The 72089-nt window shown below is 40.5% G+C and overlaps 1 protein-coding gene across 10 annotated transcripts; it reads left to right on the top strand.

Moving 5' to 3' along the window:
• The first annotated feature begins 16195 nt into the window (after nucleotides 1-16195).
• On the top strand, nucleotides 16196-58291 carry LOC123818544 (membrane cofactor protein-like). 10 transcript variants are annotated; one of them, XR_006785645.1, is made up of 15 exons: nucleotides 16196-16410; nucleotides 26551-26739; nucleotides 27060-27153; nucleotides 35118-35203; nucleotides 35798-35980; nucleotides 37586-37768; nucleotides 38115-38159; nucleotides 40239-40280; nucleotides 41367-41408; nucleotides 44193-44255; nucleotides 45694-45729; nucleotides 46216-46273; nucleotides 52673-52706; nucleotides 53709-53797; nucleotides 55558-55637. XR_006785645.1 is itself a non-coding variant. In XM_045838789.1 (14 exons), the coding sequence occupies exons 1-13, from the start codon at nucleotides 16299-16301 to the stop codon at nucleotides 53758-53760; spliced, it is 1185 nt and encodes a 394-aa protein (XP_045694745.1). In that variant the 5' UTR covers nucleotides 16196-16298; the 3' UTR covers nucleotides 53761-53797; nucleotides 55558-58291. The 10 variants fall into 10 exon arrangements, 9 of the variants coding, with proteins under 9 accessions (XP_045694745.1, XP_045694748.1, XP_045694747.1 ...); XM_045838789.1 differs by lacking the exon at nucleotides 52673-52706 and having other exon boundaries at nucleotides 55558-58291; XM_045838792.1 differs by lacking the exon at nucleotides 53709-53797 and having other exon boundaries at nucleotides 55558-58291.
• Nucleotides 58292-72089: the final 13798 nt, after the last annotated feature.

Raw genomic sequence — 72089 nt, 5'->3', positions numbered from 1 at the left:
TTCACATCATCCTGGCTCCATGAATGAAGGTCACCATATCTTGCAGAGCTGGGATGCCTGAAAGTTGGAGTCTATATCTTTTGAAGATAGTTATTAGGATCCTTATACAAATGTGCTGTTTACAGCTACATATTAGTCAGAATCAGCACGTACAGAAACAATGTCAACAGAATTGTGGAGTGGGTTAGAATTCCCCACTGTTTAGCACACTCATTTCATGTAGTAAATATTTATTGAGCGCCTCTTGGGGCAGAAAAGTTCTAAGACTTGTTATGTATCTATAAGTGAAGATAGGCTAAAACCTAAAACCCTGCCTTTTATGGACTTTGCACCCTAGTGGAGGAAAAGAGACTATAAACAAGACACTCAATTATTTATATTAAAAGGGATAAAAGTGGTGAATGAATAGAGCAGAGTTAGAAAGATCAAGAATGTGGGTGTAACTTCTAGCCAAGATGGTGGCATAGGTAAACATGGCTTCCCTCCTCACACAACCATATCAGAATTACAACTAGCATACAGAACAACCATCATACAGAACCATCAGACATCAAACTGAATGGACATCCTACCACTACAGAATTAAAGAAGAAACCAACTATGTAATTAGAAAAGAAACCATATTAAGACTGGTAGAAGCAGGTGGAGACTTGGAATGGGCTGGTCCCACACCCATGTGTGGTAGATAAAAATTGGGATGGATATCTCAGGAGTGAGGAGGGGTCCCAGCCTCACACTAGGCTCCCCAGTCCATGGTTCCAGTGCCAAGAAGAGAAGTTTCCATAACTTCTGGTGATAAAGCCCAACAGGGATTGAGCCTGTGGACCACAGAAAATGCTGAACTCCCTGGCAGTCTCTCTTAAAGGGCCTGTATTCAGACTTACTTAGACTCACTCCCTCTGAACCCCTGCACAGGAGCAGCAGATTGAAAGGCATCAGAGATGTCTGGGAAGGAAATGAATGATCCAGCATCAGGGCAAGAGCTGGGGGCAGCATTCTCCCAGACACAAGTGCTGGCAGGAGCCATTTTCCTTTTCTGAGTCCTCCCCTGACAAAGCCACAGAGCTGGCAGGTGGGTATCATCTCTAGGACTCCATCGAACTGGATCAAACTCTTTGCTGTATCCTAGTGATTTCCCTGATGCTCCTCACCACCCAACTTTTGGGCCCACCCAAGTTTTTTCCAGTGGCTTTTCCATACAAATGGCTTGTCTTGGCCCATGCTTCATATTTTCCTAAATTCTCTCAAACAAGCAGCATCTGGCTTCAGCAAACTCTGTACCACTTGCTAAGTTGTCCCAGGCTAGTCATTAGTAGCTGCCAGCCTCACTTCACAGCTTGACCTCACCTGGGCACCTCCAAGCCCAGCACAAGCAGCAGCAATCCACAGATCAAACTTATGCTGTGTAACCTCAGACAGAACAGTCAGTTCTTGGATGTGCCAACAGCAATCAAGTCTCAACTACAACAGGAGAGTGCACACAGCACATACAGTGGGCACACCTTGAGTACCCAGCTTGGGTAATAGGGGAGGCTATGCTACTGCACTCTACAAGACACCTACTACATTAGGACACCCTATGAAGCCTTAGAGACATAGCAACTCTACCTAACACATAGAAACAAAACACAGGAAGTCTGACAAAGTGAGGAGACAAAGAAACATGGCCCAAATGAAAGAATAAAACAAAACTCCATAAAAGGAACTAAAAAAAAAATGAAGACAAGCAAGCTACTAGATGTAGACTTCAAAACACTAGTTATAAGTATGCTCAAGAAACTTAGTGAGGACCTCAACAGTATTAAAAAAAAATCCAGTCAGGAATGAAGGATACACTGACTGAAATAAAGAGCAATTTACAGGAAATCAACAGTATAGTAGATGAAGCTGACAATCAAATCAGCGATTTGGAATATAAGGAAGCAGAAAAACAACCAATCAGAGCAGCAAAAAGAAAAAAGAATCCCAAACAATGAGGGTAGTGTAAGGAGCCTCTGGGACAACTTCAAGTATACTAACATTTACATAATGGGGATACCAGAAAGAGAAGAGAGAGAAAGCAAGAAATTGGAAACCTATTTGAAAAAATAATGACAGAAAACTTCCCTAACTTGGGGAGGTTCAGGAAGTGCAGAGTCCCAAACAAGATGAAGCCACGGAGGCCCACACCAAGACACATCACAAAGAAAATGCCAAACGTTAAAGACAAAAAGAGAATCTTGAAAGCAGCAAGAGAAAAGCAGTTAGGTACCTAAAAGGGAGCTCCCAGAAGACTGTCAGCTGCTTTTTCAAAAGAAACTTTGTAGGCTAGAATGCATTGGCAAGAAATATTCAAAGTGATGAAAAGCAAGGACCTACAACCAACATTATTCTACCCAGCAAAGCTATCATTTAAAACTGAAGGATGAAAAAAGACTTTCCCAGATGAGAAAAAAACTAAAGGAGTTCATCCCCACCAAACCAGGATTATATAAAATATTAAAGGGTCTTCTTTAGGAATAAGATAAAAAGTATAAATAATAAAATGGCAATAAATATATATCTATTAACAATTAATTCTGAAAAACAAAATGAGCAAACAAGCAGAACAGAAACAGGATCATAGATACAGAGAGCATTTTGATAGTTGCCAGATGGAAAGGGTGTTGGGTGGACAGGCAAAAAAAAGTGAAGGGATTAAGAACAGAAGCATAAAATGGGTTAAAAATAGCCTTTTCAACAAATGATGTGGAAGATCTGGACAGCTACATGCAAAAAAAAAGAAACTCAACTACTAACTTATACCATATACAAAAATAAACTCAAGATGGATAAAAGACTTCAATGTAAGTCGTGACACCATCAAAATCCTAGAGGAGAGAAGATAGGTAGGGAAATCTAAGGCATTCTATTCAGCAATATTTTCACCTATATGTCCCCTAGAGCAAGGGACATAAAGGAAAGAATAAACAAATGGCTTCATCAAAATAAAACGTTCTGCACGGCTAAAGAAAACATCAGCAGAATGAAAAGGGAATCAACCATATGGGAAAATATATTTGTAAATGATACCTTGGACAAGGGTTTGATTTCAAAAATATATAAAGAACTCATGTGACTCCACTCCAGGAAGGCAAACAACCCAGTTAAAAAATGGGCAAAGGATCTGAACAGACACTTCTCCAAGGAGGACATACAGAGAGCCCAGAGACACATGAAAGGATGCTCAGCATCACTAGCCATCAGAGAGATAGTAACTAGAGGGAGGTGGGAGGGGATAATGGGGGGAAAAGAGGGAAGGGTTGTCAAGGAACATGTATAAAGGACACATGGACAAAGTCAAAGGGAGTTAGGATCGAGGGTGGGAGGTGGGGATGGCTGGGGTTGGGCAGAATGGAGGGGGAGTAAATGGAGACAACTATACTTGAACAACAATAAAAAGTACAAATTGGTAGTCACAGAATAGCCATGAGGATGTAAAGTATAGCACAGGTAATAGAGTAGCCAAAGAACTTATATGCATAACCCATGGACATGGACAATGATGCAGGGATTTCCTGAGTAAGTGGAGGGTTCTGGGTGGAGGGGACAAAGGGGGAAAACCTGAGACAACTGTAATAGCATAAACAATAAAATATAATTTTTTAAAAAATGTGGGTGTAGGGGAGATGGCATGTTAATATAATGGTTAGAGTCAGCATCACTGAGGAGTGTTTTAAAGTGAAATCATAACTGTGTGTTCTTTTTGCTTTTGTCTCATTTAATTTCTTAGTAAATCTTCATTCTGCTTATGCTTTTAGAAAAAAGAGAGAGTGAGAGATTAGTTTTGTGTGCTTCATTTAGAGAAAGGAATAAGAATGAAGTGGCTGGAAAGTGATGTTAGCAGAATAAATATCTGCAGCAAATACTAGGAAATGGGCTGTGTTAGCGCGCGCACACACACACACACACACACACGTAAAATTTCCCACCAAAAAGCAGTGTTGTGACAATTAGTGGTATCTTCTCAGGGTTGTGTTGTGATCAATACAATTGCCACTCTTCTGCATCAGGGAATTCTGCCACAAGTCTCTACCAAGTGAAACAGAACATCTTTAACTTGTCCTAAACTCAGTTCAGAGTTCCAGAATGTTCATTGTTTTAATATGTTAACACTGAAATAAGCCAGGTGGTGAAAGACAAATACCATATGACCTCACCTTTAAGTAGAACCTAATCAGCAAAACAAACAAACAAGCAAAATACAACCAAAGACATTGAAATTGGTAACAAGCTGACAGTAACTAGAAGGGAGAGGGGACAAGATAACGGGGAAAAGGGTAAAGGGTTTACAGGAACAACTATAAAGGACACATGGACAATAACAAGGAGGGCTGGAAACAGGGGAGGTGGGGAAGGCTGGAGTGGTAGGGAGGTGTGGGGGGGAGGCAGAAAACTGTACTTGAACAACAATAAAAATCAAAAGTATCAAAAAAAAGAACAGGTATAAATGACCCATGGACATGGACAACAGGGTGGGGACTGACTATGGCGGGGGTGGTGGGAGGGGCAAGTGAAAGCAATGAGGGAAAATTGGGACAACAATAAAAAAAAACCTAAGTGATAAAAACTGCGAACAAAAAAGATCCACACTTTAACAATTCTGTCTGAATCTGTGTTGACAAGACATTGTATCTCCAAAATAAGTAACTAAAGAAATGGCAAGAATAATGTCTATCTCAAAGACAGAATGTAAGGACGAGAGGAGACAGAGTACATAGCATTGCTTGGCACATTAACATGCATGCAAAATAAGTGGTCAGTTTGAAACCTAAAATAACAATAATAAAAAATGATAATAATATGCTAACACTGAAATTGAGGAGCAAGTGTGTTTAGACCCATACCACATTGTTGACTTTAAATGTTTCCTCAATCCTCAGCTTTCCCAGATTCACAACATCTAATTATTGTGCATTTTCTCCCTTGCTCCAGCATTGGGCTTTTCCACATTCTATTAACTTATCTCCTGTCTTCCTGATCTCCACTGCATTTCTCACCATCCCTCTCCCCTGACAGGGAGCTCCTTGTAAGCAGGGACCACCTATAGGCACTCAAAATAATTTTTATTTAATGATTTTGACCTCCAATTGCACAGTAGTCAAGATAAATAATAAGAACAGCAACAGCTAATATATTTGTTTATAAAATACTTTACCATTTATTGTCTTCCTTGGCCTCAAATCAACTCTGAGAGGTAGGTGGGCCCCAAAATGTTGTTGCCCCACAGCACAGAAGACTCTGAAGTTCAAAGAAATTCAGCAACTGGCTTAATTCCTGTGGAAGTTGTTAAGAGTTAAGATTTCAGTCTCAATAATCTGACTCAAAATCTTGAATCTATTCAGCTATTCCCTTGATAATTTTAGTTGCGCATTTTTGTATCTGATTCTGTGTCAGTGAAATTCAGTATCAAGGACTGGTGTGGTACAAAACTAAAGTGTTTCCTTTTTTATTTCTGTATGGGGCTCTATCCATATTAAGGTTTAATGAAATGTTTCCTGTTCATTCACACAGATTTGCAAGTTCTTTCTGTGATTTAACCTCACTGACTTGACATTTCAATAGTGAAAAAAATGCTGTTGTTATCTGCACATTTGATATTTCACTATGTATTTACTATGTCAGTAATTTGTGACAATGTTAAACAAGGTAAGTCATACACTAATATTTGAGGAATAATAATGTTAGACTGTTTCATTTGACCTTATTATCCTTGCCTCTTGTGTCAGTCTCTAATGCACTATCACTTCCACATAACCAGATAAAGCTTTATAGTCCTCTTTGGTATGATGCTTGGAGTGACAAATCTATTAAGGCCACTCTGTAAAAACTCCCTGTGTTACTCTATATTCATATTAACCACCATTAACAGACTGGATAGCCATTCATTCAACATATTGTCACTAAGGTTGTATTCTCTCACACCCCATCATTCAAACTGACTTTCAGGCCACTGACCCCTTAGTCACTGCTCCTTGGAAGCCCATCCCACTGAACTGGACAACTCTCAGCTCCTTCATATGTGGATATCAAGTTTGCCCTTCCTCATCCTTTGCAAACTTTGGCTCCTGATTCACAGTCTCCTCTGTCTCAAGTGTGTCCTCATCTATTCTCCATGAGAGGGTAGACTGGGTAACGAGGAAGTAGTGGAAAGTGGTAGAGTGAATTTACTCTGTGCTTCCAGTTTCAAATCCCTCATGTCAACACGTACTTGAAACCTAAAGGTACTGATATTGTTTATCATTTCATTATTGTAAAGTGAAGTGCTCATTAAATAACCCTCAAAGAGGTAGCGTAGCATATCACATAAGACCAAGGGCTTTGCAATCAGTAAGACCTGTGTTCACACTCACTTACTAGCTTTGAAAACCTGGGAAAGATGCCTGATCTCTCTGATGTTCATTTTCCTTGCCTGAAAAATAGGGAAAATAATAGCTTCTACCTTACTTAACAGAGTGCCTCACTTATGATGAAAGCAGAAAATGTTAGCTATTGTTATTCATACATGATGTTAAATTTTTGACATTTGAAAGTGGTTAAATACTACTTTTAACTGTCAGCTTCATGAAAACACTGATGCTCTCTTAACTGTAACTATTAACTGTACAGAAAACAGAACTTATATCTTCATTATAGTGGAAAAGGGAAGCCTTGTGTAAGATTGCAGTGCCAAGTTATTTGCATTGTGAAGCTTAAATATCACAATCTTGTTGAACAGTGTTTACTAATCAAGATTAGTTTGAAAAAAGGGAAATGTATTTTTTTAAGGCATACACCCTTGTCTATAAGCAGTTCAGAGTTCTGACACAACATATAAGATGGTTTTAGCATTATTTCCTAATCCAAGCTTTTACTTAATTTTGAAAAGTGGAATTGATTCTTTTTATTTTGAGATATCTTACAAGTATTTCCCGGTTCGCAGCCCGCACTCAATCCATTGAGCTATGCCAGCCAGGGCTTCTTACAAGTATTTCAAAAACATGAAGTAAATTGTGCCCTAAATTTCAAAATAAAAACTACTGGCTAATTTTTTCAAAACTAAAATGTACATAATTATTTTTTCTCCTGCCAATTAGCAGTGATAGACATAAAAAACCCAAAGAAGTGAATAGCCATTTACATCCCCAAGAAGGCAGCTGTGACCATGCACAAAGTCTGCAAACAAATCAGGAACATAGCAGGTACCTAATATTCAAATTAACTCAAAATGTTTTCAACAACTCAAATATGAAAAATGGAAGCAGGATTTAAATATAATGTTGCACCACTGATACCAAAGACGTTTAGAAGTATTCGGGAGCTGGAAATGCCACTGTTTTTGTTGCTTTTCTTGGGTAACTGTTGTCTCTGATCTGCGGTGAGGACTCTGTCAGTGCTGTGCATGGGCACTGGTTTTCAAAGCATTCCTGTAGTTTTGCTCATTTATGCCACAAACCTTTGAGAAGTAGAAAGCTTTACTTTTCCTTGTGGAACCCAAGCATTTGCCACTTGGGTGTGCCTCCAACTCCCTGAGCTTCCCTTAAATGTGAAGGATCTCTTGAGGATCCCATGGAGACTTTCTCTTCACTTCTTCCTTTGCTTTCCCAGTTTCACTGACCTCTGTCCCTCACCTGATCTCCTAGGAAGGCTCCCTCCTTTCTGTCCTCCTCCTCTTGAGCTTGTTACCATGTCTTATCCCTTCATTCCACCCACTCAAGTAGCCCTACACCAAGCTGTTGTGTAGTAAATGCCCAGCTTCTTGATAAAGGTGTGATGGGAAACGACACTACAACCCAAAGTGGAGCACAACATGCAAGTGAATATTAGAAATTACTGAACGAAAAAGTAACTGTTTTTGTAAATAAAGTTTTACTGGAACAGAGCCACACCCTTTCATTTACCTGTTGTCTATGGCTGCTTTCACACTACAACAGGAGAGATGAATAGAAGCCAGAGATCCGGAGACTGCAAAGCACACACAACCAAAATATTTCCATTTTTCTTAATTATATAGAGCAATTCATTTGGCCCTTCCATACTCTGGCTTTGCTGTGGAGTCCTACCATTTTCTATCCATGAGATCCCCAGGGCATTTTCAGAAACAATAGCACCAAAAGCCCTAGATTAGGCAACTCCTGTAGAAAGCAGAATAATAAAAAAAAAAAAAACCCACACATTTTCTTTTAGTGTATTTCCTTTCTTTCTGTCCTACCTCTTTTCATGTCAATATGCACTAATCTAAACCTGGCATGTAAACAAACCTGGCATATTTATCCACACATCAGAAATCCTTAACTGAACAGAAGACAGTGGAAGTGTCCACAGGAAAAGGTAAGGGGATGGGAGGGGCATTTATAGTTAACTAAGGTACAGGTCATTCACATTGTTCTAAACAAACCAACCAAAAAATTAAAATGATTTGGTTTATATTCACTTTGCTTTTGTCCATGAGCTTGTTTTTCATGACTCTTTATGGAAGAAAACAAATTGACTTTTTAAAAATTCGGAATTGGTAATTAACTTTTTGAGGATTTAATGATCATCTATTGGGATCCTTCTCAAATGGGCATTTACATATGCCTGGGGAATATGTGGCCAGTATAGCAAGGGGATAAAGATGTCATGAGTGAAAATGGCATGGTCGCCTAGGAAAATTTTTTTTAATGTTTTCCAATAGTTGGAAGGAAAATAGCATTATTTCTATATTAACACAAATGCATTATAAGGGATCAGAAGGCAAATAATGCAGGAGATTTTAAGATAAAGTAAGTCACAGAATGTTTTGTTTTTTGGGATGCTTAAGGTTAGCCTCCAAGGCTTGCTTCTGAGGCTCTTGGAGTGATGTATTTGTTTTTCTCTATTATTAGAGTACTTTGATAGAAAAGTTGTACAAAAATTATTTATAGCAGCCAGGCTGCCACCAAACATAAACAGACTAAATAATCAGACTGTGAAGGCAATGTTTGTCTTTATAAAATTTTATTTAAAAATATTCCAGAAGACTGCTTAAAATATAATTTTGTTTCATCTTATTCCCACGAGGTTACCTGCCTAAAGCATGTTTCCACCTTTTTTACAATCTCAGTTACATTAACCCAGCTCAGGATTCACTCACCCAAGAAGCTCTCCTAAGTAACTCCAGTCCACTGTCTCTCTTTGGAACTCACAGCACTTCCTGTGTATTTCAATTTTAAATAAGCTATTTTCTTTTAAAGTAATTTGTGCTTATTATTGAAAAATGAAAAATAAAAAACATAAAAATTACCTGCAATAGCCTCCTCCCCAGTGGTTAGTATTCCTTAAGCTTCATTGTATATTATTTTCCATTTACAGGGTTAAACCTTAAGGTTATGTTGACTGTATAATATTGAATCTTGTTTCTCTTTCACCAAATGAAAACCATTTTCCTCATCATTAAAACTGTATATGAACATATACCGTTGCCATCTAAGTAAAAAAATTCCTGTTATTTCAGTGTCCTTCCTTGACAAAGCACTTAAAGCTAGAGAACTCCTCAAATTAAAATGATTGTTGGAAAGCAGCCAATTCACTTCAGAACAGAAAAAGATCCAAGACTCATAAACCTGTTGAAGTGACTTCACAGAGATGCAGATATGTGCACTTGAAGATGCTGAAGCTCTCCTGATAGCTCAGGAAGCTCCATCCTCTTAGTTTAGACACTATCACTCCATCTTCCTTCTTTGTGCTGAAAGCACACACTGTCTGGTTGGAGGAAAGACTGTACTTAGGATAAATAAATGGTCTCAATTACTCAACAGGAAAAGGTGTTGCCTAGGATTTCTGTTTACAAGTTTGCCATTTTTCTTTTCTTCAAATGTTTATAATATGGAACAAGTTCATTAAGACTTTGGAAAATACAGGAGGAATATGTAAAAAACAAGTAAGTGGCATTTAAATATACTACCCAGTACTATACTACTTCTAACATTTTAACTCACCCTTTGCTAATCTTTTTATATGTTTGTGGTCTTTTTTTAATTTTTCAATTATAATTTCCATTCAATATTATTCTGTATTTACTTCAGATATACAGCATAGTGGTTAGACAATCACGTACTTTATAGAGTGGTCCCCCCCGATATTTCAAGTACCCACCTGACCACATACATAGTTACTATGATACCATGGACTATACTCCTCATGCTGTAATGTAAGTCTCTGTGACTGTTCAATAATGACCAATCTGTACTTCTCAATCCTTCCACCTTTTTTCACCTAGACTCCCAGTCCCCTTCCCTCTGCCAATTCTCAATCTGTTCCCTTTATAACTCTGTTTCTATTTTGTTTGTTTATTTTTTATATACATGTGTCTTTCCTAAATGTCTTCTTTTTCTTTTATAGTGCAAAAACCACTCCTTTTAGACAGATTGGAGTAAAATGGATGCCATATTTGTTTTCACTTTCTCAAAAAAAAATAATTTCTGTTTATTAAGAGGGCATTAAAAGAGGGAGAAATGGGTCAAGATTATTTAAAAGAAATATCTGGAAAAATTAAGCTTTGGATATATCCTAAGCTGTATTTCAAAAACAACTTGTACTTTGTAATTTATACAAATCATACTAAATTTTAAAGAAAAGGATAATTTTATTATAAAATAACTAGCTTACTTTTAAATGAATTCAGAATTGCTAAATTAACTAAGAAAGCATGTATTTTAGGAACTTATCAAGTTAATACACATGTATTGACACATTCTCAATAAGTAGCCCTAGAGTCTCTAAAAAATCCACATCCTTATAGATCAGAAATTCATTTGGTGTGATATTATGGGCCACGCTGATTAACCCTAGAAAATATCAGAATCTCTCTGAATACTTAAAAATAGATTTCCATGTAACTACTGCTAACTTCTGTGCAATTCTGGTTTAAATAGTTGCTTACAACCCCGGCTGGCATAGCTCAGTGGATTGAGCGCGGGCTGCGAACCAAAGTGTCACAGGTTCGATTCCCAGTCAGGGTACATGCCTGGGTCGCAGGCCATGACCCCCAGCAACCACACATTGATGTTTCTCTCTCTCTCTTTATCTTTAAAAATAAATAAATAAAATCTTAAAAAAAAATTCTAAAACAAAATAGTTGCTTACAAGTATGTTCTGCCACACTTGCCTTGAAAAAAATAGTGAGCTGGATGCCAACTTAAATTTCAATTTAAAATCATGCAAGATAGAAAAAAAGGAGCATAAGTCAAGTCAATTGACAAACTGGGAGGGAAAAATATGCAACTTCTATCACAGACAAAGGTTTCAAAAATTAAAGGACCAATTCTCCCTCACTTCCCTCAAAAAAGACAAAGGACATACAACCAAATCACTAAAAAAAGAAATATGAGTAGCCCACAAATACATGAAAACATGCTCAATGGTTTTGCTTAGTTGGAACTTTAGGAAATCTCTATTTTTTCTTGGGTTACTGAAGAACAAACTTTTTAAAAACTAGAAATTAATTGTTTAGTAACTGGCCTTTTTTTGGAATTGAAATTCTCCATATTGAAAAAAAAAATTCATGTTTTTCCCCTGGAATTAAGTCAGTGAGCAATGTGATTAACAAGTATCCGATGTCTATGACTTTTTAATTGCAAGATATCAATGAGATTTCATTCCAATTATATCAGTTATCAATGGGAAATACTGCATATACCAACTATGCATAAAATACCATACTGCCTAACTTAGCTTATGTTATTGAGCAATTCTGTTAACCTCTGGCCTTACATTTTTTTATCTGAACAGCAGAGGCTGGACAAATTGCTGTCTGAAGCTATTTCTAGAGCTAGTTTTCTGTTTTGTTCACCTTTTTGTACATTTGTGATATGTAAGTTAGTTTCATTTAAGCTTCACATTCTATGAAGCTTAAATGAAATATTGTATGTGTACCATTATAATGAGAAGGAATAAAAGGTTTTGTCTTTGCAAATCTACTTATGGAATATGCTTTGTAATATATATACTTTTTAAAGCCATCGAAAGCCAACAGGAAACTAAAAGAAAATACATTCCTTCTGAGAAATCCTCTCCTTCCTGTATTTGATTGGTTTCAGAATACCTGCTTTGGTGTGGCATGCCATAGTAACACTCTTGTTGGTAACAGCTATTGGCTGGCAGGTGCTTACCAGGTGCAAATAGAGGAGGCATGGCTTCCAGGGCCAACATCAAAAAGGACAGTGTATCTTCTGTCTAGCCATCCTCTTTCAGGTTTTCACAAACACTGAAGTTGTAATTCACCAGGGCAGTGGAAGGCCTTCTCTGAGGTCTCTCGGGTCCATTCATGCTGCTACCCTCACCTCTGAAAAGCGTAATGTAAATATACCAATTTAGGAGGCAAAGAATCATCTAACATTGTTTTATTTTAAAGCAGTTGCTTCTGTTTAATGGCATCCACACACACTTACCTGAGTTCATAAAGCCTTAAAGAAGATCTACCAGACAGCTCAAAACCTGGTCTTCAAACATGCATATTTTCCATTCTCTCCTCATTTTCTTTTGGCAGTTTGACAACATCTTTAGGAAAAATTGGAGGAACCACTAGTGTTTACTCCCTTACTTCACTCAGAGTCTTGACTCTGTTGAGTTCTATTCCTGTTAAACTTGAGGAAGTTCCCTGTTAATATCCTTCTGTGAACTCAGTAACTAAGGTGATCTCAAAAATAAAGGATAGACATTAGCTGCCTCTCAAGGGCTGGCTTACTTGCCTGATTTATGAGGGTTTTCTGTGCAGTTAGTTGTAGTTCATCCCATTTAGAGACAAATCCAGCTTTGTTCTTAGTGTCTAATTATTATTGCAATTAAAATTTCTCAGACCTTTCCCAGCATTTGGTAAATCCATGCACATGAAGTATAGGTAGAAACATGTTAAATCACTTGACAACAACACCTATTTATTTAATTTATTAATTTATACACATTTACTATACATCTATTATAGGCCTAGAAGTGTCTGAGCAGTGGAGAAAAAGCATGAAAACCATCCCTCCCTCATGAAGCTTGTCCAGCAAAATAGGGAACAAGGTTCAAAACATATCATATGGAGCCTCAGTTGAGTCAACTCAAAATAAGTTAAAGAAATCAACAAGAACACCATCAATTATATTAAGAATGGTTTGATGATTCCCAGGGATAGAAATTTCACTGATTGGAAGGAAGTTTGCATAAAACCCCAATCACTGAATCTAATCTAATACCTGTAACTAGAAAACCAAACACTAGCCATATTTTTTCCCTGTTAGATTTTCTCATGGAAAAAAAAAGAAGACACTTACTTCCAAGCCTACAAATAGATGAGAAAATTTTTTTCCTGCTTTACTGAGCTACAATTAACATATAACACCATGTACAGATGGTTGTATAGAATAGATTCTCTGTTTTCACAAATAAGTGCCAACATTGAGCCACGGAATGTTGGGAACCGTCCTGCCTGATTTCAGAAGCTGTAACCCCACCGACAGGGGAAAAGGCCCCATGGCTAGGGGACCTTGGGACCATAAGCGACTAGGAGACAAAACTTATCCTCCCAGCAGGGGCACAGCCTCTGCCCCCTTTACTTCACCCTGCTTAGCCCCTGGAGGATGGCTGGATAGTCAGTGACAGTAAGATTCCTCAAGAAAGGAACAACCTAAGACAAGCATGGTCATGAAGGGACCATCAGGAAAGGGCTTAAAAGATTATGGGGAAGAGACAAAAGACCCTCATTCCTCAGCTTTATCATAGCCTGAGTCCTCACTCTATCTGTAAAGTCTCCTAATCTCTTGGCTGCCTTGCTTCCCCAACCTGATTCCGGCCCGGAACAATGATGAAGGAGTATGCAGCCCTGTGCCCGAACTGGCAGTTCCCAGCAGGGGCGATCAGGCCTAAGAAAGAATGCATGAAGTCCCATGAAACCTGCTGTGCTAAGAATGTCCTCAATTTAAATGTTAAGGGTCCAAGCACAAAATAAGTTTGTTTCCCAAGGTTTTACAGCCAATTGGCATCACCCTATCTGCCAGACCCTGACTCAAAAGGGCCCCCATGATCCCAGAAATGTTATCTGTAAACCATACCTCCTTTCTTTGATATGCATCCCTATGCAAGAGAAACTTAATAAAAGCCCACTGAGAGAGGGGCTTGATGCCTTTCTCCTCTGAGAACCTGGTCAGCCTTTCCTCCCCAAGCAGATCATGTCTTGGCAGACTCATTCTCATCCACGGCAGCAGAGGGGGCTCTGCAGGTGGAGCACACCCTCCCCCCGCCACAACAGAACATTTCTGTTACATCACACTTTTACACCTGTGATAATTAAGAAAAATGATAATTCCACTTTATTGAGTTCCCTATTCATTACCTTAATTATACTTCCTCCAAGTGAGTGTCATCATGGAGTGTCTGGATTTAATAATCCAAGATTCTAAGGTCTTTATTTTATACAATCCCACTTACTGTGATTTTGCTCAGGTGAAAATCCAAACATTGTATTGGTCTGGGAGGAAGGGGAAATTCCATGATTTGTTGAACTCTGAAAGTCTTCAGTACATTTCAGATGCAGAATTGTTTAAATATATATAAAGTTCTGTAATCCCAAAAGACACATTTGAGATTTGTACTGAGACCTTCCATTTCCTCACCATCCTTTCATTCCTTATCCTTTGTGATAGTTTCTATCACCATTCTATGAATAAAGTAGACATTGACATAAAAGTTGGGTTATTAAAATGTTTTCTTTACCTGATTTCACATGTAACGTGGTCAATATAGAAAAGTGAAAAGCACAAAAAAATGAAACATGCATAATCCTATGAACTATTAGTTATTTTGGTATATTTCCAACTAATCTCCCCTTATGTGTATCAATAAACTACTTGTTTTATAAAAGAAATGTCAAAAGTACTGATTTGGAATCTGCTCTTTTCACTTAAGAATGGAGCATAGTTTCTCATATCAATATTTTTTTACATTGCTTACTGCATAGAATTCTATCCCATTAGTCACCTAGCAAAAATTTCTTATACTTTTGCTAGACACTTAAGACCTTATATTTTTTTCCAGAATTACACATCTTTGTTCACAGGTCTGATGATCTCTGTGGGATGAATTCTAAGTGGAACCCTTGCTTTAAAAGTCATGTGCATTTAAAAACATCAAAAACACTTGACAAAGTTATGTTAAAAACTAAACTTGTGGCTGCTGGTCCTCCCAATATTTACTCACGTTGTTTGACATGTTTCTTCTTTGCAACTAGTAGGAAGAAAATGTTAACTCTTTTTGTTTGTTCTTTTAATACTGGTCAAGTTACCTTTTTCTTTTATTAGTCATACAGGTTTACTCACAATTCTACAAATAAATCTTAATCATTCTTATATTTTTAGCATTGAGAGGCAGTTTCATCAGAAAAATTCTCCCTATTATTAATCCCTACCTATTCCAATAACAATGGCATTCAATGCTTCCAAGAATTTGGCATTAATTTGTCCTCACCGTTCTCATTCATGTATATTTCCTTTTCAACAAAACAGTTGCTCAAGGGCAAGGCCTCATATGCTTAAGGCCAGGTTATTAATTTACCTTCCCAGGGTTTCTCTCAGAGAAGTAGGGGCAAAGTCATCTACCTTGGGATTGGTAATGCAGTGGTCAAACCATCTTTCTGATTTTGAAATACAGCTGGCCTTGAGAGGATTCAGTAGCACACCTTCAGCCATGGAAATCTCAAGTATTGTCCCTAATAATGCCTGATTAATGCCAAATGTTGTCCGTGGGCCCTGGCACTACTGTCTGGAGGCCCGAGGACAAAAGTGGAGACTTGAAGGGCGTTGGCCCCTACGCGAACTGCTGTCCAAGTTTCGGGGTTTCTATTTTCTCGTCGACGAACTTTATTCTTCTATTTAGGGCTCCGGAAATAGCGCAAACGCGGCTGGGTCAGCTCTTCCTCCCTTTCCACCCTTCCGGAGCCAGGTGGTAGCCACCCTTTTGGGAAACGCGGGGGTGAAACACCACTTCCCGCAAACTGCGGGGCTTCCGCCTAGGTAAGTAGTTAGTCCCAGGGATCGTGGGAGGAGCCTGAGCTTCCCGCGAGGCTGATTGGTTTAGTCCCGAGCCAGGCCCTGCCCCGTCCCCCGCCCCCAACCTCGGCACCCTCCGGGCACCGAAGCCCCGCCTTGCAGCCCGCCTTTGGCCCCTCCTGATTTCAGTTATCCGTCACTTCCGCTCGGGCGTAGCCCAGGCGGGACACACCCACGGTTCGGCACTTAAGTTGTTGTGAGTCTCAAGTTTGGCGAGGCCTGGGGGGGTTCCCAGGTTCCCCGCTAATCTGGAAAATGACGGCTTCTTGCGGGTCTCGAAGGATACCTGCCCGCCGCCCCGAGAGTTCCTTTTCTTGTTGGAGCTTTGTTGGGATCCTCCTAGTGGTCCTGCTACCCACATCCACCGGTAAGGGCCTGGAAAGGTACCCTCCCGCGTCGAACTGCAGCAGGTCTGGGAATAGACCGACTGGACCCGAGGGCGGGGAGGGGTTTGCTTGGTGGGTCACGTAGGAGGCGCAGGGCTTGGTCGACCCAGGTGTTGCAGAATTGGGGTGACGGCGTGGCCAGAACTCCTCCGGGTTGTGCTGTTCAGGATTCCATGCGATTGGGGACTCGGAAGTGCCAGTGGTGAAGGTTGTTTCGTGATCGACACTGAGCCTTGCGGTGTGCTGGGCACGGCTAGTGTTTGCCCTGGGCCAGGCAAAACCTTGCAGGTGTTTCGGGACCGAGCGATGCGGGATAGGAAGCGCAGACCCGGTGTTCAATATGAAGGCTTTATCTTGAGTGCCTAAACGCATGGGGATTTTGCTAGGGCCTCATGGTGGGAAGTGTTTGCAGTGTTTCCTAGGCGGGGTCGTGTTTTGATGAGTGGGGTGTTTGTACCCCACTGGGTTGGGTAGTGGGTGCCAGAGCCAGGGCTGGGTGTTAGTGGGTTTGTGCTTTAGGGAAGTGGCCAGGGCACCTGTGCTGAGTTTGGGGCAAAGAAGCTCACTGCTTTGTATGGGTAGTGTGGAGCGCATATTGAGCCTTTAAGTGAGAGATGCGGTTTTGGATGAGTGCCTATTGCTTTTGTGTTTAAAGTTAACAAGATCCTTTTTGCCTAAATTCATATTACTATTAATTTGCAGGCTGTTGCGCTCCCCCCTCCCAGGGGTCTTCTTATTCCCATCGACTATATGCAGTCCGTCCTATTCAGTTACCAAATGGCTTTTTTGACCTTTTTTTTTCCATTAGGTTAAGTCATATTTGAGAGGACATGCGAAGTAACCTAAAAAACATTGGCAGACAAACCTACTGAGAATTTAGTATCCTAAGAAACAGACAACAAATAATGTTAATATGGTTTTCCCCCACAGGTCATAAACTAAGGCTGCAGGCAGGCCCATTCACTATAAATTTGCTTTGTTTTTCACTGAATGGAGTAAGTACTTTATATGCTAAAAAGACACAACATGCTTATTGTATAAAATATACACAATCAAAGTGTCACCAGACAGGGGCCTGGCCCTGAGTGGGTCTGCCTATGGCCAGATGTAGTGTGTGGGTTCTTGACTTTGTGTAGGAAAGATTTCATGCCGAATCCAGGTGACTGTGAGGATATATTTATTAAAGCTGAGGACAGTGAAACACAAGGAAGGGCTTAGCATAGAAGAAGCAATAGGAGAGCCTAGGCTTGGCTGTCTTAGCTCACTGGGAAGTCAGAAACCGGGGCCTTTGGGAGAGGTTCAAGGGATCAGCCTGGGACAAGCTGCCAGCTGCCCATTGCCTGAGAGTTTAGGAGACATGTGCCTGTGAAGAAAGAAGTGGGAAGAAGGGAAAGGAAATGGTGCAGGCTGCTCTGCAGAGGGAGAGTGTGCACTGGGTCGTTTTTCTTGAGGCTTTTCTCTCTCTCTTGTAGGTGCGAATCTTAGGGGAGGTCTCTGGGGAGGGTTTCAGGAGAATATTCATCAGTTCTCCAGGTGTGCTTTTTTAGGGTCATGGTCTTGGCTGATTGGTCAGTGACAGAGCAGGCATTTAGTCCTTGCAGTTGGTCCTGGTGTCTTCCACTTGGTTTTGCTGCTTTTCTGGGCCTGGAGCTGAAATACAACTGAGGCCTAGATGTTATCTCCAGGGAGGAAAGGTTACCCTGGGGGTGAGGTCCTTATTTTACTAATTTTGCCCCATGCCAGGCACTTGGGGCCTTTGCCCTGGTGACAGTCTGCACCTGACTGTAAATTGCTTGGCCACTGTGTTTGGCTCTCTCTGTTTCCCTATTTCACTTGCCAAGGACTTTTCCTAGCTTCTCACTATCATGTCTCAAAAGGACAACCATTGAATACTTTGTGTATTTCTAGATGTCTTATATGCATGTGCATTTCTAAACCCAAGTTATTTTTGGGATCCTGTTACATGTACAGTTTGCATGCTTCGTTCAGTCCTGATCAGAATTCATTCAATGAATATTTGCCACGAACGTGCCATGTCCTGTGCTGGTTCTGGGGATACACTGGTGAGCAGTAACAAACTATTCCTATTTTCATGATCCTTTTTCATTATTTGTCTGTTTACACCTGCACCTGTGCACACATACACAAACATAAACAGCGATGGTGTTTTGTCCACTGTTAGATCCCCAGTGCTAGGCACACAGTAGGCAATCAATCAACATTTACTGAAATTTATTAGGACTAGCAGACAGGAACCAAACCATAATACTGATATGTTATAAACCAAACAGGTACCCTGGAGGAAAGGAGCATGATTCTCTGACAGCATTTAACAAGTGACTGGTCAAAGGAAGACTTTCCTGCTCATGAGACAGGCCAAGCTCTGCTGCTTTGGGGCTTCTGCCCTTGCTGTCCATCAGTGTGGAAACATTTCCTGCTGCCTCTTGCATAATTGGCTCCTTCTTACCCTTCAAACTCAGTTGTGATCTTACCCCCTCAGAGGAACCTTCTGTGGCCACCTTATCTCATGTATACACACACACATTCGGTTCATTTCATCTCTACCTTGTAGTTACTCTTCCAAAACTATGTCCTCTCCCCAGTAGAATACAGAGATCTTGCATGTCTTGTCACACTGTGGTTCCAAATGCTCCATTCTTTGCCTCAGTATCAATACTCTTGTATCAGTATTAAGTAACAGGAAGTAAAATATAATACTCAGCTGGGTCTTGGAACTCAGGAGAAAAATTCCTCCTGTTTCTAAGAGGAACATTCCGTTATCTCTTTTCTTTAAACAAATAGGCAGCCTGATATGTCTGCAGCAAAATGGGTTTATTCAGGAACAACAGAAAATTGCATTTTGGGACATGTGTTCTAAAGGTAAACTAAGAACAAGTCCAGAGGAAGAAAGAAGGGAAACTGAAAGTTTGAGGTACAGTGACTTTTCATTGCTTGAGTTATGGCAGTCTGTCTTTGGCTAAGCTGTGCATGGGCAAAGAGGAATCTTTTCTTGTGATGAGGCAGCTAAATAGTATCACTTCCTGTGGGAGATACATGGTAAGGTGTCTAACAGTTGGGATCATTAGTGTGTGTGGATTGTTACATGTGTGAGAGTTTTCTTTTCTAGCCTTCTGACTGCATTTTATTTACTTTTATTTTTTTTAAATGTTTATTGATTTTAGGGAGGGGGGAGAGAGAAACATCGATAGATTGCCTCCCGTATGCACCCTGACCAAGGATTGAACCCACGACCTATGTATGTGCCCTGATGGGGAATTGAATCCCCAACCTTTTGTTATACAGGACAATGATCCAACCAGCTGAGCCACACCAGCAAGGGCTCCTGACTCCATTTTAAATGAGGTTTCTATTTATTAATTTTCACATACCTGCCTTCAGATAAAGAGATTTCTCCAAAATGGTTACTAATTAAGAATCAGGTTTTTCTGGATTCAGTGGCCTTTCGTCCCTTGATACCAGGAAGGACCTTTCCTGAGAAACATGATTCTCAGGAAAGGTCCTTCCTGGTATCAAAGTACAACATGTAAATTGTAAACCTGTTGTGATCACATTTGAGTGATAAGTTGGGGGAGGGGAGATCTCTCAGGAATTACCCATCTCCAGCTGGTGTCTTAGAATAGTGAATCTGACAAAAGGATACTCAGAAGTGAAAGAATTAAACAAGAGCTTTGGGAAGACACAATGCGGGAATCAAACATGAAGCAATTAAATAGTATTTTCATTTCAAAAGAAATTGTTTGGAACAAAATGCCTTAATAATATAGCCTGTAGGTTGCAAATTCAGAGGCTACGAATTGGCTAAGAATCCATGATCAGTTATTAGTCTAGATGAAACAGAGACTTCTGTGAATTTGAAGCCCCCTTACTGGCCTGGTCCGAACAGTCCTCAGGTGTACTCTGCATCAGTTTTGGGAAATTTTTATCTTCAGGTCGCCAGGTGGTATGCAGGCTCAGTCAGGATCACTTGCTTTTATTAAACGTGTTGCGGAGTCTGCTGCCTATAGTTTGGCAGCAGAAGGATTGGTTAGCAGGACCTACCAGGGGTCTTTGTAGCAAAGTTGAAGAGAGCCTTTCTGGAGGTGTCTTTCCCAACAGGTGAAGTGTCCAGGGTGCAGTGTGTTGTTTAAGGTCGTCTTCTCCCTGGAGTGTACTGTGAGATGGCTTTTTTTTTTTTTAATAGAACATGGTTAATTTTGATAGAAGTATTTAGGCCTTTAGAATATTGAAGTATATTTCCTTCCCTAAGCCGTGGATCCAAAGAGGCAGGGATCAGGTGCATTGGGCTCTCTGCAACTATCTCAAAGATTGAGAGTTTGAATTCCAAAGGTGGATCTGAGATGTAGAAGGACCAGCCACAGTGCTCTTGGCCAAGGTATTTAGAGAATTTCTGCAAACTTAGCCATTTGAGTCTTCACGCTGTTAGTGCATTTGACTAAACCTGAGGATCAAGTCTGTCAGCATAGCGAGAGTGTTGTCAGCCTGGCCGGAGAGCACAAACCTGACAAAGCACCTGACTGGTAAAATGGGTTCCCTGATCCCTGTGGGTTCTGGAGGGGTTTTCTGTGCTGGGACAATCTTTTCCACAAGGACTTTAGCTGCAGAAGAGGCCGTAGCCTGTCTGTAAGGCAAAGCTTCAGTCTAATGAGAAAACATACAGATCATGACTAAAATAAATTTATGTACATGACATGGGAAAACTGTATGAAATCATCTGCTGGACTGCAAATGCCCTGGAGCAGTTGGCTCAGGCTTTCCTGGGTTGTACTTTGGAAAAGTAGGTGCTTTTTGGGGTCTTGTTAATAGTTCCCTACCACCCCTGGCTGGCGTAGCTCAGTGGATTGAGTGCGGGCTGTGAACCAAAGTGTCGCAGGTTCGATTCCCAGTCAGGGCACATGCCTGGGTTGCAGGCCACGGCCCCCAGCAACCGCACTTCTCTCTCTCTCTCTTTCTTTCTCCCTCCCTTCCCTCTCTAAAAATAAATAAATAAAGTCTTAAAAAAATAGTTTCCTACCAATACTGATTCATAAATGCTATCATTTTGTCAGTGAACCAGTGGTTTAATGTCCACACAGTAGTTAGGAGTAGGAATTTTAGAGCCTCTGGTTGTTATTTGGCCCAAACCAGAGCTTTCTCTTTTCATCAGATCAACAGTTGTAGAATTTCCAATTTTGTTTTTCCTTTCCTGAGGCCAGTTGGGCCACTGTAGCCAGTTTTTATAAGTTATCACTTGGGGAAATACCCCTTTCACCATATCAGAGGTTTGACTGCCCTTGGCTCCTTTTAAGGACAGCATTCCTTGTGGAAGTGTCAGCAAGGAGATTTTCCTTTAGCTTCCAGAGAGTCAAGTTTAGAATGCCCTGGGATCTTAATAATAGCTAAAGCAGCAGGTAAAAGTGTAGCATCTAAAATTTTCTGAACATATGGGCCACTTTGAATTTTTTTCAGCTGGAAGTAAGAAAACCATGTTGCTTCCACAACATTCCAAATCATTAACTACTCTGAAAGCATCTCTGCTATCAGTAGAAATGTCAGCAGTTACTTACGCCTTTGGCTAGGGCACAGGCCCCTTTGAGCTTCCTGGGCTGTGGTAGCCAAAGGCAAAAATGCCTCTTCAGTTACATCAAAGGGTGTTGATAGTCGCATTCCAACACAATATTTGCCACTTAAACAAGAACCATTACTGAAACAGGAGAAGTCAGCCTTAAAGGTGTTTCCTCCAGATCTAATTAAGTCTTCATACTTTTCTGGTTAAGGCCTTGTTTTGTGGGAGAGGACTCAGCACTTCTGCCCGACTCTTGAAATCAAGCTGTTCCATTGCGGCTGTGATGACCTTCAGGCTTATTCCTTTTGGAACCAGGCTGCTTGTGCCAGAACTGTGCTGGCCTACAGTCCGCCTTCGCTAATGTTGAAATACCATTTCTAATAATAGCAGCAATGGAGAATGGGTTCATATTAAACTAAGCATGAATATTTTGACACGAAAGAAACTTAAAATGCCATACAGGGAAATATCTCTAATTTAACCAATGGGAAAAAAATGAATACAGGCAAAAACTGAAGAAAATGACTAGGATTTGCAGATATCTCTGGAACAAGTTGGCTCAATAATAAAGAATTTGAGTTTTGATCTGAGTGTATAGAACTGATAAACTGCTCATTCAGCTCTGATACTAGGTACAGGAAATGCAGCAGTGAATGAGATGAGGTCCTCAAGGAGGTGACAGCCTTGTAGGGAATAAAAATAAGAAAGAATTACAATGTGAAATGTTCTATGAAAACTGTACTGGGATATCATGATGACATCCCAGTATTTTGAGTGAGAGATGTCAAGAGCATCAAGGAAGATTTGGTGCCTAGGCTGAAACTGAAGGGTAAGTGGGTAGGAAGACTGACAGAGTCTCTGATCAAAACTGAAGTAAAATGATGCATGCAGGCCTGGAGTGCTAAAGTAATTTAAGTAACGTGATGGGCACACAAGAGATTGAATATGGCTTGACAATATTGTGCAAGAGAAAGCAGGATTCAGATAGTGACAGATTGTATTATAAAAGTCTTTAGCCATGCTAAGGAGCCTTAGACATTATCTTGACGGCATTGGGTATCCATTGAAAAGTATCTGGCTTGGGAGGTCCTTGGTCACTGTGTCACAGCAATATTACTCTGGTAGCATTATGAAAAATGAATTGAATGGATAGTACCAAGGTAGATGAAGAGACCTATCCAGAAACTGGTCACAATCCAGATAAATGACAGTGGCTGTAGAAATAAAGGATAGAACTAGAGGGATGAACAAGCATTCAGTTGTGGAAACAATGTAACTATTTTGCTGGGTATGTGTGAATGTGAAGAATCAAAAGGGTGAATTCATTAAAATAGCATGACACTTTCCAAGTGGAGTTATGTGGAGTAGCAACTGAATATGTAGACCTAGCACCCCAAGTAGAGATCTAGAATGGAGAGGGATTTGGGAGGCAGCTCTCCTCAGGGGTAACAAGGTTGTGGGAGTATATCTACCCACCCAGGGTGTCCGCAGAATGAAATAACAAGAGTTCCCAGAAAGACCATTAGGAACATCCCATTATCCCATTATCTGATCAGGCAGAGAAGGAAGACTAGCCAGAGGACAAGCTAAAAACCAAGGTGGTGGTGCTGTCCTGGAAACCAAAGAGAGCTTTTCAGACAGAAAGGAGCAAAGACAGAATGATCAATAGCTCCAGATGTTTGAAACAGTGTAACTGAAATTACTGAGGAAGAAAATGTTAGGGTTCATTGAAAACCAAGGAGGCCACTTAATGACTTTCAAAGTAATTTAAATGATTTTGTAAACCTAGAAATGAGGAAGTGAGAAATAAAATTGACAGGTGTAGATGCCAGAGTCTGCATTTTGAGAAGCAGAGAAAGTCTTTAAAAGGTTGTGTAGACAGTGGGAGAAGGAGCAGGATGGTCAGGTTTCACTGGGCTCCAGTTGAATGAGAGACCATGATTTTCTGAAGGCACCACCTGGGTAGGGCTGTGTGTGTACTCATGTGAGAAAGTGATTTTAATTTTTGCACTCAGGTAGTGCTTACCTAATTTTGGCAAATGTAGAGAAGGTGAGCAGTTCACCTGATTCATAGCAGAAAACTATTTTATTTTTCTGAAACTCACCAGGAACATTGGGGATTTTCTGAATGCAGCCCATCATATTACATAATGTCATCTATTGTTGAAGCATAGCATTACAGCCAAGTAATAATTGTATTTAAACTACCTAGAAAAAACTAAGTCAAAGTGCTGTGTTTGTGCATCTGGGAATGTTTAGTTTGAGCATCCTCATTGGAAGAAAATTCAGTGTTCTGAGCAAGGGAGGAAATCTGCTTAGTAAAAAGTGTGGTATTGGACTCGATCATTACAGTGTGTGAAGCTTGAGATCAACTGGTTGCCAAACCAAAATTTACACTCCGCACATTGGTGGAAGCATGTCTTTCATGATGCACGTTAGTGGGAAGAAATACTTCTAACTAGTTGAATGGATTAAACTATCTTACTGATTTTATCCTTTTCCATACAGAGACTATCTGCGAAAGTCCTGTCAGGAATCCTCCCTATGTTGGCTTTCAAGATAGTTACTGAGATTGAATGCATGAAACAAAGAATACTTGTATAATTTAATCACAGGCATGCTATTACTTGATTTTTTTTTTCTTGTTGGTTCCAGGAAATTCTAGGAGGATGTCATTCATTTGTATCTGAACAGAATTATATAGCATTTCTAGCCCATGTCTGTTTTCCTGTTGAAAGTGACAACATCTAGCTCAGGGTATTAAGTAAATGTAATGTTATAAAACTCACCTCTTTTTAAACAATGGTTTTAACTACTAATCCTCTTTTTAAACGATGTTTTTAATTATTAAGGCTTTTGATTTGCCTTTTTTTCTTTGAGCGGTTGATTGAGGAGAATTTAGATACTGAGGTCAGCATACTGAAAATGTTGAAAACTTTTGCCAGTAGGTGAATTTCAGGACATGATGGAAATGAAATATTGGATTATGTAGATATAGAGAATTCTAGAATTTAGAATTTGACTTCAAAGAAGAGTACAATTTTACTTGTTTATCTTTACTAGTCTCTCAGTTTGAAGTAATATCAATCCAGGGAGTAAGAAAGGAAAGATTGCTCAGGAATCAAAACAGATTTTTCTCCTTAGGTCCTTAACCTTGTAGGAGAGGCTTCTGCATTCTTTTAGCCCTTTAGGACTCTATGTGTCTCCATCACATTATTTTATGTATTTGTTCTAACATATCTGTTAGGTTTTTCAAGCCCACAGATAATTTAAAGGAAAACAAATTGCTAGAGTAGAAATGACACTATTCAAGGGAGTGAAAACAGCCCTCCCCCCAAAAAAATCAGAAGTAAAAAATCCTAAAAGCATAGAATATCATAGCTTTGCTGTAGGGATGTATTGGATACACAGCCTAAACAGTTACCTCAGACAGCTTCTGAGATCATGAATGATTCATTGATTAGTGAAAGAAGATTAAATTACTGTTGACCCTAGAACAACATGGATTTGAACTGTCTGCATTTACTTAGATGCACATTTTTTTTCTATAAATATATTGTCTGTTTGGTATCTGGGTTTCACATCTGTGGAAACAACCAACAGTATTTTCCATCTGAGGTTGGAAATTTGACAATGCAGAGGGCATACTCTATGCATTATTCCCCACTCCATCACTTTGTATACTTGAGCATCCAGGGGTTTTTGTATCCATGGGGAGTCCTGGAATCAATCCCCCACTGATACAGAGGGAACAGTCTATTTAAGTTTTGCTGAAGTGAAAAGTTATATGTACATTTTCAACTGCAGGGGGTCGGTGAACCCAAGCCCAAGCATTTTTCAAGGGTTGTGTATTTAAAGTAATGTCAAGAAAGCAGATTTTTTTTCCATATAAGGCCATTCAAAGCAATGAAATTATTCACTTATAAAATGTTCATTTCACTAATATGAAATTAAGTCTTATATTTTGAAGTAGTTTAGTCCATATTTATTTTGATCTATAAAAGCCACAATGCTTAAATAATAATTACCTCTTACCATAGCATTTCTTGAGCACCCATTGGGTACAGAGTGTAGTAGGAAAATAAGGTATATGATTGATCCTTGGCCTCTAGAAATCTGCCTCCTGAAAGGAGACTGAGCCTGAAGTGACAAGTCATCATCATCAATTTGTTTTTCAGAGTGTGGAAGAGTAATCTGTTCAAGAGCTATATACTACCGAAGTCTTCTTAGGTGAATGATGAGTGTGAGAATAACTTAGAAAACTGGTGCAGGTTGTGTACCTATAAATATATTTTAAAACCAAAAATATTGCTGCTGTCTCTTCAATTTACTGTTGAATGAATATTCACTTTATTCCCCAAGAAACCAAAAGCTGATGGAATGTTACTTAAATCAGGTGTGGCACATCATCCTGTAAAAGCACACAGCAGTCACTTAAAACCTTGCCAACGACCTTTCCCTTTATTCTGTCCTACCTGCCTGCTGTCAGGCTATAATCCATGGCTGGGCGAAAAGGAGAAAATGCTTTACTTTCATGTTCTCCTTCTGTTATTCCCAGATGCCTGTGGTGCTCCACCAAGATATGAATCTATGATGCTCAAAGGTGGTTCTAATGACGTTTATCAACCTGGGGACACTGTAGAATATCAGTGTCGCCCAGGATACATCCCTATTCTTCCTCGTCTTCCTGTGCTTTCTGTTTGTCGGTCTGATAACACATGGGAACCTCTCCAGGAGGCTTGTTCAAGTAAGTACACAAAACTCTTTAAATTCCACTAGAGATTTTCTCACATTTAAGATGTATATTCCATTATTATAATGGTTTTCTCATGTGAAAGTAGATTTTAGAAAGCAATGTATTTTTTTAGGTTTCAAAAAATTTCCAGGGAATCTTTTTCTTGGCAACTGGTTGTCTGGGTAAATGTGAATATTAAGTTTAGTCTTTTAATAGTTAAAGAAAGAAAAGAATATTCCCACAAATTCAGTAGAGCAATAAAGAATTCCAGTTTTGATTTAAACCTGTTTTGAAATTTATATGAAACCACGAATTTCAAAATTTTCTTTCAGGAAAACCATGTCCACAATTACCAGACCCGTTAAATGGCCAAGTCAGTGGAAATTTTCAGTTTGGTTCAGAGGCTCACTATACTTGTAATAATGGGTAAGTAGAGGAAATAGGTAAATATTAGTTCTGTTTTTGCTTTGCTTCTTTTCTAAGCATTCCCATAATGTTGACTTCATTTTGCTTTCTCTGTGACAAGTTGTACTTAGAGCTGATCAACTCTTGGGCTTTTTATGGAGACTAAAATATGTGTAATGAAGAGAAAAAAATTTCAATTGAAGTAAAGCTCAATTGTATAATGATATATATAATAATAAACCTGTTGTTAGTATTAAAAATGTAGTAATCATGATGGCTTTTCCTTGGCATCAAAGTGCACCCTATTTATTTTTTTATAATTTTTATTTTTTATCTTCACCTGAGGACATTTTTCTCATTGCTTTTTAGGGGGTGGGGGCCATCGATTGGTTGCCTTCTCACAACCTGGGTGTGTGCCCTGACCAGGGGTCAAACCTGCCACCTTTTGGTCTGCGGGACCACACTCCAACTGACTGAACCACACCAGCCAGGGCCAAAGTGCACCCACAAAATGGCCAACTCTTAGAGTTGTAGAAAGGCTTATAGAAACAGAAGGTAGGATTTCCAACCACAAACAATCTTATATTGAAATAACTGTCAGATGTTACCAGATGAAAATTGACCTGGTTAGCTTGGACCATAATGTTAGTCAAGGTCCCTTAGTACAGGGGTGTCAAACTCATTTTCACTGGGGGCCACGTCAGCCTTCAAATGTACTTTCAACTCCTTAACGGTTAAGGAGTAGTTACATTTATACAGTCCTAAAATTATTTCAGCCATTTGGAGGCAACCACAAGGCTGATGTGGCCCCCAGTGAAAATGAGTTGGACAGTCCTGCCTTAGTAGAAAGCCTTATTTTTGAGACTGCTACAAATGTAATGAAGGTCTCAAAAAGAGGTACTGAGCACTTAATAGTCGCCTTTGTAATATAGGGTTCTTTTAATCATTATATTTGGGATATTGGAAATTTATGAAAAATGTGCATCACAGAGTAAATATAGTACATTATAAAATACTACTGATTTTTTAATATTAACTTTGTGTCCTGCTGATTTAATGAATTCATTTATTAGTTCTAACAGGATTTGTGTGTGTTTGTAATCTTTAGAATTTTATGCATATGACATCATACTATCTACAAACTGATAATTTTACTTCTTCCTAACCAGTTTTGCTGACTTTGGTTTGGCTTTTTTGCCTAGTTGCTCTGGCTAGAACTTCCAGTAGTGTGTCAAATAGAAGTGGTAAAACCAGGCATCCTTGCATTGTTCCTTATCTTAGAAGAGAATCTTTCAGCTTTTTACCACTGAGTATGATGTTTGCTGTGGGTTTTTCATGTATAGTGTTTATGATCTTGAGGTAGTTTCCTTATTTTCCTAGTTTATAGGTTATGGTTAACATGCAAGAGTATTATATTTTGTCAAGTGCTTTTATTATTATCAGTGCAGATGATCATGTGTTTTTTCCCCTTTATTCTATTGATAGAGCATATTGCATTAATTAATTTTCCTATGTTGAGTCCTCCTTGCCCTTCAGGAATAAATCCCACCTGGTCATAGTGAATAATACTTTTAATATGCTGCTCAATTCTGTTTGGTCATCTTTCATTGAGGAGTTTCATTGATACGTGTTGGTTCATAAATAAGGGATATGTGCCTGTAGTTTTCTGTGGTGTCTTTGACTAGCGTTGATATCATGACAATGCTGGTTTCACAGAATGAGTTCACAAGACTTCCGTCCTCTTCAATCTTCAAGAAAGTTTTGAGAAGGATTGGGTTTAGTTCTTTAAATATTCACCATGAACCATCAGGTCCAGGGGTTTTCTTTATTTGGAGACGTTTGATTACTGACTCAGTCTTTTTACTAGTTATAGGTCCACTTAGACTTTTTGTGTCTGTGTGATTTAGTCATGATTGGTTTTGAGTTTCCAAGAATTTTTCCATTTTACCTTAATTTGTTGGCATAAAATCATTCTTAGTACTCTTGTAATATTTTGTATTTCTGTATAATTGGTATTACCTCTGTGTCCCCAGGTTGACTCAGGAGGTGGCTTTATATCTCGAGGTTATTTTCAAAAAATTTTATTTATTTATTTATTTTTTGATAGTAAGAGGAAGGGGGAGAGGGAAAGAAAAACGTTGATTTGTTGTTCCACTTATTTATGCATTTGTTAGTTGATTCTTGTGTGTGCCCTGACCAGGAATGAGCTCACAACCCTGATGATGGTCTAACCAACTGAGCCAATATATAATTGGTATTAATGTCCCCAGTTCCATTTCTGATTTTAATAATTTATGTCTTCTTTTTTTTTTAAGATTTTATCCATTTTATTTTTAAAGAGGGGAGGGAGATAGAGAGAGAAACATCAATGTGCGGTTGCTGGGGGTCATGGCCTGCAACCCAGGCATGTACCCTGACTGGGAATCGAACCTGTGACACTTTTTTTTTAATTAGTCCATCTAGCTAAAGGTTTGTTGATTCAGACAACCAACTTTTGGTATCATTCATTTTCTCTGTTGCTTTTCTCTCGTTTTTTTCTCTCTGCTCTAATCTTTATTCCTTCCTTCCTTGTACAAAATTTGAGTTTAGTTCTTCTTTTTCTAGTTCCGCAAGCTGTGAGGTTAGGTTGTTGATTTCAGATCTCGTTTTTCATTATAAGCTTGTATAGCTACGAATCCCCCCCTTGGCAGTGTTTTCATTGTCTCTCATACATTTGGGGATGTTGTGCTTTTATTTTCATTCATCTGGAAGTAATTTATAATTTTTCTGGTGATCCAGAAAATTTTTTTCTTTGATCCAGTGGTGGTTTAAAAGTGTGCTGTTCAATTTTCACAATGTTGTGAATTTTCTAGTCTTTTTGATCCTGATTTCTAACTTCATCCCGTGTGGTCAGAAGATACTTTGTATGATAACTTTTAAAAAATCTATTTATTATTTAATATTTTTAGCCAAACATATTTTTTATTTATTAATAAAATTAATTTCTATTATGAATTTGTGGCCTAAAATATGGTCTGTCCTGGAAAATGTCTCATTTGAACCTGAGACTGTGTGTTCTCTGTTATTGGATAGATTGCTCTGTCTGTGTCTGGGAGGTCTAGTTATTATATTGTTGAATTCTTCTATTTTCTTACTCATCTTCTGCCTGGTTGTTCTGCTCATTGTCATGAGTGAGGTATTGAAGTCTTCAACTATTATTGGAGAAATGCATATTATGTAGAAATGTGTATTTCTCCTTTCAGCTCTGTCAGCTTTTGCTTCATCTATTTTGAAGACCTGTCATTAGGTGCATAAATATTTGTAAATGTTACATCTTCTTGCAATATTGAACCCTTATTAAAATATAATGACTTTCTTTGTTCTTTTAACCCTTTTTGATTTAAAGCATATGTTGTATGAATTAGTGTAGCCACTTCTGTTCTCATTTGATCACTATGTGCACGAAATATATTTTTCCATTTTTTGGCTTTCAACTTGTTGTTGTCTTTGTATCTCAAGTTGGTCTCTTACAGACAGCATAGAGTTAGATCCTTTGTTTTTATTCATTCTGCCAATGCCTGTCTTTGGATTGGAGAGCATACTCATTTTAAATTAAAAAAAAAAAATTACTGACAGGAAGGATGGTTTCTGTGATGATACTACCAGTTTTATACATGCCTGATAATTTTTTTTAATCTCTCCCTTTCTATTGAGTTGATTTTTATAGTGAAATGCTAACATTTCTTTTTATTTACTTTAATGTCCATTTTATAGGGTTTTTGTTTGTGGTTATCATTGTAGGTTGTGTTTAAAATCCTATAGTTAAAATACTCTAATTTGAATTTACACCAACTTAATTTCAATATATTATAAAAACTGCACCTTCAAAACTCTATCCCCAACCATTTTGGTTGTTAATGTAATACTAGTCTCTGCACTCATAACTGTAATACTAACCTCCATACTAATGTATTTATTTTCTTTTGAAGGATTACTTTCTTAAGCCCCATAGAAAACAAAAATTATGGGTACAAACTATTCTTACAATCATACTAACTTTAATAATTACTCATGTGTGAACCTGCAGTGAAATGCTTATTTATCCATATGCCTTCAAGTTACTTTGTTTAATTTCTCCTTTCAGGGCTCCCTTGTGCTTTTTGCAGGCAAGGTCTAGTGTTAACAACTCCCTCAGCTTTATTTCTGGAAAAATCTTAATATCTCCCTCATGTTTGAGTACAGTTTTGCTGGGTTGAGGATATATGTGGTTTATAGTTTGTTTGTTTGTTTGTTTGTTTGTTTTGTTTTAATCACATTGAGTCTATAAGTTCACTGCCCTCTGGCCTCCAAGGTTCTGATGAGATATCTGCTAATGATCATATGTAGGATCCCTTGTACCTGATGATTCACTTCTCACTCACAGCTTTTAAAATTCTGCCACAGGCTTTGGAAAGTTTGATCATTATGTTTTTTAGTGTGGGTCTCTTGAGTTCATCTTACTTGGAGTCTGTTGAGATTTTTGAATATTTATTCTTTCATCAGATTTGCCAGACTTTTCAACTGTTATTTCTTCAGATACTCTCTTTGCCCCTTTCCTTCTGTCTTCTCTTTCTGGGAGCCCCACACCGCTTGTGCTGGCCTGCACATCAGCGTCCCACAGGCCCCGCAGGTCCCCTGGGCTCTGCACTTCTCCTCGGTCTTTTTACTTTCTCTTCTTCAGACCCAATAATTTCCGTTGTCTTTATTCAGCTTCACTGATTCCTCCTTCTGCCTGCTAAAAACTGCCTTTAATTCCTCTAGTGAATTTTTCATTTGTTACTGTACTTTTCAATTCCAAAATTGCGTTTTGGTTTATTTTTAGGTTTTCCATCTCCTGATTGATAATTCACATTGTGTATATTCATTATTTTCTTAGCTTTCTGTATTTCTTCCTTTAGTTCTTTAAGCTTCTGTAAAACAGTTAAAAAGTCTTTTTTGTTTGTTTGTTTAATCTGTAATAAGGTTTTTTTCAGGGATGATTTTTTTTTTTAAGATTTTATTTATTTATCCCTAGAGAGGGAAGAGAGGGTGATAGAGAGAGAGAGAGAGAGAGAAACAATGTGTGGTTGCTGGCGGCTATGGCCTGCAACCCAGGCATGTGCCCTGACTGGGAATCGAACCTGCGACACTTTGGTTCGCAGCCCGCGCTCAATCCACTGAGCTATGCCAGCCAGGGCAGGGGTGATTTCTGTTAATTTACTTTCTTTAATGTATCACACTCTCCAGTTTCTTTGTATGCCTTGTTATTTCTTTCTTGAACCTCACACTTGAATCTAATAATGAAGTAACTCTGGAAATCAAATTCTCCTTCCCAGGGCTTGTTATTTTCTCTAGTTCATTTTGGTGTTTTGACTCTTGCAGGGTCTGAGGATCAGCCTGATACATAAACTGAAGGTCTTTTCTGTGCCTTCCCCAGACGTGTTCAGTCACTTAACTCATGCTATGTATGTCATGTCCTAGTTTTTTATCCTCACCCAAGGACATGCTTATTGATTTTAGAGATGGGAACAGGGGGAGACAGATGTACAGAGAGTCATAGATGCAAGAGAGAAACCACATTGGTCACCTCTTGTATGTGCCTTGATTGGGAATCTAACCCACTACCCTTTGGTTTACTGGACAATGCTCCAACAAACAGAGCCACAACAGCCAGGGTTGCATGTCCTAGATTTAATGTCAGGCTTCTGAAAGAGGAAAAAGTGAAAATTGAAGGGCAGAGCAAAGGACGCTGGATCTTTCAATTTCCAGAAGTCACTTCAGTAGGCAATGAATGGGCTTGCAGTAGTGGAGGCATGTGATAATATGGACTTCCCACCTCTTTATTTACTTTTCTCTGTCAGAAGCAGCAGTGAGTAATAAGAGCAGAGATTCTGGATATTTGTGAGGATAGGGTTCTTTTTTCCCTCCCTGGTTCCTGCAGGCTGCTTATAAGCTACACCAGGAACACACAGCTGCCTGCTATTGAAGTGGGATGGGTGACCACCAGTGTGCTGAGAACTGAAAGTGACTGATGTTAATGCAATTTCCCTGTCCAAGTCCTCCCTTAGAAATTACAAGCTTTCTAGGGACTCCAGAGTTCCAAAATAGCTACATCATGCAGATTCTAGGACTGTAATTGTGGTGTAGATGGAAAGACAGATTCTTGTTGCTTGCTACCCTATCATCATCCCTGAATCCTCTCCTAATACATTGTATTATAGAACCAATGAGTGAGCCTTGAACGAATGAATAGTCAGCTGGAAACAGCTATAAGCACTTTCACTGACTATGTTTTTACTTCAGTAAAAATATCTAGTTTAAAGTTAGAAACTGGTAGGCTGTGGCCGGCCGGCAGTACCCTTGGCGTTATGGATGAGACATGAGTTAAATTCACATGGACTACCGAGTCCTGCGGAGGAAAAGGGACGGCACAGCTACCTTCTCAAGGGGAGGGTGCCTCGGAGTGACCTGGCTACTCTCTCAAAGGAGAGTACCCCAATCCTTGCCTTCACAGGGTTTTTATTGGCTTTTAAATTGTCCAGGAATACAGGTAAAGTTCATTAGTCATTGTCAGGCAGTAAGGATCAAACAATAGATAACATATCAAGAACTCTGAGGGCCTATTCTGAGTCAGGGTCTGTTAGCTAAAGAGCCATAAAACTTTGAGGAACAAACTCATTTTCTGCTTGGACCCTTATCATTTAATTGAGAGCATTCTTAGCAAAGCAGGTTTCATAGGAGTTTATGTATTCTTTCTCAGGCCTGATCACCCGGGGAACCTGCCCTATCCAGCACAGGGCTGCACTGCCCTCTGTCATTGTTTCAGGATTAGGTCAGGCAGAGGAGGCAAAATAGCCAGGAAGTTAGGAGACTTCTCACAGGCAGAATGAGAACTCAGGCTTTGTCAAAGCCAAGGGGCAAGGGTCCATCACCCCTTTCTCCATAGCCCCCCAAGTCCTTCCCTGGGGCCTCCACATGATCATGCCTGTCTTAGGTCGTTCCCCCCTTGGGGACTCTTACCCGTCATTGGCTAACTGATCAAGCACTGGGGACCAGTTATGGAAAAAGGAGCAGAAGTGGTGCTCCTGCCAGGGAAATAAGCTTTGTCTCCTTAGTGGATTATGGTCTGAAGGTCGCTCATTCAGCCTTAGCCATTGGGGAGGAGGGGGTTACAGCTCCTGAAACCAGGCAGGGCAGCTCCCAGTAGTAGGCACTTTGAGGAGTACCAAAAGATTAAGACATAGACTCTTTTCAAAGAAGTTTTTGCCTTATTGAGAAGCACAATATAAATAGATGTCAAAGCAAATGTAAATGAGAACTACCAAAGAAATACGTGTGTTTGTTGTCATTACAATGACAGTCCAGAGGAGAATACTATGAATTTAAGTCATTAGAGATTTCATCAAGTAGGGCTTCTGGGAAGATACTCTGATCTGAAGAATATTCATAAGATTTAAAACTCATGCAGCACTCACTATGTTATTACCCATGCTAACTCATCTACTACTCACAACAATCCCACGAGCTTTATACTATTATCCCCTTTTCATAGATGAGGAAGCTGAGAAAGAGAACCATTAACCATTGCCCAACTCAAACAATAAGTCAGTTGTGGAGCTGGGACTCAAATCCAGGCAGGGAAGCTCTAGGGCCTGACTTGTCTACACAGTCGTTGTCCTGACTGGGTGGAATGGCATGAACTAGGACACAGACATGAATGTTGATGTGTCTGCTGGAGATAGCAAAGAGGCCAGATTGACAGGCACATATGTAAATAATTTGCTCTAGGTCAGAGTGTGCTCAAAGGCAGAAACTCTTTATTAAATCGTAGATTTAGTTAGTACTTTCATTATAGGTGTTTAAGAAACTTCTCCCTCAAACTACTGTAGTGCAGAAAAACTACCATATAGAATTTTCTTCATTATTAAGTGCATCATATTAACTGGTAAAAAACAAAACAAAACTAATCTTTTTTTTTTCTTATTTAGTTATCACTTAGTTGGAGAAGCAACTCTGTATTGCGAGCTCTCTGGAAATACTGTGGATTGGAGTGCTGATCCCCCACAATGTGAAAGTAAGTATACTCTGTCTTTAGAATTTACAGCAGTCATTCTCAAACTTTTGGCCTTGGCTTGACTTTATGCTTTTAAATTAAAAAGACCCCACATAACTCTCTTCAGGTGTGATATGGCTATTGCTATTCATTACATTGGAGTTAAAACTTAAAAGTTTTAAAAATAATATTTATTAATTCATTATTAAGAACAGTAAGCACAGTACATGTTAATATATGCAATATATTTATTTATGAAAAACCACAATTTGCCAAATAGTGAAAATAGTGGCATTGCTTCACATGTTTGTAAATCTCATTAAGAACTGGCTTTTTAAAGGAAGACTTCAGGATTTGGTTACTGCATTAACACACTATTTGTACCATTGGCATAGGTTCACCATATACTCTTATGGATGAAAATGAAAAAAGATAATACATTTTTTTTCAAAGAAACTTTCTTCTAAATGGATCCTTGATTTACAATTAGATTATAGAAATAATATGTTAATGAATTTATTGAAGGAAATTCAGTGGACATTACTATTGGTGTCTTAATCTTTTATTTTTTCTTTTGCCTTTCCTGTCCTCTTCTCTCTCTTTTGTCTTTTTAAGAGATTTTGTGTCGGCCACCTAAACAAATAGAAAATGGCATCACCAATACCCAGAAGGAATCATATGAATATAATGAAGTAGTAATTTATAGTTGTGCATCAAATATATACTCACTTATTGGAAACAGCACGCTTATTTGTACTGGGCATGATCTATGGAGTAGTAACCCTCCTGAGTGCAAAGGTAATAGTATTTTTGTTTATTTCTTCATTTGTAAATAGTATGGAAATATTTTATAAATACTTTATCAACAAGTAAACAAAACAACCCTTATGTGCTTGGTTACTCTGTTGTTGGTTTCTAATTTAACTTTTAAAAAGTGAAGTTCCTCAGCCTTCATCACACATTCTTGACATTCCAATTTATACATTGTGAATTACGGTGTAGATGCATGAGTTGGGATTTTTTTGTTTGTTTCAAAGTATCAAATACTCAACACACATCGGCTTAAAAATAACAGATTTATTTTGTATTACAGGATGTCTAAGAGTTCTGGCTAGAGAAAACAGAAGAGTAAATTATAAAAGACTCATCTCACCAATAAGATTGCTAAACTCTGGATGAAACATATAGGCAAACCTTGTTTAATTGCACTTGGCTTTATTGTGTTTCACAGATGTTGTGCTTTTTAAAAATTGGAGGCAAGACCCTCACCAGCAGAAACATTATACCTTGCTTTATTACAATATTTGTTTTATTGCTGTGGCTTGATACCAAGCCTGCTATATCTTTGACATATGCCTGTACTTTAAAAATAATGTTTAAGGCACTAGATAGAGCATGACTTAAAACAGGAAGGCACTGGAGGGTGTTTGACTCTTGAAAGAAAGGAACCACTGAATAATACCAAAAGAATTACTCATCAAGTGCAAAGGGAACATTCTCTAATTACATATTCTAGGCATTAAGATAATTTTAACAAATTTCAAAATATTGAAATCATTTACTGTACATTATCTGATCACAATGGAATGAATGTAGAAACCAAAATAAAGATATCTATAAAATCCCCAAATATATGAAAATTATGCAAGACACTTTTAACCAATGAAACAAGACTTTACAAGCAAAATTAGAAAGTGTTTTAAATTGAATGAAAATAAAAATACAACATATCAATATATCAAAATATTGGGGATACAGCAAAAGCAGTGCTTAACAAGATATGAACAGCATGGAATGCCTGTATCAGAAAAGGGGAAATGTCTCATCAGTAATCTAAGTTTCCACCTTATGAACCTAAAAAGAGAAGAGCAAATTGTACTCTATACAAGGAAACAAAAGGAAAGAATACAGATAGAAATCAATGAAACTGAAAATAGAAAATAGTAGAGTGAATTGATGAAATTAACACGTAGTTCTTGGAGGAGAACAATAAAATATTTTAACATATAACCAGTCTGACAAGAAAAAAAGAAAACACAAGTAATCAATATCAAGAATTAAAACAGTGACATCACAGATATATCCAACAGATATTTAAAGGATAAAAGAGAATAACACAACTTTATGCCTAGAAATTTCACAACTTAAACCTTCTCATAAAAAGACTGTTCCCCCTGGGGAACTATCAGACATTTCAAGAATACATACTAGCAGGTCTACACACTCTTCAGGAAAATACAAAAGGGGGTGGAGGGACTCTTCTCACCATACTTCATGAGGACTGCATTGCCCTGGTACTAAAACCAGACAGAAACATTTCAGGAACATTAAAAACAATATCTATAATGAACATCCTGTATTTAACCAGCTTTCCATTCATTCTGAAATTTCTTCACTTTGCAGTAGTCAGATGTAAGTCTCCAGTCCCGAAGAATGGACAACTGTTGTCAGGACATAAAGTACAATTTTCGTACCAAGACAAGGTTCTACTTGGATGCAAGGAGGGTTTTCACCCACAAGGCAGCAAGACAGTCGTCTGCGGAGCTAACAGTGAATGGGAACCACAACCACCAGAGTGCATTAGTGGTACAGAGTGCCTGTTTCTTTTTTGTTTATGTTTTATTTCTTTGATATTAAATATAAATGTTACAGAGTAATTGAAATGAAGCAGTTTTCATATTTAATTATGTCTTGACATGTAAAATTCACAAAGAATTCTGCTTTTGTTATTTTGCATATTTTCATAGGGTTAGTATGTTATGTATTTCACACAGGTATATAAATTTTTCTTCAGCCTTTTTTATGTATAACATTGGGTAGCAACCATTTTTAAGAAAATTGAAGCATGAATATTTTCATCTAAATAACTCATGAATTTATATCGGTGAAAGAACAATAATTCCTGAGTGGTTAACATTATTTTGTTTTCCAGTACCAACTCCTCCCAGCACAACACCTCCAGTTTCCACTGTCACAGGTTTAGTAACTTCTGCTTATACATTTAAAAATCTTTTAAGTATCTGATAATTTACACTCATTCATCATTTTTAGTAATGAAAGACAGAAGAACATATTTAGAGCCATTCTAGTTGTTACACTTAGTGATTCTAAAATTATTTGCCATAGTCCTCAGATAGAAACAGCTATGTTAACTGGGAAAGTTATGTAAACTTTAAATGTGTTTATTTATATGAAAATTATTTAATACTTTCCTCACTAGATGGTAGTACTTTTTAAGTGGGATGCATTAAAAACAATTAGCACAGTGCCTGGAATATGAGAAGTTCTTGTAGTTCTTAAAGGAAGCTCATGTGACTTACAGTATCACTGATTAGATTAGTGAACAAAAAGGTCATGGCTTCTGTTTTTCAATATATTTTCTGTCATCAACTTTACTATTTCATTCATTTTAAAAGTGATCTGGTGACATCTTTACAGGGTATCTTCCAGGTCTAGGACTGTGCTTCATTTTTTGGACTGTAATGTATATATATATTGTCTTTATATATATATATATATATATATATATATATATATATATAGTCATTCTATATATATATATAAATAAAACCATTTAAACTGGGAAATTTCTGCTGTGTCTTGAACAAGACCAGTATTTCCACTATTTACCCCCTGCCCATACAAGTATTCTTTTGTCTTTACTGGGCATTTTTACCTTAGAACAGAAACTAAATTTCACACTCAATGACAGGCAGGAAAAGACCTTATTTACTGAAATAAAGTGGAATATTTCTTGCATGGACTTGCATGATCAGCTGCTCTGCTTAAGACTGAGAGATTATTTCAGTGGTGGAAGGAACTGTCCTCCTGATTTTGGTGCTGCTATCGCTGGCTTTGGTTTCAGCAGAAATGACACAAGAGGGATAGTGGGAAGAGCATTAGCCTGGGCTGACGTCACTCGAGGCCCTCGTTTGTTTCTGCTCATTCACGGAACATCATTTCTGTGGGCTTTCATTACCTGTTGCTTAATGAGGGTGTTTGAACTCAGATCTCAATCATTGGCTTCTAATGTGCTTGTGCTTGTATATTTTCTGTTGTTTTAACACTTGAAAGCATTGAGGGGAGTTATGCATGTTAAAGTGGTAGTTGAAACACCTTTTTATACCTGGTAGTCTCTATGAGTATCTTAGTTGAGTGCTGTGAGGTATGGGAGTGAGGGGAAAACTGTTTTCCTGGTGGATATATTAAGATTGCATGTGAATTTTATACTCATGGACCATTCCATGTTTACTCACATGGTCCTAGTGGGTATATGCACTGTGATGGACTATGTTTATTTTTAGGGAGAGAAACATCAGTTTGTGGTTGTCTCTTGCACACCCACTATTGGGGACCTAGCCCCCAACCCAGTCATATGCCCTGACTGGGAATCGAACCAGTGACCCTTTGGTTCCCAGCCTGGGACTCAGTCCACTGAGCCACACCAAACAGGGCTAGACTATGTTGGTTGATGTGCTCTTTTGAAAGAGTGGACTATAAGAATTCATAAAGGATTTATAAAACATTGATTGTGAGGAAAGTGTATAACTACAGGTTTTTTTAAAATATGAAAAATCAAAATTTCTTCCTGGTCCTGTAAATTATTTTTTGTTATCAGTTAAAGAAAGGTTCATTAACAACATATAATGATGGTAAGGTAGCTCTAATTCTGCTAATATGAAAAAATATCCAAGAAATACTAAGGGAAAAGAAAAGAGTAGAAATTATATACTATACTACAATAATACTTGATTAGTATTTTTTTAAGATACATATGTTTATTCTGAACACTTGATTTATGATTTATTATTAATTAATTCCTATGGTTTCCATTGTAAAATACACAGTTAGCGAACCTTATGTATACATCTTACGTATTTTTGTGAACATATTTTTAGGTTAAATTCCCAGAAGTAGAATTACAAAGTTTAGAACATATGTGTATTTTTCATCTTCATGACTAATTAACCTTTTTGAAGAGAATCAAAAAATCAAAATTAAATCCATAATAGTGTATTAACATGGCCGATGAATGGAATCATATTGATTTTTCCAGGTCCTGTTACTTCAGCCAAGCCTCCAAGCACAAGTCATCCAGGTTCAAAACTCCTTATTCACTTAACTTGTTAAGAAGTTTATAATCTGACAGGTGGAAAATTATGTCATGCATTAATTTGCATCCCTTTAATTATCAGTGAAGATGAGTTTTTGGTTTACATTATTTATTTGTGTCCTTTGTTCATTTGTCTGTTAGGTTTCTAAGTTACTTGTGTTGATTTGTCAGAACTCATAAATTGCAGCCTTTTTAACCTGAAGTAAACATTTCTTTCTAGGGTTATTTTTTGTTTTTGTTTTTTTTGTGTTTGTTTTTTTGCCTTGTTTTTTACTAGTCAGTTTTCTTTTAAGGTTTTTTACTATTAAGTATAGATTGACTTTTATACCTTTTAATTGCATAACTAGTATATGAATATAAACTTTTAAAATTTCAAACATTAATAAAGCATACAGAATAAAAGATACTCTCTTTCTCTAGCCCATGACCTGAGTTTATCACTTAATAGTTTAGGTGTCTTTGTTTCTTTACATCAATATCCAGTATGTGTAGGCACACATATTTTGGCATCTTCTCTTTTTTCTTAAACAACAATGGTATCGTGCTGTTCATATATGTCTAAAACTGTGACTTTTAGTCTATCAGTGGTCATGTATATGTGCAGAAGTTTACATTAATAGGTAGATAGATGTATTGATCTTAAGGTTCATTAACAACATATAATGATGGTAAGGTAGCTCTAATTCTGCTAATATGAAAAAATATCCAAGAAATACTAAGGGAAAAGAAAAGAGTAGAAATTATATACTATACTACAATAATACTTGATTAGTATTTTTTAAGATACATATGTTTATTCTGAACACTTGATTTATGATTTATTATTAATTAATTCCTATGGTTTCCATTGTAAAATACACAGTTAGCGAACCTTATGTATACATCTTACGTATTTTTGTGAACATATTTTTAGGTTAAATTCCCAGAAGTAGAATTACAAAGTTTAGAACATATGTGTATTTTTCATCTTCATGACTAATTAACCTTTTTGAAGAGAATCAAAAAATCAAAATTAAATCCATAATAGTGTATTAACATGGCCGATGAATGGAATCATATTGATTTTTCCAGGTCCTGTTACTTCAGCCAAGCCTCCAAGCACAAGTCATCCAGGTTCAAAACTCCTTATTCACTTAACTTGTTAAGAAGTTTATAATCTGACAGGTGGAAAATTATGTCATGCATTAATTTGCATCCCTTTAATTATCAGTGAAGATGAGTTTTTGGTTTACATTATTTATTTGTGTCCTTTGTTCATTTGTCTATTAGGTTTCTAAGTTACTTGTGTTGATTTGTCAGAACTCATAAATTGCAGCCTTTTTAACCTGAAGTAAACATTTCTTTCTAAGGTTATTTTTTGTTTTTGTTTTTTTTGTGTTTGTTTTTTTGCCTTGTTTTTTACTAGTCAGTTTTCTTTTAAGGTTTTTTACTATTAAGTATAGATTGACTTTTATACCTTTTAATTACATAACTAGTATATGAATATAAACTTTTAAAATTTCAAACATTAATAAAGCATACAGAATAAAAGATACTCTCTTTCTCTAGCCCATGACCTGAGTTTATCACTTAATAGTTTAGGTGTCTTTGTTTCTTTACATCAATATCCAGTATGTGTAGGCACACATATTTTGGCATCTTCTCTTTTTTCTTAAACAACAATGGTATCGTGCTGTTCATGTATGTCTAAAACTGTGACTTTTAGTCTATGAGTGGTCATGTATATGTGCAGAAGTTTACACTAATAGGTAGATAGATGTATTGATCTTTTCTTAATGGCTATGAGTGTTGTCTTTGTTACAAAAGCTTTAGGTCTTCCCCATGCTGAAATTACATAAACATTTCAAACATGCATCGTGAATACATTCTTTGAGTTTAATTTCATCCAAAATTCTTATGGTATGTGGACTGAGATAGGGTTCCCTTTTACTCCACCCACCTCCATTTCTTGAATAAGCTGTCTGTCCAAGTGTTTTTGAAATGCCAGTTTTTATTATAAAGTTTACATTCCCCTTGGCAATACTCCAAGCTTCCAATTTCTCCACCTGCAAACACTTGTTATTTTCTGTTATGTATTTGGGGTATTAATCCCTTGTCAGATTTATGATTTGCAGAAATGTCATGTCCTTCTTGGATTACCGTTTCACTCTTTTGATAAACAAAAGTTTGTAATTTTGAGAAGTCCAATATATCCATTTTTTCCCTTTGTTGCCTGTTTTTAGTGTCACATCTAAGAAATCATTGCCAAATCCAGCATCATGAACTTTGCCCTCTGTTTTCTTCTAAGAGTTTTACAGTTTTAGCTCCTATGTTTAGTTCTTTGATACATTTTGAAGTAATTTTTGTGTATGGTAGAAGGCAGGAGACCAAGTTCATTCATTTGTATGTAGATACCCAGTTTTCCAAGAACCATTTGTTGAAAAGACTGTCCTTTCCCCATTAAGTATTCTTAGCACCCTTGTGGGCATTTGATTGTTTATGTGAGGGTTTATTTCTGGGCTGTCTGTTCACTTGGTCTCTGTGCCTGTCTTTATGCTGATACTGCTGTTTTGAGTACTGTAGCTTCTTAGTAAGTTTTAAAATCAGGTAGTATGAGCCCTCGCATCAATGCTGTTGTTTTTCAAGATGGTGTTGGGTAGTCTTAGACCCTTGGATTTCATGAATTATAGGTTGGATTTTTCTATTTATGAAATATGAATATTTAAGATGGGATAGGGATTGGACATAACCTCAAGATTACTTTGTGTAGTATTAACATCTTAACAATATTAAGTATTTCAGTCTTTCTGTTTATGTTGACTTCTATTTCTTTCAGCAGTATTTTGTGGTTTTCAGTTGTAGGAGTTTTTCACCTCCTTGGTTAAGTTTATTCCTAAGTATTGTAGTGTTTATGCTATTGTAAATAGAATTGTTTTCATAATTTCCTTTTGGATTGTTTATTTTTAGTGTATAGAAGTGTAACTAATTTGGGAGTGTAGATTATGTAGCCTGAAAGTTTGCTGAATTTATTCTGACAGGTTTGTGTTTGTGTGGGCACATGTGTGTTTGTGTTTGTAATCTTTAGAGTTTTGCATGTAAAAGATGACATCATCTTCAGTAGCAAGCATTTTAGTTTTCCCTTCCCAATATGGATGCTCTTTATTTCTTTGTCTTGATTTATTGCTCTGACTAAAATTTCCAGTGTGCTGTTCAGCAGAAGTAGGAAATGCAAGCATCCCATCTTGTTTTTGACCCTAAGGCAACAACTTTGTCCATCACCATTGAGTATGATGTTAGCTATGGATTTGTTTACTTAAGAGAGAGGGGAAGGGAGGGAGAAAGAGAAGGAAACAATGATGTGCAAGAGATGCATTGATTGGTTGCATCTCACACGCCCCCAACTGGGGACCTGGCCCTCAACCCAGGCATGTGCCCCTCCGACTGGGAATGGAACCGTGACCTTTCGTTCAGCAGGCCAGTACTTACTCCACTAAGCCATACCAGCCAGGGCAGCTGTTGGTGTTTCATAAAGGGCCTTTATTTTGTGGAAGTGTCCTTCTACTGCAGATCAACTTCTAAATTTTTTTTTAAGCCTTCCAACATCTTTTCATCTTACATAGTATCACATCAGTCCATGGGCTAATTTTAACAATAGTCCATGATAAATTTGATTGCTGTACCACAGAACATTATTATAGGAAGAATTACTAGACAGGAAAAAGTATTCTGATGACATTGAATATAAATTTATAATGTTTTTTATACTACTTATAAATTAGAAACATTAATATCATTTATATAAGGAAAGTAAAATTATAAGAGTTTTCCTTTAAAGGCAAAAGTTCTAAACCTATAATTTAGAGGTCTTCAGTCTTTATTATCTTTTTTCTTCCTTAATTTCAATTTTTTTTCTTCTAGGACCAGCTCCTGGACCATCAACTCTTAGTCCACCAACTCATAGTCCACCAGCTGATGCTTTAGGTATTATTTTGTTTTTTAACACTGCATTATTTGACCTTAAAGTTTGAAATGATCATATTTTGATTATCTGTAGTTAAAGAAACAGCCTGTCACAAGTGAGTGATAATTGACATTTGTACTCATTTTAACAGTACAGATACTATGACAAATGTAAGCACTAGTATGTGTAGACACGTGTAAGTAATACAGTTTTCAAGAGGTTCCTCAAATTAGAATTCCTAGTAGGGTGAGATAACTTTCTCAATTGCTGTGTTTCTATGTAGGTTAAAATTTATAGAATATAACTTACTTTCCATGTGATAATGTCACTGCGATGGCAGTTGGTAGATAAGTTTTCTTTTTAGTCATACCTTGTACACCCAAGCCTTAAAGTATTATATATTGGTTTAATGTTTTTTCAGAATGAGCTGGTATAGCACACTTTGTGTAGGCTCACGGTTCACATCATATGTGTTCAAGAAAATTATAAAGTATAGTTATGTCATTTAAATGAAATATAAAGATTACTTGATAACTAAATGAAGAGATATGTGTATTACCTTTCTTACATTAGACTAGCTTAGTAAGGGTTATCTTTTTATAAAATGCACCTTAGGCTTGTTGTGTCTCCCCTCTGAACACTGCTGCCAAACCGTCATTCTGCCAGTGAACCCAGGGCCATCCTAAGATGCCACACACTTGATAATTTTTATGAAATGAAAAGAGCAAAGGCAAACATGACATTGTATGCTTTGACATACAGAAATTTAATAAAAATAATGCCAGTTTAAAAGCAGAGGTGCTACTGACCAGCATTTGTAAAGATTAAGATTATGTAGTGTTATTACTCTGGATAGTCAAAAAATGCATGTTTAAGTTTCTAAGCATAATTTTTGTCCTTGTGCTTGAGTGTTTCTTTTGCATTTTTAGAATCTCCTTGGTATGTCTTAGATTGGGGGTGGAGGTGCATGAGGGAAGATTGATGATAGCATATTGCTTGTGTCAATTCTGATAATCACATTTGTATAATTAATGGAAGTTCATTATGACTTATTGCACAGATCCTCTGTTGGTAGACACATATAAATTAGTTTTGTAATAAAAATCATAAGAAGGGACAGACTGAATACAGAACTAAATCAACTCTAATGGGATAATACATTTTTAAAACAATTTTCCACTAATCCAATGAATTCTGATTGTCCTAGTAGCAACCTTTACTCATTAACCTGGTGTGGTGGCTACAGCACAAAACAATGTTGGACCCTAAGCCTGGAGTCAATTATAAGGGTTCTGTGATCAAAATGAGCTTCATGCACTACCACTGTGACACTAAACTAAATTGATAACTTTTTTCTCTACTGTAGTGTATAGATGATCTGATGAACTAAAATGTAATTGCTCTCTAGAGACTCACATGTGCTCAGTTATCTTCAAACTGGTTTTTTTTTTTTCTCAGGTGCCGGAGGAATTGCTGCAATTGTTATTTCTGTGGGTAAGTATCCCAATTTGGATGCCACTTAAATCAAGAATGCGAAGAAGAGCATTATTTATTAATGGATTTTTCAACTTCTACAGTTTTTATAGCTTGAAATTAAGTTAACCAATCTAGGAACACCTCTCCTCTTATATGACATACTTCCTTGTGTTGGTGATTATATATTCATTTACATTTTATATGTTTACTTAGTAACAAATCGTAAATAACAGATGTCTTTTCAAGATGATTAGTCCTGTGTTTTGGGTAATTTTCTATATTAAGCGAGGACTCTTCTCTGACTTCCTGTGGACTGTTTAAGTGATTCCAGGGAATTAGATTTAGATGGTGAAGACTCCAGATGGAATATAAATGTATATGTAGTTAAATAAAAGAGCACTTTCTGACCATTGAACTGTAACCAATGGTAGTTTCTTCTGCTATGTTTTTAATATTGGTAATTAGTTGTCAGTTACATTTCATTTGTTCTTTGGTTTGTTGTAGTTGCTGTCATTGCAATAATTGGCGGTGGCCTCCTGTCCCTTCACAAGAAGAAGAAAGGGTAAATTAAAGCTTATTTCTTGAACATATTGGTGCTTCTCACTCTTCACGTGCTTTTGTGCAGCTTTTGTTTGCACTCTGTATCGCATGCAGTTTTTAATGTGTGTGCATGACTGTGCCATCAGAATTGCATTTCTTTACTAAAAATAGTTATAGCTACTTTTGCTATCATTATAACAAGAGAAATCTGCAGTGTTGCTTCAGCTATTACATCTATAAGAAAAATTCCTGTAGGATTTATGGTTTAAGTTCTGCAATAAATCATGGACCATGATGGGGCCTTCCACACCCTAGGTATACCCTACATTCTCAACTGGAATGGTGCCTAGGAATAAATTTAAAATTGTTCACTGTGGAAATTTTGACAGGTATATTCACTGGAATTTTTTAATGAAAATTTCCATTTGTCATTTTTATTTAAGTAGTTCTAAGAAGGTATGTAGATGTCATCAAATACCCAATTTGATTTTTTTTTTCCATTTGGAGTTGTTATTTATACAAGTTGAACTGGGGAATTAAAAGCAACACTATTTGATTTCCCTCTTATGTTCTCTTAATTTACTATGTTTCAGGAAAACTGATGGGGTTTAACATACTGAAAGGGGTAAGATTTACAAGGCACCTCATTAACTTTATCTGTCTTTCTATTTATAAGATGGGAAACAGAAAATAAAAATAATACAAATTCATATAAGGTCATAGGGTTCTTAAGCATCAAACTTAAATTCTAATGAAATAATTTATAATTTAATGAAAGAGAATAAATCCTGGAGCATAAATCAACATTATGTGCTTTAAAGCACAGACCAAGATTAGATGCTTTGAAATTTCTGGTTTTTAGTTATTTGTTCTTCCCAGTTATTTTGGTAGTAGCCTGGTAATCAAATCATTAATTTTAGGCATTTTGGTATTCATGATTTTATGATATATGTATTTTTCTTTTATTTTGATCATTAGGTTTGAGCTCTGTAATAAAAGTACATTCTGCACTCAAAGAGCTCAAACTTCTTTCATATTACGGGGTTTTTTTAAATACCCACAATTCCTTCATTTGAATCTTAAGTATTTATATAACACATGCTATGCATATATGATTTCTCTTCCAGTAATATTTTTTAATCACATATGCACATCAGTCTGAGTAGGGAAAACTGTCAGTTAAATACTTATATAATTCCAAAAGGGTTAAGTAGAAATAACTTCTAAAGAAAGCAAAACAATATAGCTTTATGTCCCTTACTTTTTTATTTGTTTAAAAATGTCAGTGCATAAAAATAGTACAGGGTTCTTTTTTTTTTTTTTTTTAATTTTGTTTATTTATTTTGGAGAAAGGGAGGGAGGAAGAGGGAGAGAAACATCAATGTGTGGTTGCCTCTTGCCGCACCTCCAACTGGGGACCTAGCCCGTAACCCAGGCATGTGCCCTGACTGGGAATCGAACTGGTGACTCGTTGGTTCACAGGCCAGTGCTCAATCCACTGAGCCACAGCAGCTAGGGCAAAATAGTTAAAGGTTCTTAAGTTTGAATCAAACACTCTATCTATCACTTAATGGTTCTTTAAAAGTGACAAATTATCTGAGCATCAATTTAACCTCCACATTAAAGGTTAAGTACCATTAGTGATCTGAGATTCCATATCTAATGAGCTCCAAGTGATGCTGCTGCTGGACCTAGGCTGTGCTTTGAGTAACCAGGGTGAAGACTGTTACTGATGTGCCAATGTATTTGAAATTTGAAGAAATACAATGAAGTTTATAGGCAACCTTTTCTCCTGTTTTAGATCATTGGATTTTTAAAGACTCCTCATCTATGTATATGTTCTAAAAAGTATGTGGGGTAATACCTAGTAGCTTTACCCTGCTTTCCTTTTAAGAAAGTAAAGATTTATCTTATATTCTTTGAACTGTTTAATGTTTATAGTCTTCGCACACCCCCTTACTGCAAGCTGACCATTGTTGCCTTAGAAACTCCTTTACAAAACTACAGTGCATGTAGTTTCTTCACTGTTTGTAGAGGTTACTCTGGAAGGAGGGCACCATGCACAGTTAATCCCAAGCATAAATCAACAAGTTGCTGTTAAAACTTGGCACGAAGTGGACTTGATATAAACTTGTATTTATGATAATTTGGGAATACAGTTGTCCTTCTACAGACTTCATGTCAAAGTACAAAATAGTAAGGAGGTTGAGGATGTCCCTCGTGTAGGTGGGTGCTAAAGTCCATGGTGTAGGTGGACAGTAAACTCCCCTCCTCCCACAAGCACATCAAAATATGCACCTATACAGAAATCAGTAACTCCTGATTTCTGGCAGCCGAGGACTGATTGAATAACTACTGAAGAATAAACAAGAGGAGACCAACTAGAGAAATCTGGGAAACTGCAGGGGCTGTCCAGGATCTTCAGGAACTCTTCCAGAGAGGAAGTGCCAGTAAACTCCATTGCATACAGCCCCTCCACCTTGATGAGGTGAGTGGGAGCTCCATCTGGGTGTTTTGGCCTGCCTGCAAGATCACTGCAGTGTGTTCCAACCATACTCCCCGTAGCCCATTTTGGGTTCAAATAAAAGGAGCAAGCAGGATGAACAAGGTGTCTCTAATTGGGGCTCTTCCAGCCTGACAAGGTAGATCCCCTGACACCTGCCTGGCTCCAACTAGGCTGCCAAAACTGCCCAGCGCTCACAAGCTATACAAGGTTACTTCTTCACAAGACCACGTTCCATACACCAAAAAGGAGAGAGATCTGATAGAGAAGGCAAGCTGCAAGAGCAATAGAGAAATCTCTGAGGTTAGAGCTGCCAGTGAGAACCATTGTATATGTCCCTCTACACCTTGATAGGGTGGATGGGAGCTCTATATAGGTGCTCTGGCCTACCTGTAAGTTTGCTGAATTAGGAGCCAATTTCAACTCCAACAGGAGGAAGTAGGATCAATAGAGTACACACCTGCCTGGATCCTGTCTCACTAGGCCCACACCTTAGATGCTGTAGGCATCTCCTCGGCTCTAAGCACCCTGCCAAAAATCATCTGGCACACACTATACAGAGGTCACTTCTACACAAAGCCATTGTATCAAGACTGGGAGAAATGGCTATTTTGTCTAATTCATATTAACAAACATAGGAACTCACACAATGAAAACAAAAGCAAGTCTCTCAAATGAAGAAACAAAAAGTGTCAGAAGAAACCCTAATGAAATGGAGATAAATAATTTGCCTGATAAAGAATCGAAAGAAACAGTTATAAGGGTGCTTATCAAACTTGAGAGTGGAACAGAGGAACTTACAAAGGACTTCAATGAAGAGAAAGTATAATGAAGAACCAAGTGGAGCTGTAGAATGCAATAACTGAAATGAAAAATAACTAAAAGGCATCAGCATCAGATTAGTTAATACAGAAGAATGAATCAGTGGCCCGTAAGACAGACAGGCTAGTGGAAATTAGCCAATTAGAACAGCAAAAATTAAAAAAAGATTTTTAAAAATGAGGATAGTTTAAGGGACCTCTGGAATAACATCAAGTTCACAAAAACTTGCATTATAAGGATGTTAGAAGAAGGAAAAAAGAGAAAGGTACAGAAACTTTATCTGAACAAATAATAGTAAAACTTCATGAGCAAAGAAACAGACATCCAGGTCCAGGATGCACAGAGAGTTCCAAACATGAACCCAAGAGACCCAAACCAAAGCATACTGCTTTGCAATTAAAGTGGCAAATGTTAAAGATGAAGAGACAGTTGCAAAGGCAGCAGAGAACAACTAGCTTCATGCAGTGGAAACCCCAGAAGGCTGTAAGCTGGTTTCTCAGCAGCAGTTGTACCAGCCAGAATGTAGGAACCTACAATGTAGAATAATATACCTGGCAAGGTTATCATTCAGAATTGAAGGAGAGATTAAGAGTTTCCTGGAGAAGCAAAAGCTAAAGGAGTTTCATCTCCATTAAAACAGCCTAATAAGAAATGTTAAAATATTTTATTTAAGCAGAAAAGGAAAGGCCACAACCAGAATAAGAAAATATGATAAAGGAAAATATTTTTATTTAATACATGCAGCAAATCAGACATTTCAAAAGCTACTACAAAGTTCAAAGACAAAAGTATCAAACTCCAATAACTAAGATATACACAAAACAAAAAAATCTACAGTATGACATAAAAAAGATAAAGCATTTAAGGGGATATTAACAATGCAGTCCTTTAAGAATATATTCATTCTTAAGTTTTTATAAGCTTAAATTATAGAATGATATATATAAATCTCATGGAAAGGTATATGCTTATTGATTGCAAAAATTAATATTGCTAAAATGTTCTTACTAACTAAAGTAATAAACAGATTCAGTACTATTCCTAACAAAATACCAATGGCGTTCACCTCAGAACTGGAACATCTAATTGTAAAATTTATATGGAACCAAAAAAGACCTTGAAAGCCAATGAAATCTTGAGAAAGAATGAAGTGGAAGGTATCACACGCCCTTATTTCAAACTATACTACAAAGCAACAATAGTCAAAACAGTATGATACTGGCATAAAAACAGATATGTAAACAATAGAAGAAAATAACCCAGAAATTGTTGCTTATTATGGTCAGTGAATCTATGACAGAGGAGGCTAGGATATACAGTGGGGTAAAGACAATCACTTTAAGTTGCATTGGAAACATTTGAGAGATGCATGCAAAACAATGAAATTGGACTGCTTTCTTACACCGTATACAAAACTAAAAATGGATAAAAGACTTAAATGTAAGACCTGATTCCATAAAACCAGAAGAAAACATAGAAGTAAACTCTTTGACCTCAGCCTTAGCAACATCTTTTGCATATGTCTCAGGAACGGGAAAGAAAAGCGAAAAATAAATGGGACCACATCAAACTACAGTATTTTGCAGAGTGAGGAAATCATCAAGAAAAAGGACAGACAGCCTACTGAATGGGAGAAAATATTTGTTAATAACATCCAATAAGGGGTTAACATCCAAAATAGATAGGGAACTCACACAACTTCACACACACACACACACACACACACACACACACAATAGGATCCAATTTAAAAACTAGGCTTAAATAGACATTTCTTGAAAGAAGACATACCAGTGGCCAACAGGCATGGATAGATGCTCAGCATCACTAGTCATCAGGGAAATGCAAATTAAACCAAATGAGCTATCACCTCACACCTGTCAAAACAACTATAAGTGCTGACGATATGGATGTTGGCACTGATGATAGGATTGTAAACTGGTACAACCACTATGGAAAAAAGTATGAAGATTTCTCAAAAAACTACAGAGTTACTGTATAACCTAGCAATTCTGCTTCTGGGTATTTATCCAAGAAAACAAAATTACTCATTTAAAAGGATATATGCAACCTTTTGTTCACTGCAGTATTTATAATAGCTGAGATATGAAAGCATCATAGGTGTCTGTTGATAGATGAAACGGTAAAGAAAATGTGGTAAACATACAATACAATATTACTCAGCAATAAGGAAAAATAGAAAGAATGGAATCTTGCCATTTGCAACAATATGGAAGTGCCTAAAGGGTATTATGCTAAGTGAAACATGTCAGGCATTAAAATACCATGTGATTTCATTTATAAGTATAATCTAAAAACACAAAGCCAATAAATAAAAACAAACAAATCCATAGATACAGGGAACAAGCTGAGGATTGCCAAAGGAGAGGGGGTTAGGGTGATAAATTAATTGAAATTAAAATGAAGAAATAAAATGAAACATGAAAATGAAAAGGAATGAGACATAGAATAGGCAACAAAATGTGCATATACTTGTAAGATTTGATTACATCTTAGACTTCTCCGGGGAAATTGCTGCTAAAGTATGCAAGGTAACATGTGTTAGGGGGTATATGAAGGTATGAGAATACATTAGGGGCCCTTGTAGCATTTCCTAAAAAGTGTGTGACTGGGGAGTCTGTATGGGAGAATGTCACCAAAAATTATTACATATAAGGAAACCACTGTCAAAATACAAGTGTCCCTCATCTATTGGCTAGTAAAGAAGGAGGACAAAGCAAAAAAACAAATTACAAAATAGTGCAAGTAGTCATTTTTAAGATCATTAAACATCACTTAAATTGTTGGAAATGGCCACAAAATTTTTCTCATACAGTTTTCTGTTTCTTAGCTCTAACCTAAGAACAGAATAGGATTCCCAAAGTTGGTCTGAAAAGGGCTCTATCCACACACTCCTTCCATTTCCTTTCTTAGCCAATTCTTCTGCCACACTGTCTAGTCTTGGAGCGCACAGCCTCACCCCACGCTACTGCTGCAGCCCGTTGCCGCATGTCACGACCGAGTGTGCCCGAAAGTCCGCTGCCTTTTCTTTACATGAATGTTTCCACTTATTTGTAGTGAGTGTTTTTTTCTTAGGTGCATCATTTTTCTTTAATCCAGTTGTTTCAAGGTGAGAGTTTGCAAGAGTTTATTAGAATTCTTTGCATAATTTATGAATTTTAATAATCATTTAAATCATTGTGACTAAATCGTTTTTCTTTTTTTCATTATGGATATTTATTATTTGTTGTAACGTAACCCTGTTTTTAATGTTAGGCTAATAATGCCTGCTTCAGTAACTTTGTAATTATTTTTTAAATATTTTATTTATTTTTAATCTATCTGCTTAAATGTACATCACAAAGTTTTTTGGATCTACTGTGTGTAGTGGCCAGCTCAGGTGGTGGGCACTAGAAGTGGTATGGGACAAAAAAACTGAAGAGTCAAATGCACTTAAACATTTTTCTAGTTGGTCCTCTAATTCTTGAGTATTCAACAAGCTCTTCAAGCATTTTCAATGGAAAACTAAGATGACAAAGAGATTTTGTAATTAGTTGAGAAAGCACGTTAATGAGATTTAAACGCATCCCAGGAAAATGGGAGGTCTTATCATCAGTTTTACAGAGATCTCCCCTGAGGTTGCAAACAGATGTGCCCCAGGAAGAAACTGTGCAGTGCAGAAGTCAGAATGCAGCTGGAAATGTGTGACTTGCCATAACATGGATTTCTAAGACAGTGTTATGTGCATTTAGTATGTGCACTCTGTGTATTCCCTAAAATAAGGTGCTAGAGACCAGGGCCATTTCTCCCCCAATCTGTTACTCTGTGAAAGAGTTTACGTAATTCAGTTCAGGCTACATGTTCCAGAGATAAACAGATTGCACAGAAAATCAGCATCTTGATTTATTTGCTGGATGAGCTATAAGACTTCCAATTTAAAGGAGCTTCTTGCACAATGTTCCTCTTTAAGCCATTTCCTAAATAAGAATCAGAAAAGTCCCCGTGTATGAATCTCATCGGCAGCTTTCCTTCCATTCTCCCCGGTCACTAATTTTATCCCAGTTATTACGCCACTCTTCCTTTTGGTTTGTTGTCACTATTTTATTCAGGCCTCTTCCCTTCCTCTGTTCAGCACCTACCTAACTGGTGAGAGCCACAGAGAAGTAAAATTTATTTCTCTCTGAGAAGAAGAGATGAAAGGTTTGCTTTTATCATTAAAAGGTATCTGCTTTCTGTGTTTCTTTTCAGACATTGAATAAATATATAGATGTCAGTAACCCTATCTAAGATACGATGACAGTAAACATTAAAAAGGATACTTAAATTCCTGTTTCCTTTGCCAAACTATCAATCTTTTATATCATTCCAATTTTAATGGAAAATAATGTGGACTAACAGGCTTTGTCTTTGAGGTGGGGTCCCCTTGTCCTCTAGCTTTTAGTTGCTGTGAATCTCAAAGTGAGGGAATTTTTTTACCTAAGTGGCAAATAATCATAGAGTCTGTTCCCTTTAAGTTCAGGGAAGAAAAATGTCTATTTACAGAAGCCAAAATACATTTCATTTAATTTTTTAAATATTTTTAATTTCAAGTTATAAACATTAACTCTGTAAAGGTGTATCTATTTTCTTAACCAGAAATTTTTTACCATACAAAGAGAAACCAGCAAAACAAAGATCCCTAGATTTTGGAAAACTGTGGATTGCACTGCCTGGAAGCCCTTGACCTTCCACGTGAACAAGATGAACTGGAAGTGTCCCTCTGTTAGAATGTGTGCCCACAGAGCGGGGAGGAGAGGGAGACCGTACCCCAACACCTGCCATGTGAGGTGCTACTCTAGGTTACAGTCAGGACTTTGGGGGCAGGTTCTGCAAAGCCCAGTGGGAAGGGCGATTTCTTGGTAAAAGCACGGTGGTGTCTGTGATCCCAGGGGGAAAAGGGAGACAAACACTCCTACTGGAAGGGCGGTCTGGGCCTCCCAGCCCTCTCCACCCTGTTCTCTCAGGGTTCCTTGAGGCTGAAGCCAACCAGGAAAGTAGTTTTCAGACTGTCATGAGCTTCAAGGTGTCTGTAAACGGTTTAAGTTAATTTAACAAATGCCGAAGTTAATATAAAATAATGGTCATTAGTAATTGGGATGCAGATTTTTGTCATCTTCAAATAGCTTCATGGTTAATCAAGTAAATATTGTCAGAAATTTGTTATCTTTCTCACATAGGAATTATATTTTAAATTCTAATTTAAAAAGATTCCACTTTTACAGAGAAAACTTGAGTTGACTTCAAAACATAGAAAAATACAGCAGTCTTGGAGAATTCAGGGACGGGCCTAACCATGACATCACCCCCACAGTAGTTGTTCGGAAGCTGCTCGACCACAAGTGGGTCCTGTGACAGTGGTGGCCTCCCCACAGAGAGGAGTACCAGGAATCCAGGGCCAACTGGTCCTCTCTGGCACTGGGCAGGCATCCCGGACGTGGCTGCTGTGACAAGCATACTGCAGATAACTGGCTGCGCCCGTTTTAGTCTTAGTCTGTCTGTCATGGTCAGTTGACTGAGGCAGGGACTACAATGACATTTTCTGATTCAGAAGGTAATGGCCATGTGTGGCTGAGGACTTCAAATGTGTCTACTCCAATGTAGGATGTGCTGGAAATGTAAAATACATGACAAAATGATAATATATTCCCTGTGTTGGGTCAAGTAAAAGATAATAAAATTAATAGTCCTGTTTAATTTTTTAATGTGGCTTCTAGAAAATTTAAAATTACCCATATGACTCATATTTTTAGACAGTGCTGGACTAGAATAAGATTCTGAGGCAGGAGAGTTGAACACTTGAAATTATTTTAAAAGAATTATTTCTTAGATCAGGGACTCAATACAGTTTATTTTAATTGTTCATTTTCTAAGTAAGCTTCTGAATTTAATTTCTGTACTTAATTATGTTTGTCTTTCATGCTACCTCTTTATCTTGCCTTTAGGAAAACAGATGTTAATGCCGAATACAGACAGGCCTTACCACAATAAGGCAAGCACTCCAGCAGAGCACTAAATGGTTTCCCAAAAACCGGCGTAACATGTTTCATCTTTTGATTCTGTTAAAATGTCAAGGTCTACATTTTCGCATGGCTGCTATGCAAAACAGTATGGGAGATCCTCAGAAAGTTAAAGATAGAACCACCTTATGATCTGGCAGTTCCACTTCTGGGTATCTATCGGAATGAAATGAAATCATGATGTGGAAGAGATACCTGCCCCTCCCTGTTTGTTGCAGCAGCATTCACAATAACCAAGACATGGAACAGCCAAAGTGTCCATCAACGGATCAATGGATAAAGACAAGTGTACTTGTACAGTGAAATACTATTCAGTCATAAAAAGGAAATCCAGACCTTGGCAACAGTGAGGATGGACCTTGAGGGCATTTTGCTAAGTGAAATGTCATACAGGGGAGACAAATACTGTGTGATCTTAGATGTAGAATCTATAAAAAATAAAACAAGAAATCACTTTTGGAGGGACCAGGGGTGGGTGGTGGGTGGTGGGCAGTGGGGTGAGGAAATTGGATGAGGTGTTCAAAATGTATCGACTTCCAGTTACGAGTGCATATTGGGATGTAACGTGTAGCATGGTGACTGGTGTGCTAGATTGCATATTGGCAAGTTCTTAAAAGAATAGATCTTAAAAATTGTGATCATAAGGAAAACTTTTTTGTAACTGAGTTGATGGGTATAAACTAAAATTGTGCTGTCATTTCATAACATACAAATTATCAAATGTCCACCTTAAACTTACACAGTCTTACACATTATATCAATACAACTATAAAGGAAGAGTCTACAGAGGTGCTTAATGATTTCTTAAAGTGTCATGAATGTTCAGACAATGCTCAGGTTTTAATGTCATTTGAATGTCGTCATTGTCCTTCGATGCCTCTCCGAAAGGGGCATGAATTTGCGTCTGAACATCTTGCCTCTTGTACCTCAAAGAGCACTTGCATTTGTAGGGCGAGTCAACACAAGGCCCCTGGTAGTATTAAGGTGGAAAATCTCAAAATTTAGAGAAATATACTTCAAAATGAGATTGTATTTCATCTGTAAAGAATGTGATTTTGAAACCTTTCTAAAAAAAGTAATACCAACTCTTAAGATTCATTCTCTCAACAACTATGTATGGTATATAGTTTATTGTAAAAAGTCTGTATAAATATGTGTATAATACTTTAGCCCTTAAAAATTAAAAATAAGATTACTGAAAACTGGGAATTTGAGTAAGTTTGACTCCTTAACTAAGAATATTATTGGGATATACTCAGAGTAAACAGTGAAATTCTATTAAAAAGAAACATTTTAACTTCTTGGTAATTTAGAGAAGCCATAAGTAAAGTTAATGTATGGCATTTGTTCACTTTTTTTTTTTAAGATTTTATTTCATTTTAGAGAGGGGAAAGGAAGGGAGAAAGAGAGGGAAACATCAGTGTGTGGTTGCCTCTTGAGCACCCCTCCTGGGGTCCTGGCCTGCAACCCAGGCCTGTGCCCCAAGTGGGAATTGAACCGGCGAGCCTTTGGTTCTCAGGTCAGCGCTCAATCCCCTGAGCCACACCAGCCAGGGCTGTTCACTTCAATATCAAACTTAATCTAAATCAGTAAAAATTCAGCAACAGTAGTATACTTCTATAAAGAGTTAGAACACATTCAATAACAAGAATGCTAGTTTAATACAAAGTGAATGCTGTGGCCTTGTAGTTTTCTCAGGGAGAATTCTACTCTTTAAGGGATGTAGAGTTCTGGCCTTGATGGTTTTCTCTCCCTACTTGAAAAAAAGTAGGATAGCTCACTCAGTCACCTAGCCTTAGGCAGTTTTGTGGGGGAGTAAACTTAGATAATCTCAAGTTGCATCAGAATTAGTTTTTGTGTGCACCTTGCCAGGAAACTGTTGGTTGGTGGTCCTAGAAGGAAAATCACCTAGCTCATCAGGTAGCACTTTATGCTCAGGTGGAATAGATTCCCCCTCTTCTGAGTCCTTGCACCAATCAGGGTCTCTTTCAGATGAGCCAGTGGGCAAAGAGAAGGGACTGCTACTCTAATTCCTTCTTACACGTTTTGTTTTACACTTTTCTGTAGCACAAATTTGGCCAAAGAAATGTTGCCCTAAATTGGACATGATTTGGGGTATCAGTGGACCAGAGTAAAGACTATTTTACTGTATAAAATGTGCCTTCCCTCTGTAATCTCTAGTGAGGGGCATTTGGAAGATGAGTTTGAGTGGGAATACACTGGAATTCGGAATTAGAAGTCTACCTATTTTCACATACTTATTTTCAAAAATGCAGTGCTTGCTTAGAAGCAGGGATGGATATACTATTCACTTATTAAAGCCTAATTGTATTTTTCAACCAGATTGTTATGCTTACCAAAATAAATGCACTTTTACAGTAGTTTCTGCTTCAAATTTACTTTTTTCAATTTAATGGTTAATATGTATAAAAATTATGTCAAATAATTTTTCAGTTACTGAAATGTATGAGGGAACCAATTTTTGTTGAAAAGTTTGTTCAAATGACAGAGAAAGAAGGATATTTGAATTAAAGTTTTTTAAAGCTGGAAAAATGTATTTGCAGTGAAATGGGAAGCCCCAGGTATGGAGGAGGTTTTTGTTTAGTTTTTGAAAAATAGCTTCAAATCTGCTAAAAATAAAATGCAGGATTACAAATGATCATCTTTGTGCCAGTGTGTTTCTTTCCCGTGTGTTTTACGTCAGTCCGTATGTTTCTGGTCCAGTCCCACCTTCCCTCACCGTCCACGCCCACAGTCATCCTAACTCGCACATCTCAGAGCCCGAAGTACATCCGGGCTTCTCCACTCTTAGCCCATCACTTGCCTCTCCTGTTCAGTAACACCACGTTACCGACAGCACGAAGTCCAAGTTCCTCGGAATAAAGCTTGAAGACATTCTACAATTAAATCCCAACTTTTATTCCCAAGCTACCTCTTCATACTGAATTTCTTAAGTAACCTGTCAGTCAAGCCAGACCATCTGCCCTGTGCTGCATACCTAGTTCACTGGTGCTTTAATAGGTAGCTAAGGTTGAGAATCTCTGCATTAGTGACTCTCCAGTCCCAGGGCCCATTTCTACATAGAAACTTGTCATGGGTAAAGGCTTACATTTACTTAAGAAATTTGAGGTTTTATTAAATTGGCCTATTAAAGATCAGAAAAATTGAAGATCTTGTTGCCTGGCTAATCAAACAAGATAATCTGTGGCTTAAAAATACAAAAGTGATCTTTAATATGAGCACTGGATGAAAATTAGGTTGACTACAAATAAAGCATTTTATCAAATTGTATTTGGCTTTAACTTGAGGTTATTTCTAATACCTGTACATTGGGATAATATATACAGTTAGATCATTCCAGGTGATTAACAGTGGAAGTCTGCAAGGGTGCTGAAGATACCTGGAACAGGAGGAATTTGGTCATTGTTAAGGTAGATGTTAGGTTTAAGGAAAATAGGCAACTCCGATACTCTAAATTTAGTGACAGCTAACACTGTAACTCGAATGAACTTCTATGTATTTTAAAAATTTGAGTACTTGTACTCAAGCAGGATTTAACATAGTGCACTGACTTCAGAAATCATGCAAAATTGAGTGACTGTGCTCATCTCCCCCCCCCCCCACCCCCACCCCAGCTATATTGTTTCATTTCCAGGCTCCTCAAAGGTTCCACCAAAATGAAGCTTTGTAAATTGTAGCACTGCTGCCCTCGTGTGGACAAACAGGGCATTTGACAATCCCTTCCTTAGCCCTTCAAATTAATTGTCTTTATTCTGAGGTTTTAGTCATTGCCAGAAGCCCTTTATCATTTTCTTTTGAATCTGGTATTAACAAGCTCTTTCCTGGTTTCCTTCTGTGAAATGAACATTTCTAAAGTGTCTAAACTTGGTCCCTTATTGTGTAATATGGGGGAAGTATAACATTGGGGGTCTATAGTCAGTAAACTATTCTTCCTTCCCTATCATTTATATACCAACAGAAAGTGAACAAATTGCCACAAGCATAGATCACATTGAGGAAGTTGCACACTTGTTAGCCCAAGAAAATCTGCAGAGAGGTAGTAACACTGATGTTAGCAAGAGGAGCCACTCGCGGTTATGTTTTTTATGTCACTTTTAAAGAATTGAATTATTGTATGTTGCAGTGGTAAGCCTTGTGTCAGATATCAGGAACAACAGCTCTGCTATCCTGGGACTTATGGCTCTTGGCTTCCCTGAGAATTTTGGAAACTTGTTATATTTATGTGGGCACTTATTTATGGCATTTGGGAAAGTGATCAGTCACTGATCACCTACTGCCCCCTTCAAAGGCTCCTAGGAAAATACTCCTTCAGTCTGCATTTGACGTGGGACTCAATTATGAGAGAATCCTTGGATAAGATCCCATAGAACCAGTCTTCTCAAATTTTAGTGAGTAGGTGAATCACTGGGGGATCTTGTTAAATGCAGATTCTGACCGGGTGGGTCTCAGGTGGGGCCCGGTGTTTGCATTTCCGTGAGTTCCACATTCTATCTGCTGTTTGCGGTAATGGCCTCACAGATACTGCGGCACTAACAGGCCTCACAGATACTGGGGCACTAACACCTGGGACCTGTGATGTTACCTGTATGGCAAAGGGTCTTCGCAGATGAGATCTTGGACGGGGAGATTATCCTGGATTATCCAGCTGGGGTCCTAAATATACTCCCAATCTTAAAAAAGGAAGACCAAGGGTGATCTGACTGTAGCAGAAGGCAATGTGACTACTGAGGCAAATGCTGCTGGCTGGGAGGACAAGAGGAAGGAGCCACAAACCCAAGAATGGAGCTCTCGAAGCTGGAAAAGGCAGGGAGACTGATTCTCTCCTCGTCCCTCCGGTGGGTGCATGGCCCTGCCAATACCTTGATTTCAACCCAGTGAAAACTAGGTCGATTTACGACTTCCAGAACTAAAAGGATAACTGTGTGCTGAGACACCGTGTGAGTGTTTGCATCCCTCCAAATTCCCAGGTTAAGTCCTAGCCCCCGAGGTGATGGTATCAGAAAGTGGGGCCACTGGGTAGGTAGTAGGTCATGAGGGCTGAGGCTTCACAAATAAGACTGAGTCCCTGTAAAAGAAACCCAAGAAGGTTCCCCCACACCTTCTGCCCTGTGAACTCTGCCCTGCTGGAAGGCACTGTCTATGAACCGGAAAGCTAGCTCCTACTAGACAACGAAACTACCAGTGCCTTTGATCTTGGACGTCCCAGCCTTCAGAACTGTGAGGAATAAACCTCTGTTGTCTGTGAGTTGCCCAGTGTGGACTATTTTTCAGAGAGACCTGAAGAGACTGAGACTCCCCCTTTGCTGTGATTTGTTACAACAACCATGCGTTTCCCGTGGGTCCTCGGAACACACTTGGAGCCACAGAACCTTTCAGAAACAAGACCACAGAGCAGTGGCTCTGAACCCCTGGCTACATATCAGAATCACCTGGGATGAGTTTAAAACAAACAATAAAAGGTGACGTCCAGGCCCCAGTCCCAGATCGGTTAAGCCAGAACCTGTACAGCTGGGGCCTTAGAATCAGTCAAGTAAAGGCTCCTGGTGTGAATCTAATCAGAAAGTAGGGTGGAACTGTCACATTAGAATAAACTCAAAACATTTTTTTGTGTGTCTTCAAGGAAAGCTCTTACGTTCCTCTAAAACAGGGGCACACCAGTCTGCCCGGTACCCCCTAAAACCATCTACCAGCTTCTCGATGAGGCTGGGACAACACCTCACATGAAGAATGACCAGGTTCAAGACTTGCACTCCGTTTCACCTGAACTGTGTTCAGATCGGCTGCCTCAGACTTATCAAGAACTCATCAGCATTTACTTCCACAGACGGGAACTCTCGCCAGTAGCCCTTGCAGTGGGCTTGAGTGTACCTTCCGTCCAACACTCCCTGCCACCAACACACTTACAGCTCACCACGTGGTACAACTCAGCTAGGCAGGACCCACCCCCGACAAAGCATTTTCTACCTGGGTGGGAAGCATGGCCTCAAAAACCAGATTCAAGGTGTGTCCAAAAGAAACATTCCGCTCACCCATTCCGACTTCTAGTACTTAGTCATCTGGAGGCTGAAATCAGAGCAACTTGACAGCAGAACCCATTTTCCAAGCTCCAAGTGCCTAGGCTGGAGCTTGGAACACAGTGGGTGGAGCAAAAACTGTTCCATTTGTTACAAGCGACCCATAGCTCCCAGACCCCTAGGTACTTTTGTAACCTGCCTCAGTGGAGAAGTGAATAAAACAGCCCTGGGATTAGAACACGGAATCTCCCATCAACAGCTCGAAACAGCACTGGAGCTGCAGTCGGGGTGAATGACACTCACAGGCAAGTTTTCCCAGCAGATGCCTCCCCGAACCACCCCCGCCCCCGGCAGGGCGGCCATCTCAGGGAAGAAGCTTCCCAGGGGGCTGAGTTGTCACCGTTTCCTGAGAACCACTGGCGTGAAGTGAAAGTACTGCAGGTCCTTCACAGCCGGCCAGGCACGTCCTGTGCAAAAAGCTCATTCAAGGGACCACAGCCCTGCAACCTGAAGATCCCACAGGTTTCTGAATACCTTTACAGAACCTGTTCCCCGTCTCCGAGGGTTGATAGAAAGTAGGAACTGAGAGAAGAACTCCTGCACTGCTTACAATTCCACTGGAGTCATCAGCCTGCCCGCCTGCCTGCCTGCCCGCCAATGTAATAAGGGTCATGGGAAGGAACACCACCTTTGTGGGCAGGCTGTGGCCCACTGCAGTCCAGGTCGGTTTCCCTGACAGGAGTAGCCCCAGGCGATCAAAATGCCAGCATCTTTTCTCTCACTTTATTGTATTTCTTGGCTCCTAGATTTCCATTTTTGTCTTAATGGGCTTTGTTTTTACTGTCTGTCTGCTGTAACCCACTCAAATGCTTTCTAACGTAGTTAAGATTTGCATCGGAAAATAACTTTCAGGTCCCCACTTTTCGTCATCACAGAACTATAATAGGAAATAATCATGAAAAACAAAGACGTGGTAAACTGAATACAGTAAAATATTTATTAAGTTCAGATGCATGAATCGTCTCTTCTTAACAGAAAGGTAAGTCAACAAGCAGCCAATTTATAAAATTTACACCAGTATACATTTCAGCAAAATGCAACTGAGGACCTGGGATAAATTATAGTGATCTGTTTTTTAAAACCCAATACATCATCTCCTACCTCTGCAATGAAGTATCAGAAATGCAGTTAAAGAAGTTAGTAGGAAAAAGTGTGACCTCCCTCCCCCACCCTGTGCCCGTCCGTCTTCCAGGAAACCACAGGCTGTTGTTGAACAGACTTGGCACGAGGCTTCGAGGCTGCTGCTTTTCCCCCTACATCATAACCGATTTCAAATGGTGCTAGACAAAAACAGACTCTGAACACCAGGAGAAATCGGTCAGCCTGTGTAAGAGATGGGTCCAGTGGTGCTCCGGGGCTCCCGCACCTTGACGGTGCAGGTGGCAAGTCTGACGTCAGCTGCTCTGCAAACGCAGCTGCATGTCCCAGGGCCCAGGGGCAGGCAGGCAGTGCCAGTGTGGACGGGACAGTCCTCTGGGCACACAGTCCTCTCCCCTTCCCTGTTATAACCAAGGCCCCACCCCAGCAGTGCCCACCGCTGCGCTCAAAGGCCCTGCAGACAGGGGACTCTGGCTACCTGACAGCAGGAGTATCACAGCCTCCGCCCCTGCTCAAACCCCCAGGTGACTGCAAACACAAGCTCCTCCCCACCCACTGTCACCCCCAGACCCAACGTACTCTAGAGAGTGCTTTGCTTTTCACGTTGCTTCCGTCTGGACCCGGCTCAGGTGGCGGGAGGAGCCTGGCCCCAGAGCAGCAGCGCGGCTGCCGTCGGCCCTTGGCTGTGCTGCAATTCTTACTCCTAAAACACTGATTTCAAATGGTGCTAGATACAAAGATGGAAAAATCTAAGCCACCATGTGAAACCAGCTTCCAGAAGAAGAGGATCTCACTGAAGAAAAAAGGGAGAGGCGATCAGAAGACCCAGCCTCTGTGCTGAGGACAACAGCTTCTTGCAGCTCCACTCGTGACGTCACACAGCAGCGGGACCACTCGACAGGCAGAGAGGAGCGTCCCGGTCACGCTCACGGAGATGCGGGTCACGGCTGACGCCTTGCGCAGACGCGGCGGAATGAAATCCGTAAGCTCCACGTTAATTTGCCGCCACAACCAGTCCCTACAGATTATCACACGCACGATGAGACGATGAGCCAGAGCTGTTATTAAAACGCATTTCTACATCAGTACGGCCCTGCGTTTGTGAGACAGTGCCACTGTGTGGAAGAGGTCTTCTGACAGCATCCCGCCCCATCAGGAAACAAGCCCCACCCGCCCGGGAGGCTCTAGCCACCACACAAAGCGACTTTCACCTGGGCCAGGGCCACCACCCGGGGCCCTACTCAGGAAGAACATGGGCCCCACCAAACAGAAGGAAGCATGAGAACACTGGCAATCTTACCTAACCTCTGGTGTGACACAAAAAAGGGGTGCCCTACAACTGTACTAAGTACAACAGATAGTCCTCTAACACAGAGCTGAGGTTTTTTTGATTTGTGTTGTTTTCAAAACATGCCTGAATATGAGATTTTCAAACCATATTTAAGTTAAATGTCCCATCTCCTAATTGCATCACGTTCTTTGGTTGTTCGAAGCTAAGAAAACATGTCTCTCTCTTCTGAGACCACAACCAAGAGAAAAAGGAGACAGAGTGGAATCTCTGTCTTTCAGGTTCCCTACGCATCCTTTAGGCCTCCGGATACATAGGCTCATATTTTGTTGGCTCCTGGAGAGGAGTGTCCTGCTCTAGGGGGTAGGAGGAGCAGGTAACATCTGAACACTGGGTTATACCCTTCAACCCTCACAATAGCCATTTGAAGCAGGTATATTCCCATTTTCGCCAAAGAAATGGCTCCTTAGCGTGGTTCAATAGCTAAAGATCCCAGATCTAACCCTGAAGTCTGTCCCTGCCCCTCCGCTGCCTGCTCCATAGCTGGACTATCACCTCATGCTGTTGTTGAACTTGATCTTAAGCAGGGTGGGGCGAAGGGGCAGGGGGGCCCGAGGCACGATTTCTACATGGAAGTGGGATGTCACTGACCACACTACATGTTAAACTCCGTGGAGGCAGCAGCACACCTGGTTCCGCCAAGGACCGGGCAGGTGGGCTGCTTGCTGTGTTCTCCTGCACCTCTGCTGCCTTTGCAGTGGCCCACAGCATGGCAGCGGGAGTGGGCACCACTGGAGATGAACCCCCCAGGGCCGTGAGGACTCCCGAGTGATGCTGACAGCAGCACCATGCTCTGTGGCCCGTGGGGTTTGCAAGGCCTGGGCCGCAGGTGGGGAGCTGGGGCTGGCCCTGCCCAACAGCCAGGGCCTGTCAGCCAGCTCACTGCGAGGGTTTTTAGGTCAGGAGTGAGGGTCAAATGACAGTCATTACCATGGGGTCTGAATCTTATACAATGGACAGATTTCCATTTGCCAATCCTCTGTCTTTCTGCTTTTCACTTCAGCCAAACCCTTCTTCCTTAGCAACTCCCAATCACCAGCACCCACAAAACCCTTTCCTAAGATGCTGCCGTGTCAAACAGGCACCCTTCAGTGACCCAGACAGTGCCCGTCGTCCCACCAGAAGGCCTCTGCATATGCTATCCCCTGTCTGGGACATTCTCCATCCACTCTCCCACTGTTACCATCTGTCAATGTGCCCCCCCGCCCCCCACCACCAAGCCCCCTTCCCCACGTAACCCCGGTGGTCTGACGCCCCTTCAGATCTTCCTCAGGGAAGCTCCGCCACCCGGCCCCCAGCCCAGCTTTCGGCTAAGTCACGTCTCACAGCATCTAGCTCTGTTCCTTCAGAACACGCTTATGTCATTTGATCATCAGGGTGATTAATTAATGTCTCTCTTGCTACCCGGGAAACGTCAGCCGGGAGTTGGGAGGAGGGGCTGCCCACGGCACAGTGGCCTCCCCCACTGAGGAGCCAAGGGACACCAACCAGAGTTAGGGCTCCCAACTTCTGGGTCAAAATACTCTTAGTTCTCTGGAAGAGATAAACAAATCATTAACAATGCATCACTGTAAACACTCTAAAGAGGAGAAAGAGAGTAATCTTAGTCCCCAAACCTTCTGCCCTTCCAATCCTATTGGATGAAAGGGTCCGTTCAGGGCTCAGCTCTCCCACCAGAGCCGGGCTTCCCTCTTGGTCTGCGGCTCCACGACTCACCTGAAACAAGCTGCTGATTTTCTTTCCTACCTGGATCGAGCCGGTGGCCTGATGAGGGCTGGAAGGGGTTTGCCCACCTGCACTGGGGGTGAGTGCCACCCAGGTCTAGCCCAGGAAAGCTCCAGCCTGCTGAGGGCTCAGCTGTCATCTGCGGGTGGCAGGCTCCTCCCACATTGGCCTAATGGTCCCAAACACACTGGCCAGCAGCAATGGGTGGGGTGGGTCTGCCTGGAGAGAAAAACCGCCCACCGGAAGAGTGGGTCTGTCGCCCTGGGAGGTGCCACTGTGCAGAAAAAGGGCTTCGGGAGCCCAACTGCAGCCCTGGTGCATTTCTGTGTCCACATTCTGTTTGCAGGTTTGTCCGCCCCTCCCCCCTCCCACAACCAGGACACTTCTCGGCCTGAGCAGGGACCCGGCGTGGAGGAAAGGTCACCACGCAGTGAATCAGACACAGTGGCCTCACTTCCTGCTCGGCCCAAACTGTGAGAGCCTCCCTGGAATGGGCCTCAGAGGGTTCATCTGAGAAAGCCGGGCAGGCTGGTCCCGGCACGTTAAGAGCTCCAAGGGCCAGCAGGGAACTTAAGACAGAGAAGCAGAGACAGCGCCCGGCAGAAGCAGAGTGACCTGCAGGGGCCACGTTTTGTCTCCAGGCATGCAAAATCAGATACGTTATTTTTTTAAATACAATTCACTGCTACTGGTTACAGAACAGTCTGGAGACTGTGACGAGAGCTGCTACTTCACTCTATAAAGGATGCTGTCTCCTTTAAAGTCCTAAATATCACATGCGGCACAGTGCCCAAAAAATAACACGGGAGAAAATGGGAAGGGGAGGCATTCTTGTTTATGAAATCCAACACCAAACCCACGGAACAAAACGATATTCACCCCCAGGGACCCTAATGCTGCTGCCACGCTCTGTGCGACCTCGAGGTGCTCAAATCCGGAACGCAGAGAGGTGCCTTCGAGGCAGCAGCTCCTCCCTCCCAACAGGGCTGGATGCTGAGTCACAGCTACTTACGCCACTGAGCCAGCGCTCCAGCCAGAGCGGGGGAGGGGTGCCGGAAGCAGGGCCCAGATCATCCTTCTTCCTGCCACTGGGAATGCTGGGTTCAGGCTCCTGGCAGTGAGGAAGCGTCATCCTGGTGCGAGAGGGGCCTGAGGGTGGCCCTTCTGAAAGGGGAACGTTCTGCCTTCAGTCCCAGACCACTGAACGGATGGACCGAGAGGCCCAGCCCAGCTTCCTGTCACTCCCAGCTGCAGCCCAGGCCCCGCGTCCTGGACATTTTGTCTTAAGCCGTCAGGGTGAGGCCTCTGCCAACTAGCTGCGGTTAATGAATCAAAGGAAAGGTTAATAAAATGAAAGGCATGGGCATGGGAGCCCGGGGTGGAGGGGAACGTGGAAAGGGCTCTCTGTCTCTCTCTTGGGCAGCTCATCCCCCAAAACAGGGCTTGGCATACAGGGACCACCACACTTCCCAGACCCCAGATCCCAAAGCAGGAATAACATGCTCCAGAAGCACTGAGCCCCTCAAGACCCCACTGAGGTTTCAGGGCAAGAAGTCACAGCCTCCTCAGCTTGGTGGGCCCAGCATCAGCAGTGCTGGGTTCCCCTGAAGCCAGGTACGCAGACCTGCGTCCCCAGGCAGTGGCTCTCCACAAAGCTGGGCTCTCTGTCCCTTCCTCAACACCACCAGCAAGAACTGGGTCTGAAAATTTCCCACTCAGTACAGAGCAGGGAACCCTGAGGGGGTAGGCAGGCTGGCTGGAGGGGAGGATGCCCCCCCATGCCTACCCTGCCCCCCCCCACAGTAGGGCGTGGGAAGCAGCAGGAGGCAGTGGGGAGCCAAGGGAAGGAGGAGGGACAGAGGGAAGGTGGGAGCCTGGGAGTCACCATGGCCCCAGGGAATGGCTTAGCGCCGGCCAAGGAGGGCGGGCACAGCCCTGAGCCAGTGTTTTCCACAGGAGGAGCAGAGAGCGTGCCTCGTTTGTGTGCCTCTGGTACACAAACACACCGCCCACCACACAGTCCCCAGGTCCAAGCCAATGCAGATCCAGAGGAAAACCACTGAATCATCTCCCAGGCCCATTAAAGATGGACTCGGAAGTGAACTTCAGTCTCAGGTGGAATCTAACCCTGGAGGTTGAGGAAGAGAGGCCCCAGGGCCCTGCTTCCCCACCTCCCCCGGCAGAGCAACCAGCAGACAACGGTATCCGTGGGCACCCCGCTCACAGGCCCCCCTCGGCATGCCCTGTCCTGGTGGCGCAGCCCCCACTGCTCCTGAGGGAGAGCAGGGCCTCTCTACAAATCAGACATCCGCCCGGGAGTAAGGCCCCGCCAGCACCAGGAAGCCTGGCGTACCACTAACCTCCGAGCGGCGGTTCTACCCAGTACCTGGGCACACACCTGGCTGAGCACATGGACGGGGGCACACCCTGTGACATGGTTCCACTTCCCTAGTTGGGGGGAGGGACGCTGGACAGGCAGAGGGTAGGTCCAGAGTCCAAAGCCAACTCGAGCACCTTCCTCCCCTGCTTGCCCTGAAGCTGGCTGGGCTGGTGGCTGTGCCTACATTGGCAGGCCAGCCTCATTCTGTTATCACGGCCTGTGTCTGCCAGTCTCAGAACCTGGAACAGTGCATGGTGGGAGGAGGCAGGAGGACAGGGAGGGGAGGGGAGGGAGGGAGGGAGGAGAGGGAGGGAAGGAGGGAGGGGGGAGGGGCGGGAGGTGGAGGAGGAAGTTTCACAGTCTAGTGCATTCCCATCAGATCAGAGACCGGAGAACATGTACAACTTCCCCTTTTCAAGCGTTTCTCTGCCCCCACTTTCGTTTCTGTTCCTTCCCCTCTGGACTGGGGATGGCATGGCCGGGGGACTAGGCAGGGGCGGGCGCCCAGGTACCCAGCCAACTGGGCTCTCGCCCGGCACCATCCCCGCCTGGCAGGCTCCCTCGCTGTTACCCAGCATGCCCTTCTTCTTGTCAGGGAGGCCTCGCCCTCTTGTTTTCCAAGTTTTATAACAGTATTGTTTGTTGTCCAGCAGATTAAATTCTTTTGGAGGCCGGTCGCGGGGTTGGGTGTGGGGGGGGGTGGTGAGTTGAGGGAGAAAAGAGAGAGAGAAAATACAAATAACTTCCATTAGGGCCAAAAGATTAAATAAACTCCTTTTTGAACAGAGTTCACCTGTCTTGAAAGGCCAGTTGCCAGCAGCCTGTGTTCCCTTCCTTCCTGGCCCTGTCCCCTCCTAACCTAGCAGGGTGACACGTGGTCTCAGACTTTCAAGGCTGATCCTCAGGGTTCAAACTGAAAAGAAGAAACAGCTAAACTGTCCTGGGGATTCATGCATGAGCAGCCCCCACCCCGCAGAGGCCGCCTGCCGTGGGCAGAGGCAGTCCTAGCAAAGACACTCCGGATCCTCCCCTCCCGGGGGTCTGGATGTCTGGGCCGGGCACCTGCCCCGTCTCAGAGACGGCTCATCTCTGCAGTGAGCCTGCGGTTTGTTCACATTCGAAATAAAAGCAATACACCAACCCCCGCCCCCAAATAACACCACAAACGAGTGGGCAAATATTCATGTATACTTAAGGAATGAATGAGAGCAAAACCAGAAAGGAAAGGAGACAAAAAGTCAACTTAAAAGAAGCATGATCTTACACAGACATGAGGGACCCCTGAAATGCCCCCGACCTGTCAGGCCATTCAAAGCCAAAGCTGCAGGAGTGATAACAAAAAAGGATATATGGTTCTCCATATTTAATACAACCCTCATTTAACCATTAACTGGGTTATTTAAGACTTTGGGTTTCCTCCAAATAGTATGCCCATTTGGACCCACACCTTGTGGCTTCAGCACAGCAGGTAACGCCAGTGCTCCCCAAGCTATGGACCTGCTTGAGATATTCCTCTTCAAACTCTTACCTTCTTCCTAGCAAACCATGTCTGGCCCTGCCTCCTGTCCCACCCCCCACATCTCCAATGCCAAGCAGAGGTCCCTAGGGCTGCGGGAAGTCAGAGTGGTGGTGCAAAGACAGGCTTAGAGCAGCTCAGGGCTCTTTCCTGGTAGGGATGAGGGGCAACATGCCTCTGTCCTGTCTTATTTGTAAGTAAAATCAGCCCTATAGGGTCAGTTCCAGGAGTTGTCTCTACAAGGGGCACAAGGTGAGGGCTCCAGGCCCCCTGCTTGTGTGTCCCCCACCCCCCAGCTTAGGCTTGCCTCAAAGGCAGAAAGGGAAGATGCAGAGTGCAGCGCACCCTGGATCCCGGCGCCCAAACCTCACGCTGTTCCAGGTGGTCTGAGTCCCACAGCCCCGGGACTGGAAGGCTGTCCAGTCCCCTCCCTCAGAGAAAGAGGACTCGTCATTCCTTGGGAGCCCTCGGCAAAGCCGATGCTGCCATGGTTCTCCCTGAAGTCACCCTCCCTGCTGCTGCAGGTTCGGTGATCCTTCCCATCCCCCAGGTGAGCAGCCTGAACGGGATCCCAGACGGCAAACCTTCACACGTGACTTCCCGAAGGCTTCATCCACCAAAACAACGCCCCTGGGCTCCCCATCGCAGGGCTTCTGCACGAGCGGAGGCCGGACTCAGGGGCTCCAGATGGATGGACCTTCACATGTGCGTGCGTGCTGCCCCCAGTCTAATCCTAAGCGTTCCTCAGGGAACACCTGCAGATAAAGCCTGGCTAGAGGTGACATAAATAAAGGTGAAACACTTCTCTTCCCCTTCATACAAGTTCTGGGTCTACTCAACTGAAGATCACTCAGAGGGCCACAGGGCCAAGAAAACACGTTGTTCCCTGCTCTGCCTCAGCACCCCTATAAAGAGTGCAGGGTCATGCTCGCAATCCAGGGAACGGATGCCCAAGGAGTCTCTGACCCGCCCCTCCTCCCCACGGGTAAGGTCTGCCTCTGCAAGTCAATCATGAAGCAAACGTTCAGGGCTGAAGCCCGTGTCTCCAGCATCTTACCTCACGCTGTACATTAGCCAATTCTTCCAGCAGGCGTTGTGCATTCACCAGCAAACAGGTAACGTACGCAGCATGCGCACGTGCTGAGCAAAGCTCTGAGCACACCTCATAAGTTCGCCAGAAAAAGCCTCAAAGATCCCCCGACAAGGCCTCATTTCTAACAGAGCTGCTTAGCACAAGTGGAACGATATGCACACGAGTGCCACACAGATGTTAGCATGGTGTGAAGCATGATAGAAACGCATGGGGAATGGCTTCCCAGCCAAGAAGTGCCAGCCAGTTTTCACAAGAGCTCCGACACATTGAGAGAATCAGGGAGCAGGAGAACCCGGATAAACTGAGAAGGGGCCTGACCTACAGCCTACAGAGATCAGGTCAACTGCCCGAGACCTGCTCCCTATCCCCGCCCCCGCCCCACTGATCGCGACCAGAGCCCAGGGAAATGACCCCTGGAGTCAGGGGACCTGGGTGGGTGACCCAAATGAAGTAGGTACTAGCAATGAGATCTTGGCAGGACTTTCTCTGGCTCAGGTTCACCAACCACAGGGATACCACCACCTACCCTGGCAGGGCTGTGTGCGGGCTGAGGGAGCAGGAAAACGTGGAAGAACTGGGAAACGTCACAGGGCACACGGGAGACAATGTGCCCCCGACCCAAACCCCTGTTCACGACTTCGCTGTGGGGTGGAGGGGCTGGGCTCACAGTGATGAAGCCCCATAAGTGTCTAGGAAGCAGAGTCTCAGAGAAATGAAGCTATTTTTAAAGCCCTGCACTCTGGTTAGTGGGCTGCACAATGTGTGTCGTCGGGCCCAGGGTCTCCTACCCATGCAGCCTGGGAGAAGTAGTGGACACTGGGGACGGAGGCTGCCCTGGAGGAGCCAGACCAGGACCCCAGCCCTCCTGGCCTTGGGTGGGTCTTGCACAGCAGTCTGGGAGGATCTGGGACCCTGGGCTTTCCTGCATGTTTTATTTTTGCTACCTTTTAACTAGTGACTCAAGACTAAAAGGCCTAAATGGAACCAGTGGCTAGTGGCTCTGATATATTTTTGTTTTTCCTCTCCCTCCCTCTCCGTCTCCCTCTCTCTCTCTCAATAGAAGGGCTTAAACAACCACATGAGAAGAGAGTCTAAGCATAAAGGAAAACTTCCTGACAGCAAGAGGTGCAGACCCTGAGCAGATGTCTCAGGGAGGACACAGGTCATGCTGAACCGACAGTCCCATCCTCTCTCCAGAGAGT

The sequence above is a fragment of the Phyllostomus hastatus genome, unplaced genomic scaffold (genome assembly GCF_019186645.2).
Source record: "Phyllostomus hastatus isolate PE091 unplaced genomic scaffold, TTU_PhHast_1.1 phas_contig_283, whole genome shotgun sequence".
Classification (NCBI taxonomy): Eukaryota; Metazoa; Chordata; class Mammalia; order Chiroptera; family Phyllostomidae; genus Phyllostomus; species Phyllostomus hastatus.
The sequence above is the reverse complement of the archived record's forward strand: the minus strand, read 5'-3'. Positions and strand labels throughout refer to the sequence as shown.

What these genes read in the sequence shown, in the direction of transcription:
- LOC123818544 (XM_045838789.1), top strand. Translation starts at nt 16,299, where the DNA reads ATGACGGCTTCTTGCGGGTCTCGAAGGATACCTGCCCGCCGCCCCGAG. An exon ending in TAACCCTCCTGAGTGCAAAG is followed by an intron (nt 35,981 to 37,585) that starts GTAATAGTATTT and finishes TTCACTTTGCAG; the next exon opens with TAGTCAGATGTAAGTCTCCA. An exon ending in TGCAATTGTTATTTCTGTGG is followed by an intron (nt 45,730 to 46,215) that starts GTAAGTATCCCA and finishes GGTTTGTTGTAG; the next exon opens with TTGCTGTCATTGCAATAATT.